The sequence below is a fragment of the Carettochelys insculpta genome, chromosome 5 (assembly GCF_033958435.1).
Source record: "Carettochelys insculpta isolate YL-2023 chromosome 5, ASM3395843v1, whole genome shotgun sequence".
NCBI classification, from domain to species: Eukaryota; Metazoa; Chordata; order Testudines; family Carettochelyidae; genus Carettochelys; species Carettochelys insculpta.
Window position 1 is genome coordinate 20,815,827 of NC_134141.1, and position 62,634 is coordinate 20,878,460.

Genomic DNA, 62,634 nt, shown 5'->3' on the forward strand with positions numbered 1-62,634 from the left:
AACACCCTACTTACCATCCTCCCTTTGAAGGAGGGAAGTAGCGTAGACACAGCCTCTGAGAACTATCTCAGTTTTATGTAAATTTAGCCTCAAAAGATAGATCTCAGCTCTGTCTCCATCTTTATTAAACATGGGATAACTTCACAACACAAAAAAAGCAGGCCTGTAGCACCTTAAAGACTAACAATATAATTTATTAGGTGATGAGCTTTTGTGGAATCAACCCACTTCTTCATATCTGGAGAACTCTAATAACTGATCCTGAGACAACGAGAATTTAAACAAAAGATAAAAATGAAATAAAAACTGATGAATCAGCTAGATAGGATACAAGGAAGGGAAGAAGTGGTGGAGGATGAAACAGTTTCTGTAAGTGTATATTAAGTTGAGTGGTCTGCCTAGGGTCACTGTGAATATCGGTGGGGAAATTGCCCTGGTAATGTGTAAGGTTATTGATATCTTTGTTGAGTCTGAGGTGGTAAGTATCAAACTTCAGAATAAATTCCAATTCAGATGTCTCTCTTTGTAATGTGGTGTTAAGGTCTCTGTTTTAGAATTGGTTATTTACTTTTTGTAAGGCAGTTTTGGCGTGGGAGGAAAATAGGACCTGCTCTCCAACTATGCTGAGTTGAGAACCCAGGTGGAGTAATCCTGGCTAATATCAGAATCAATACATCATCCAAAGACACAAGCCTCCTTTTACCCAGGTCAGAAGTGGCATTAATAACTATTAAGTTAACCACTGAGTGACCATGCTTTCATCACCATGAACTGTACTCTTCACCATCATCCTCAGATATCCCATTCATCTGGAAAAAAATTTGGTGAGCGGCCATTGACAACAATATTAAATTCAATATTCCTGCCTTGCTGCTCCTACTTAATCTAGGTCATCCCAACCTCCCCTAGCTCACTATGAAAAAGACTGAGGGGCTTTCAAACTAATCTTCTCATCAGGTTACTATATTCCGAGTCCACCGCAGCACTGCAGCAATCTCAATGATTTAGAGGAGGCATCAAAGTGCTGCAGCCAAATATGCATATGCAAGTTTCCAGTGCAAGGATAACATTCAAATCTTCATGACAACTCAGACACTGCTCCACACCACCACATTCCTAGAGCACTTCTCCACATTGTAACCTGTAGATACCACTATTATTCCTCTCATGAAACCCAGAATTTTACAGCTAAAACTCCCTCACATACCTGTCCCCATAAATATCTAATCTGGGGGGAAGTTTATTACATGGTAGCTTCAACCAGGTGCTGCTTGGATGTTACAAATTTGGTGATACCGGAGCCTGTAATGATTGTGTTGACACAGATATATTTTTACTTGTTCCTTTAGTAACCAAGCGTTCATCTTTTTTTCATATATATAGCTGGGTATCTGGAATTTTTAGGCACTTAAATTACTTTTCAATGATTTCTCTGGTACCTCTGACTGTTTGTTTCCTTAATATATGATCCCGATTCTACTGTAGAGATGTTGACTCTTGCTGACTGTCAGTTCTTATTACCTGCTTACAGGTGGAGTGCTTGCCTGGCTGCCAGTCTAGATTATGTATCTTCACTGGCATGTTCAGCTTTTTCAACACGATTTTTCAGTATCTGAATAGTTCTTCTGGCCATCCTATTAGTCTGTAGGTATTTTGGCAAGGTGCTGACATGCATTATACCCGTAGATATTTGCAAAGTTCTGCAGTTGAGTAAATTGGTGAGTAATCAGTCATCAAAAACCTCTTTTCCCATTTGGTGTCCATTGTGGTTTCCCCACAATACAATATTGTATTTCTTAGGTATTTTAGTGCAGCAATAAACAGACAACAGAAAAAATGAAATTCACGGTCATAACTGGTTCCTCACAAAAGTCATTATTATCGTGACGTTTAACCTACAGGCACAACGCAATGTTTTGAATGTATTTTATTATTATTTAACAATACTAAGCTAGAAAATATAAAATAGCAGAAACCCAGAAAATTCAGGGTTCAGATTGCTCTCAGACCAACCAGCCACAAAGACAAATTCAAGTAATCACCTCAGATTTCATTCTTTCCCAATAGATTTGCAACAATTCTGAGACTACTCTATAAAGCCCTAGCTAACGTTATTTTAACTGTCTGGCTTAAGAAAATATCCATTCAACAGGACCACTTTAAGTGAGAAAATATGGTTAAAAGAGTAATGGTGAAATTGCTGACTTTATTTATGGACTAATTGTCCAATGGTCATGAAAGCTAAGGTCTGAAAGATTATTTGAGATGGTTTTCTGTTGGTTAATACCGGAATAAAAGTCCACTGTCTACAGTTGTGAACATCTGCATTTAAGCCAAGGAAATGTACAATAACCTATTTCTATCAATGTATGATGTACTTTACCCATATTTAAGATATTTTTAAGATGGTCTTTAAAATACGTTATAGTACGTAATTTGTTAATTTGAGAGTACACTGCTTCTGAATTTGAACGCCTAAGTCTGGTTAAAGCAGTAGAGCACATGCTGTCTTTAAATTTGAAATGGGTTTTTCCTATTTGGGGGCATGTATGGAAAGGGAATCTGTGACGGAGCACTTTTGGAATTCTGTTTATGACAGTTACTCTACAGAAAACTCATTTTCTTTTATAGCATTACGGCCACATTACTTAAACTTCCTAATTACTAAGTCAATTGGAATGCTGTTCTTTGTTTGCTTTTTTCATACACAGTTTGTTGTTTGGCTCTAATGGGACAGAGTTAAGGTTGTGATGGTTCTTTGAGAGTTAGCACTGCTTTGAGTAGTTCCGACTTAATTCTGAATTTCTTGTCTTTCATTTGCCATTGACTTTCATAGAAGCAAGAGGGGCCCCATATAGTCATTTATAATAGTGTTATCTAGCTTTATCATGGTAAAGCAGCAAACATCTTCAGAAACAAACAGAAAGCTGGAATAATCTAGATATGCTTTGTAATCTCACTTATGTATGCCAGTAATAATATTCGGAGGCGACTGGTGTGGGTATTGCAGTGGATGAACCCGCCCCACCAGCTCCCTGACCCTGCTCAGCTTATGCCCTTGCCCTTTCCCAACCATGTCTTCTCTTCCAACCCCTGCCTGTGACCCACCCATTACCCCTCTGCTACACCAAGGCCCCATCCTCTCCCTACCCCTGTTTTGATATACCCCCACCCACTGCTTCTGACATGGCCTAGGATTAGTGCTTTGGGGCTGCAGTGCTACACACATACTCCCAGTGCCTTGGAAGTGGCACTCATGGTGAGTGTGGGAGGGATGACGGGGTGTGCTGGTGTGCCTATGGTAATATTATTCTCCCCTAGGGTTCTCTTCTTTCTGATTCAATCTGTTCTTCTGCTAGGGGGTACCATAATTTAGTATACCAATGTCACTTTCCATGGTCACTTTCACCAATTACCTTCTTTACTGCATGTTTTCTCAAAATATGAGAAACATCTTTGTACAGCTTATTTTCCCTTGTTTTAGGTCTTGGAAACTATACTTATCACATCAAACTCTTTTTGACAGTGTAGAATAGTTTATAAATGGCTCTGGTTCTTTGTACGATCCCATCTCTACCACCAATTACTTTTTGTTGCTGTTCCTGTGCTGTTATTGTGTTGGTGTGGTTAGAATTTGATCTTTTCTGTTGCTGGTTAGGGCCAGAAGGGATGATTTAATTCAGTGGGACGATATGTGTATGGAAGGATAATGTAGTGAATATCAATTTGTGGGATCCAACCATTTATTTGGATTTCTCATAACCTTCTGAAAGTTGATGCATGAAATTACATATTCAGGTTCTCCAGGTTTCACATTTAGCAAATATGTAATTGCAACAGTACCTGGTGGTCATTCACTTTCCACTTTCAACTGTGTGATTGATTTTTGTAAAGCTCTAGGCAATAGCAAACTGCTACTAAAAACCAAATTCAGTGACATCCTTTACTACACTCTCTTCTCAAGACCACTTACTGATTTCCCTCTTCATACTGTTTTACTTCTGCCTATGTTAAAGTTTTTTCTCTCCTCTTCTTAAGCCTACGTACTCTAATCATAGCAAGATCCCCAAGATAATTATAGATAACAGCACTTTTTTGTGCATCTGGAAGATGAACTCTCAACCTTCAGGTCTCACTGAACTCCTGAGGCATGCTGAAATTCATAATTACCCCGATTTTTGCTATATTACTAAATTAATCCTGCTGCTCCTGAGTTGCATTCCTCTTTTACTAGTTATTAAACCAACTTGTCAATCTGTAATTGTAAAGCTCCATGCTCCCTTTTTATCTAATTCAGCCAAATAATACTGAGTCTGTCTGTTCCTTGCATTCCATCTCCTTTATTTCATTAACAGCTACTGGAAATTTATTACATAAATGGATTGGACCAAAGAAGCAACCTGACTGACGAGAATTGTGAAGAACATATTTATAATTCACATAGGAGCTAAATAAGTCCATTAAAATAATTTTACATTTCAATATTACACATGTCCCACTTGTACAAGTATAATAAAAATCAAGGTGTTTATGGGGTATTTTTGGTATTCAAAACTTTTGCTGTTATGCCTTCACTAAACTCCCACTGCACTGGGCACCAGGGTGCTGGAACAATTTTTAAGGTAGAGGTGCTAATGTTAGAAACTATAGGAACCATGTATTTAGTTTTTATTACTTCTTCAAGCCAGAGGGTGAGCGGCAGCCCTCTAATTCCAGCATCACTGACTGGACACCAGACATTTCAATATACTGATTAGAAATGGGTTTACTGGATATGGTATCTCCTCAGGGCAGGTCTACACTACCCCTGAAAACTGACCCTCTCAGGGTAGATATTCCAAGGTTCCATTTCACATGTCTAATAGAGACACATGGAATCGATCTTTCATGGGTTTCAGTTGCCCCTGTACTCCTTGCAAGACATGAAGAGTAAGAGAGGTTAATGGGAGAAACTCTCCAGTTGACCTTCCCCTGTGTAGACAGCCAAGTTAGCTGCATGCAAATACATTAATTTTAGCTAAGAAATTGCCGTAGCTAGAATTGCACATCTGCGGCCAACTTTCTTAGCTTAGTGCAGACTTAGCCTCAGACACAGTAAAATCAGAGTCTATCAGGAATGCTGGATGAAATGATTCCCTTTCTTCTCTATGCATCTACAAATACTCCCCTGCCAATATCTCCAGAAATGGGTGTGCTTTCTTGAAAATCTCTTTCATGTATTTTCTTCTGAGTTTGTTTATCCGAGTGAGAGAAGACTTCCCTTTGATGCCTTACCACTCATGTAAAGGAATAATATTTTTCCCCTTCTGAAAAGGAAAGGAAAACTATGTTACTTTGAAATTCCAACCCTTCTGAAGAATTTGCTCTTTCAATAGTCATCCTTAGTACTTTGCCCATTGGTCATTTCAGCACTTAATAGCCCGAGCCTGCTCTCCAGTAATAAACTATTGTTCAGTCTTTAATGGAAGGAGGACCAGACCCCATGGACCTGATCCAAATCCCACTGAAATGAATGAGAATTTTTTCCATTGACTACAATAGGCTCTGGATCATGCCCCAAATGAGCAATCTAGCCATACTTTGCTACCAGGCTGTTTGGTCACTGACAATGATGTTTAGCTTTTTCAAGAGTTATTTTATGATTTCTTATATTCCTTTATTTTTGTTAGAAGTTTACACATTTAACATATTTACTCCTCACCAATTCTTCTGTTTGAAGTTTTTATGCCAGTAAAATTTCTTCCTACTTTTGGGGTGGGGGTCTACACAAGGAAACCACTGAATCACAGCCAACTTGTGTTGATCTGATCTTCTTTATCTCTCTGCAAATGTGCTTATATGATTTCCTCCAGTGTATTTAGTGTTGCACTCTCTGAGAAGAGTATTATATATTTTAAATAATGGGATGCCACTGACAGGGTTCGCATGATGGAATCTTTGATATTGATGCGACAGCGGTGATGTCTCTCTGCTTATTATTATGAAGTATGTCTGTGGTGATGCAGAAACTAGTACTCCTGATCCTTCCCCCTCCCACCCACTCATGTGATGTGTTGCCCTACAACAAAATCTTAATTCACTGGCCACAGTGAGAATGATCTTGATAATCATTAACACTCATGCTGGGTGTGAAATCCACCCTCTGACTCTGGCCTCTGTGAGACCAGAAGTAGGGGATTGCTGGGCCGGAAGGCACACACAACTGCTACCTGAGAATTTTCCATGTTCCCAGCCACACAATCACCCCGGACAGCACCCTCAGCAGTGTGCTTCCCAGCTGCCCTGACCAGACAAGCCTGCCTCACAGCATGACCAGAAAGACCCTTTTTTTGCTTTGGGCTTTCCCAGAAAGCCAGAGGCCTCAGCCATGCCGCAGATTCCATAGCAACAGGCTCAGACTCCATTTTGCAGTCAGGCTCAGGCCAAGAGAATACTGAGCCACAGAGCCAGTAATGCTAATGCCATCTCCCCCAAGTGATAAGGGCACCCTCATGCCCCAAACAAACATCTCCAGCTACATCTGCAGCAACATCACACCAACACTGCCTTGTACTTTACCCTCAGAAACCACCACACTCCCAGAGACTGGGTCACAATTCCTCTTCTTAGGGCACGCATGAACCAAATATGTCAGACTCCCACAGTGAAAACATGTCATGTCCTCAGTGGCAACAAATATAATCCGACTCCCCACTTTAGGGAAATTTTCACCACTTTGGCAACATTGTTTAATATATCTTTAATTGTTAAATAACATTGTTTAATAGCCAACATTGTTTAATATACAATTAATTTTTAATAAACATTGTTTAATATCCCCTTCAAAAGGGACAAAACGTGCCAAATCTCTGGGGCTTTACCAGCCAAAGGAAGCTAATGACCTTACCATAACTTGCCAGGTCTCTAGCCCACTAATGTTCCTCCTTTTTTACAAAGTGTGTAAAGATTGTGACTTCAAGAGCTGGTGTTGAGAGGGGCACAACAGAGAAAAAATCACCCTGTATAGCAAACCTCCCCTCCCCTACTCAAGAAGGCTAATGTGGTAACAAAACACAATGGCCTAGCTCATGAGGGAGGCATGCCTCACATGTTTAAACCTTTCCCACTGCTAGAACAGACACCTCCACAGAGGGAGAATCTGAAAGCAAAATCCACAATCAATGGTAAAGGGTTAACCCCTCAAAGTCCACAAAAAATTACGTCTCTGTCCCCATTGCCTGACCATGCCAGCCTAGGTGGCAGACAAAACGCTGGAAAAGTAAAAGAAATCCTAAATTTACACCTTCCAACAACTACAAAACTAAAATGTCTAAAACCAAAATCCCATTGTGCCAACAGGACAAAGGACAAAGAGAACAGCAAAGCACATTCACTTTCAGACCCATTCAAAAATATTCCCACAAGTGTGAAAGAGAAAGAGAGATTGAGATTTAGTGCTGGTAAAAAGGCATAACTCTAGGAATTAAAGAGCTATTTTTAATCAAAAGAAATTATACAGGGAGCAGGGAAATGTTCTTATTTTCTTTACCATTCCTACCAACGTGTTTTAACCATGACCAGGACAAAGAACTATTCGGTCATCATGCCCATTACATCCTTGGCCTACCACAGGAATTCCAGTTAATACCATCTGTGATTACGACTTGTGTGGTGTGGTCCATATGATCTGGGTTTTGCAGTCAACTGCCCACTCAGAAAAAGACAAAACATGGTGCTAAGGAGTTCCCTGTACAGGAGTTGAACTAATGACCTACAAGTGAAGAGTTCTGTATCCTAGTTGCACAGGGCTGGCATGCTGACAGTGGGGCCCAGCTGGTGGATAGTGGGTGCTACAGTCAATGAAGCATGGGGTCCTGAAGACATGGGACCCACCCCCACAGGCAACCACCTTGCTCTCCTTGCCCTGTAGTTCCAGTTCTGTGAATGATTCAATCCCACCCCCCACCTTCAACAGCACAAAGATTAACTCTAATACCCTCATTTCTTCATCCTCAGCTTTTGAATATTATTTATGTACTTGAGTGTGAAAACAGAATGAAACTCTTAAGAGACTTATACAATTCACATCCCCAAGACCATCTTGACAACTGCTTAAGGAATAAGTAACAGACCTTTAAGCTGTTCTTGCCTAGTCCTAAATGTTATGAACTATATGAACACACAATCCTGCACAAGTCATGAGACCTCACATTAGGAGCCTTCTATCTGAGGAAAGCTACAGCTCAACCTGAGAGTGCAAATACGTTAATTCCAATTTTTAAGCTGTGTTTCAAAAATATGATTTGTGAAATGTCTGCGACATTCCATTTTCAGACCCACCCAAGAATATATTCAACTGAATTTTACAACAGGTACACTAGATTCACATTTACAAAAGACCAGCAGCAGACAAAATTCTGCATTCCACACCTCAGAGAGATCTTGTCCCATACTGCAAATCTGTACAGCATGTGGTACATTGAGAACATAGCCTAATATCAAGGAGCCTGATTGTGTCACTCTTCTGTTCAGCTGCAATTGGCTGTCGCTCCTTGGGCAATTTTCAACTATATCACTAAAACTCTCTCTTTGCTCTTATTTCTGCATGATTAGTAGCCAGGGAATTGAAGAGCAAGGAAAGCAGGGCATGGGTGTTATAATTAGACAAGCTGTAGTACAGGTGCGACCTACAGCCACTGGCGGTGTCTACGTTAGCATTTTCTTATAGTTTCCTTCTGGTACAATGGGCAATGGCTTTGGTGCAGCTCCAGTGGTATTCATTTTGTCTAGACCTACTCAGAGTTAATACAGTGCTTAAACTGACTGCGTCCTCAATGGCCTGTTTACATTAGTGTGGCCAAAGTTGCTACCACAGACAGAGCTGCACCCATACCAGTGCCACAGTGATACGTCTTAAGAAAAAGGTTAGTCTGAACAAGCCCACAGCATCTGCCAGTTACACAAAATGGCCCAGTTCCTGCTGGGCTGAGAACCAACTTCAGAAATTGTTTAAAACTCTGCTTAAGCACCACACCAGCAAATAGGGGTTCCAACACAGTTCGGTTGGAAAGTGCAATCAGGGCTAACCCATTTTCTGTTTAAAAGTATACTTGGTTTAGAAAAAGCAGTCTATACATTTGTTGCCTCCAGAATGGACAACTGCAACATATTCGACCCCTGGTTCACTCTGACGGTCACCTGAAAGGTACCTGTGTGCAACCCAGTCCAGATAACTTACTGGACACCACCAGCCAATGGGTATTTTCACAAAACCTGCAGAAGCCCGCCCCTCATGGTGACGTACACTTTCGAAGACTTTAACATACTTTGTAACATTAACCGCTTATAGTGGTATGCAGCAACTTTGTATAAAATTTCCCCTTCTTGTAAGAGTATTTGTTGTTTTATCTGTATGTTTTGTCTATAAGTATAAACACAAAAATATTGTTCTAATGGTGCTGATAAGCTGAAATGTCACCTTTGTTTATTCCACTATTGACATCTGTCTCACTGTTTCTTTGTGCTTTCTCACTCTGTCACTGCTCATAAAAAATCTTAGATTCCAAGTTTTTGGGGCTAGGATCTTTCTCCTTGTTCTATATTTGTATGGTGCCTAGGCACAATGGTGTTTCCAGGTGTTATCACAATATTAAGCATTTTAATTAATAATTTGTAAGAGATGAAGAACTGAAAGGGCTCAAATACCTAACTACTCTCCAAGCTTGTTTACCTGAACAACATAATAAACAGGTGAACAGACAGATGGTTGCAGGGAGAACTGTCCACACACACAACAAAAGAAAGAAGCCTATGAATTATACACCAGCCATGGAAACATAAAAGCAGTCCAGTAGCACTTTAAAGACTAACAAAATAATTTATTAGGTGATGAGCTTTCGTGGACAGACCCACTTCTATGTGGAAATGTCTCATGTCAGTTCTGGCAAAGACAACCTGTGTGGTGCTAACTCACAATGGAAGGCTGCCTACTAAGAGTGCGTCTACACTTGCCCCTTATTTCAAAGTTAATTTTGAAAGGGGGCCCAATTTCGAAAGAGGCTGCGGAGCGTCTACACACCCAACAGCCTCTTTCGAAATTGTTTTTGGCAAAAAGGGGCTCAAATTTAGAAACCACTCCTTCCACCCGTGATTGCGAAGAGCACCCCCTTCGAAACCAAATTTTGAAATAGGGCATGTGTAGATGCTCCGGGCCAACAATTTTGAAGTTGAGGGTCCGCCACAGCAGTGGCTCCAGGGAATGCGGAGACACACTAGCAAGCCCCGGCAGGGCTCTTTGGTCCCCGGGCCAGCCCCTTAAAGCCGCACGGCCCCAGAAACCCCGTGCAGGAAGCTGAGAGCGTGCCCAGGGCCTGAGGTGCACAAGGTCTGCCCATCACATGCTCCAGCAGCCAGACAGACGTGCCACACAGCCGATAAGCTGGATGGCGAGCCCCACCCCTCCTCCCTGCCTGAGGAGTCTCCTGAGAAGAGCCTGGACCAGAAAAGGAGGGGCCCCTCCTGGGCAGAGGCCAAGGTGAAAGACCTCCTCGGCCTCTGGGCGGAGGAGAAGGTGCTGCTCCACAGCACCAGGTGGCCCCGCAATGCAGCTGCCTTCGAGCGGCTGTCCCTGGGGCTGTGGAGGTGTGCACGGCCCCTCAGGTCCACTCAAGATGAAGGAGCTGAGGCAGGCCTATAGCTGGGCCAGGGATGCCCACAGGTGATTGGGGGCCGGGGCTGGGGCTGGGGCTGGCCCAAGGTGCCTGCATTACCGGGCATTGGAACAGCTCCGCAGCCCAAAGGACATCCCCGAGCCGTCGGTGGTGGGTCAACACATGGTTCCAACACCGACCGGGAGACGGATCCACAGGAACAGCTGAGACCCTCCTGCCAGACCACCCCATGGAGCCAGGGAGCAACTCAGAGGACGGGGGGCCCGCTCGTGATTGTGGTCAGCTCTGGTACCTCCAGCCAGGCCCCCTCAAGGCAACAGATGGATTGGGCAGCCTGGGGGAGGGGCCTATCCCATGGTCCCCTGCCCCTTCCCAGACCCAGGCACGGTGCCATCCAGCACCCGCGGACAGCACCCCAGCCCTCCCGACCAGGAAAGGATGCGGAGGCCAGGCCACAGCCAGTAATCACCCCACAGATGAGGTCCCATCGGGCACATGGGGGGGGGGGTCAGCAGGGGAGGCACCACCTTGGGGGATGGTCCGGGGATGGTGGGGGAGGTGCAGGTCGAGCTCGCAGGCCTGGGCGACAACACTGATGGGTGGCACCTCTCCCCCTTGTGCCTCCACAGCATCGTCCTCTGAGGGCCAGACCACACCCACACCACCGTCTGAGGGAGCCAGAGAGCCATCCTCCCCTCCACCCAAGCTGCCGCCTGCCCAGCCCTGGAGGGCCCGACAGCGACACCGCTATGACGCACAGGAGGCGGCAGAGGCCCACGCTGCAGCCCTCCGGGAGCAGACCACCGTGCTCCGGGAGTGGCTGCAGATGGAGCAGGAGGACAGTGCCTGGAGGAGGGAAGTCTGGGCTGAGGCGGCCGCAGCCCTCCGACGGCTGGACCCTCTGCCATCCCCAAACCCACTCCCGCCTCCCCCAAACTCAACACCCTCATCCCACCCACCCTCACCCTGTCCGCCCAGCTCACCCAGGGCTGCTGGCTGATTGCCAGTGCGAACCAGGAGGAGGATCTCTCCTCCATCCCCCCCACCTCACCCAGCCCACCCCGTCCCTTAGCCCCTGGCCGATCTTACCCTCCCCACCCTGCCAGCCCCCTCCCAGCCCCAACAGGGGCCCCTGTACCCACCAGGGGTCTCACCCCCACCACTCCTGTGGGGGACTAGGCCTGCCCATGCCTGTGGCCCTAGCCACGGGGGCGTGCCCCTGCTCATTGCGTATGGTTCTCCCCTGTTCTCCCCCATTTTAGCTCCCATAGGAAGACCCCGCACAATTCTTCAGAGGTGTTTATTACATGTATATAGTTGGCCCCCAGTTAATAAACCCTTTTTATGCACCCCAGTGACCCCTGTGAGGAGGGCATGCTGTAGGGTGGGTGTGAGCCATGTGCCAGGTGGAGGTCAGCGTGGCTCCTGCTCGAAGGCCTCCCGGAGGGCTTCCCGGACCCTAACCCCATCTCACTGTGCCTCACGGCACAGGGCCATGGGCAGCTGCTCATAGCTGGGGCTGCAGTCCGAAGCCCACCCTGGCACATAGCGCTTGTGCTTACCCTCCACTATATTGTGCAGAGCACAATAGGCCACGACCACCCCAGGGACAATGGGCAGGCTGACGTCCAGCTGTGTGGTCAGGCATCAGAAATGCCCTTTCAGGCATCCGAAGGCCCACTCAACAGTGTTGCGGACATGGTTCAGGCAGTTGTTAAAAATGTCCTGGCTGGCAGTGGTGTGCCCACGGCTACAGAGGGTATGCCCCATCGGCCACTATACATGGTGGCACTGTGGTGTCCCCCATGGGGAGCTCCCAGGCAGGGATGTAGGTGCCCTCCTCCATGGGCCGCCCCAGCCAGGAGTTGTGTAGTACCCAGGCGTCGTGGGCTCGCACAGACCAGCCCATGCAAATGTCACAGAACCGGCTCCGGGCATCAATGAGCGCTTGGAGCACCACCGAGTGGTACCCCTTGCAGTTTATGTAGGGTCCCGCTGTGGTCTGGGGCACAGATAGCTATGGGGGTGCCATCGAGTGTGCCAAAGCAGTTTGGGAAATCAAGGGCTGCGAATCCTGCCATGGTGTCATCCAAGTCACCAAGGCAGATGGCCTAGCGCAGGATGAGGCGATTGATGGCCTAGACCACCTGTAGAAGGGGGGCACCAACATGTGGGGCCTGTACATTGGGGACCCCCCTGCCCCCTCGCCCTGCAGGCCTCCCTCCCAGGGGTCCCCCTGGCCCTTCCTCCTTCCCAGGATGGGTGTGGGGCCCTTGTCTGACTTACCTCCAGGACAACGGCTCTGACAGTGGCCTTGTCCAAAATTGGTGCCCCACTGAACGATGGCTGTCTAGGGTGGCGAGTTTCCCAGAGGACGATCCCCACACGCTTCTCGACTGGGAACATGGGCCGCATGCAGGTATCCATGTGCTGCAGGACAGGTGAGAGCCATTGACACAGCTCCAGGAATGTCTGCTTTGTCATCCTAAAGTTCTGGAGCCACCTCTCATCATCTCACTGGCCCAGTACCAGCCTCTCCCACCAGTCCCCACTGCTGGGGTGGCTCCAGAGACACTGTGAGGAAGAGGATGGGGAGCAGCAGTTGCTCCAATACCAGGGCCTGCAGGACCCCTGTGGGTGGAGGGGAAATGGGCCCCAAGGCATCCACCATGCCCCAGATGGCAATCACCACCTGGGTCCCGGTGTGGGTGGGGGCATTGGCCTCGGGCGGCTGCTGTTGATCCATTCTCCTCCATTCTTGGAGCACAGTGCAGTCAGTGCTGTGTGCTGCTCTGTGGTGCTCTGTGTGTGCAGGGTAGGTGTGTTTGGGAGGGGCCCTTTAAGGTGGCTGCTGGCTGTAGGACCTGGAAGGGCTTGTCGGCCATGTGACCCCATGAGTGGTGTTTCCTGGCTGCTTATGTCAAAAGAGCCCACATTCCTGTGTGGACGCTCCCTTTCGAAGAATGGGGGGAGTTCTTTCAAAATAGTGGATCGGTGTAGCGATCCATTTTGTGCATGTAGCCGCACTATTTCGAAATCCTTTATTTCGATTTTGTTTTTCAATGTGCCCCATTTCGAAATTTCTTTGTAGTGTAGACACACCCTAAGAGATAAGGTGACCAAAAAGCATATGATGGCATCCCTGCTTGTGGATGATGAAAATGCTAAAAATGCACAGGTTTGCTCCAGAGATCATTTCCTTTCTGCAGCCATTTATGGTTGATTGGAACATTTGACCGTGTCTAGAAGGGATTCTCAGCGAGGTCCAAATTAAATGAAGACCTCACAAACCACATAGTTCAATGGAATTCCTCATCATCAGTTCTCTGTGAGTTAAGCTGTTGTTATATCAGCAAAGAGCAACAGTAAGTTACCCCTTTTGTTATACATAGATTATTTGAAATTATGTGCGTGGCCACAAAATTAGTTACAGAAATTGATGATGTGTAGAAAAGTTTGATAAAGATATAAATATATGGGTTGGCTTGGCTAAATGTGAATTCACATCTGTAAAGAGGGGCAAAGTAGTACATTAGGTTGCATACTAGTTCACAACCGTACGATCAAGATTTACTGGTGACTCAAAGAGGCAGCCATGTTAGTCTGTATCTTCTTGTTTTGTTTGGTGACTCAAGATAGATTTTAGCCAGTAGTTTCCCCTTTTCATATTTAAAAATCTGGTATGTTGTGAAGGCTATTTGTTGTTTGTTTGTTTTTTTTACCTCCTCCTGATGTAATACCGAAAGAGAATACTAACAACAAAACAATAGCAACAATCCGTTAGTAGTAGCTGTTTGATGGCCAGTATAGAGTGAATTGATTGGCTTCAGTAAAGTTCCTAGCAAATGTGTTCACATCACAAACAACTGATGGCTGACCAGTAACTAGCGCCCTTGTTTACCTCAGAAGAGAGGCAAACAAAGGAAAACAGCACAGAGGGTAAAGTTCCCTATGGAATGTTCACAGGGTGAGTGCTGACTCACTTCGGCAGAGTCATCTAGGGACAGTTCCCATGCTTCTGGACCTGCTCCATGGAGCAATGGGGCAACAGTATCCAGAATGGTTAACTGTCACATTTCCTGGGCACTTCCTTGCTTCAACCAAAACCAGAAATGCTTAAACGGCAACAAAGAGAGAGAAGGATAACTTTTTTAAGAGTTGCATACCAGGAAAGAATAGGGCAGGCTTTAAAAAGTAAATCTCTGCAGAACCTGTTTGTTGAGATACATATATACGATACACCAGAAAACACGGTACGTACATCTGCACAAAAGAGTTGAATTTAAAACAAAAGAATGACGTCATCTCTGCAGTAAGAGATTAAATAATGCTGGTATGACGCAATGAGATTCTCATCTTCTAGCAAAAATTGCTATAGTACCAATGTGCTGCCCACTGCCAGTGTGTGGAAGGGACACTTATTACTGACTCTAGTTTAAGAAACAGGCACTTACTGCATTAGGGCTAATGGTCCAAAAGTAGTGTTGAGTCATCAATGCTGCTTGGTGCTTTAGAGTATTTTTGACTGATTAAAAAACAATAAATTGAATGATAAAGAGCAGAGCTATGTTATTTGTAAATGGTATTTCTTTTGCATTAGCCATATCATTTTAATCCTATGTTAGCTATTCTTTGATGTCTGGTATTTGAACAGTAATTGGAAAACCTGTCTCACAGCCCTGCTGAGTTATCTCTCATTTTAACCTAGTCTTTGTCTCCCTCTTGTGTCCACAAGTTATAATTAACTCCAAAGTCTTTAGGCAGCAGAGAGAGCGGAGTAAGTTTTACAATTTGATGTTAATGGAAAGAGCTCCACATTGTTTATAAAAACCATACACAAAACATTAATCAAACTCAAATGACTACTTCCCAGAGAATGTATAGTAAATTTTGATAAGATCAGGTCAGAATAAATTGCAAACCAGACGGAATAGAATCAAGGCAGTAGCTTTGTGATTGCCAGACTAAAGATTCAAGATTGATTTTCTCCTTACACTAATAATATTGCATATAACATTTCTTGGTGGCCTCAAATGTTATATTTTGTAAGAACTTCTGAAGCCAAGACCTGAAAACCTCTCATAACAGCGTCACAGATAGCTGAATGTGCATGATCTCATCAAGCAATGACTTTTAAAAGCATTAACCTCAAAAAAGAGGAAATGATTAATGCAAAGTATCAACGTAACTAGTAGTAGCATGAAATAAACCCAGTCAAATCTTAAGCAATCAATTCTGAAACATTTGCAGTAAAGTTAGTTGACTTTTATTTCCAAAGAGAATGTATGGCTTAAGGGTGGGGTGCACGGGGGTTGTGCATGGCATCTATCCCTCAATCATTCAGTAATACGAATGAGGGGCCTCCAAATGCATTGTACTCAAAATTTAAATTCATTTTTATTTTTAATTTGTTTTTATATTTTAAATACCTGCTAACAGCACATGGAAAGCAAGCTGATTTTTAATTCTGTGGGGTTTAATTTGCTCCAGTATGAAGGAAATTTCAAAATCAGGAATCTCATTCTCACGCTCTTCAAAAGAGAAAAATCCCTTGTTCGTGTACATTTATAGAAACCCTACAGTATACTGAATCTTTCTGCAGTCTCTATCTCTGAAATACACCACCTTAGAATGCACAGCTTCTGATTGACAAGTTTTCAAATGATCTGGGCTTTCGAAAAATCATATTAAACAGAAATGTTGTAACCATGTTCTATCTCAATATAACTACATTTTTCAGGTGAGTTTTGAAACTCTCTCCAAGTTAGAGCTTCCCTATAGTGTAGTGCAGAAGAATGCACACCATACAGACCAGGAGTATGAAGCCAATCTGGAAATAATGAAGGATGGCTCCTGCTGAACCACCATATGTTTCAAATTACAAGAGACTTGGAACAAAAGCCCAGAACCTTACAAAACACCAGCAGGCCCTGCCCCTTTGTGGCAGCTACACCCATTAACATGGCACGGTACTTCTTTGCACAGGTAGAATTGGTTGTTTCTAATATGTAAGCCAACATATATCCTGTTGGCTTTTCAATAAGGCCAGGCTGAGCAAACTTTTTATGTTGGGCTGCACTTTCCATCCCTGCAATTATCAGGGCTCCCCAACCTGAGGGAGGGCTACAGGAGGAGATGCAGGGAAATCTAAGGGGTGCCCCAAAGAGGGAGAGTCACAACTTGGAGTGGGGAGGGACACTCAAGGGACGAGCAGGGGGACTCCAGGGACTTACCTGCATTATCCCCTCCACCTTGTAGGTTTTGCCCTTTCTGCTGTACTGGCCAAAGAACTTGGTGCTGCTGTAGAGCAGGGAGGTGGTGACCCTTGGCTGTGCCAAGTTAATGGGGGGCGGTGGCACCATCCTGCACTGCCCCCTGCATCTCCCAGGCTGCAACATTTGCTCCCTTCTGGCATCTCAGGAGGCAAGGGGAGTCCCATATGCCAGCACTCTGTGGGGACTGGACTGGCCATCTTTCCAAGCCGTGAGCTCGCTGGCTGCTCCAGCCCTGAGGATCCAGCCAGGGCTGGGGGTAGCCTGGCAGCCCCCTGGGAGCTGGCTGGGGCACAGAGCTCCGCCAGCAGCTCCAGCCCTGTAGATCTGGCCAGGGCCAGGGGAACCCTGGCAAGCCTGGGGTCAGGAGCAGCTGGGGCCAGGGGAACCCTGGCAGCCCTGGGGCTGGGAGCTTGCAGGGGCATGGAGCTTCACCCCAGCTCCAGGGAAGAGGATCTGCATTTGGGGGGCAATGGAGGGGCTGGGAATGGGAGGAGGGAGCACAAAAATGTAGTGGGAAGAGGGGAAGGGGGAGGGAGCACAGAAGTGTAGTGGGAAGAGGAGAAGGGAGAGGGACTATGGGGGCTGAAGTTGGGGGGTGAGCACGGACATGTAGCAGGAAGAGGGGAAGGGGAGAAGGGCAGCGGGGGCTGCTGTCAGGAGTGGGATCCCCAGAGAATGCTCTTGACTACAGTGTAACAGACGGATAGATAGCACTCCTTTTACGGTAGTATATCGATAACAAGGAGTACGGTCTGTTCTTTCAAAGAGCTAACTTTTGATCTCTGTCTCCCTTGCTTGCTATAATCGCGCCTCTTCTACAGCATCTAATCCAGTCTTCCAGGTCTCTTTGTCATTAACTAGATGGGCCTTTCCTGTCCAAAATGAAGGCCTGCGGCCAAAGTCTCCTCTGAGTCATACGGTGCCAATGAGGTTACAAAAATATAATTGAGGGCAGAATATGCCCCAATTATTATAATAAACTGTCATTATCTTAATATGGGAAAGTCCCCTCACCAATTATATTTCTGAAGTATGAAACTCTCCTAACCACAGCTTCCCTATCTGGCACCCTGGGAAGAGCTTGGATATCTTTGTTGCCATTTCTCTCCTATTCCCTGACTACCAGAGCAGGTCCGGGTGAAACTGCCAACTAACTACAGCTTTTGTAATTGTCTGACTTAGCACACCAAGCTGGAAACTGACCCACAAGTGTGTGAAACAATCTAATCTCAAAGGCAACTGGCAAATAGACTTATTCAACACATGCACACTCCTCCTGCACATGACAGACATTATGCTTCGTGGTCATGAGTGACCTAAGAGACATCAGCCTGTTATAGGACACGTAGGGGTATCTCCCAAAACTACTGTGTGTTGCTTTTAGTTGTATGATTTTCCTTATAGTCAATGGGCCACTTTCTGATCTCCCTTAAAACCAAGAACTCCCATTAACTTGGATGGGGTTTCACACAGCTCATTGAAAATGTACTCCTCCATCCTTACTACATTCCTACTTTTTCACATAATACATATGACCCATTTTGTGGATTCCCAGGTTTGCAAACCAGGGTTGCCAGACCTCACACAGTAAATAAGTAACCCCAGCTTTCAAAATGTGCTAAAATGCAAGTTAATCCAGTTCAATTCAAAACAAGGCTGAAAACAAGCAAATCCCTTTAAAAGGCTGTGTGTGACTGGATCCCCTGGGGTGCATTCTGTGGGCCCACTGCACCTCCAGAAATCTACCCTGCCCTCTTTTGCCTCACCTTGTACTACTCTTTGTGCTTCCTCCTCTTTGGGCCTCCACTTTTCCCACCCCCACCCTGCCTCCTGGCCATTGGTAGCTCCCCTCACCCTCCACCCCGCTTAACCTCTTGCACAACTGTCCCACAGGGTGCCCTGGAACTGCTCTGCTGCAGCGCCCAAAGAGGCAGCTCAGGCAGTCAGGAACTAGAAGGAACTAGTCAAATTGGAACTTTAAAAGTTAAAATATCCACACACACAGTTGCCCACACCGCTGTCACTGAGGATGTGCATGTGGAGCTTCCACCACACACACAGGTCACATCTACACTAGCAAGTCCTTTCGGAAAATCAGGCCCTCTTCTGAAAGGGCAAGCAGAGCATCCACACACTCTTTTGAATTCCTTTCGAAAGAATGCAGCACTTCTTCCAGAGGCCCTCTTCCTCGCCCAGATGAGGAAGAGCACCTTTTTCTGAAAGATTCTTTTGGTCAAAAGCACGTTTAGGTGCTCCAGGGGCCCTTTGTTCAATAGAGCAGTGCTCATGCTGCCGGATTTTTCAATCCCTGGCTCATTCTTTTGAAAGAGTGGGAGCTGTGTGGACGCTCTCTTTCAAAAAAAAAAAAAAAAAAAAACGTCCACTCCTTTGATCTGCTTTTTTGTGTGTAGACGCACTCTTTCAAAAGAAGAACTTTCGAAAAAAACATGCAGCGTCCACAGCCCTTGGGATGGCTTTTCTTCTTCCCTCCCCGACTCAGCAACCTGGCTCGAAGTTTTTCCTCACACCCTAAAGAATCATAATTGTTTCTTTAAACAAAGACAGGACCCCTCCCCCAACCTCTACTCTCATCTCCTGGGGCAGTGATGTTCAGTGAGGGTCTTTGCGCACGAAAGCTTATGCTCCAAAGTATCTGTTAGTCTATAAGGTGCCACAGGACTCCTTGTTGTTCTTGAAAATACAGACTAACATGGCGACCTCTCTGATACCATTCAGTGAGAGCTGACCAAGTCCCAGATTCAGGAGCTGAACAAAGGTACTGGACCTCTTAAGTCCCTTAACAGTCACATGCTTGCTGTTACTATGCCCAGAGAGGCTGTGACTGGAACCACAGGTGGGCAAACTCCAGGAACCAATCAAAAAACAAGCAGCTACAAGTCACTGTGAAAGTCCTGAATGTCAAAAACAAACAAACAAACAAAAAAACCCACAACCTGGCCAATATGCAAACAGGAGCCAATTCAGCCTGAAACAAGCTGAACTTCTGCCTATTTTTGGCTCAACTGGCACCACTGTAACTCATTTACTCTGTTGCGGGGAAGGTGCAGATTTCCCAAATTAACAAACCATTACTTTCTAGTCAAAGGGGAAGGGAGTAGGTCATGTCTTAGGGATAGAATTATGCCTATTCACCAGACATGCTGAAGCAGGTGCCCTCTATGACGTATCTGTATTAAAATTGTCCTCTTTCACCCTTTTCCTTCCTTGTTTCTGTCAGTCTCTTCCAGACAGAATAAAAACCCAATAACATTCAGTTCAAATTACAACATTTCACTAGTCCCCAGTTTACATACTGAAAACAACAGAATATTTTGTGGGAAAAGACACATGCCTTTTGGAGCTCTCTGTCTCTGGCACACTGTTTTTCACTCCCAGAGTTTTTTCATTTTGCTCATCTAATAAAATGTGAGACAGGGCCCACACTGAATGTCTAGGGCTAAAATCTACAGGTCAGGCCTACACTGCAGATTTTCCCTGGCTAACCACTGAATTATTTGGCCTATAATAAAAAATAGAGTCTAGTCTGCATATTACTGAACAAAAGGTTAGAAAATAGAAAAACATTTGGAAGCTCTGTCTGCCATTAGATGTTGTATTAATTCACATAAAGGTACGGAAGCCAAACTTTCAACTCTTTGCAGACAACACACTGAAAGAGGACCAATAATTTGGTTTTGATAATCCTGTTTCCTTTCATACTCAGCAGATTGAACACATTGGAATAAACCATTCTTGGTTTTCTGGACTTGTGCTTTGGGCAGCTATCCAGATGTCAACTAAATACTATACAATATCACTTTTTACCCCACACAAACTAATTATTATAATACATAAATATATAGGCTGATACTGGAAAATTGGAGAAATGATTGGTCATTTCCTTTCAAGGAACAGGGTAATAATCTACTGCCAATCTGGTTAACACAACCTTAAATTACATTAATGTTGCCAAGGCTGTCCAGTCTTCTAAATGATACCCATTCCTGTTCTTTTCTGCTTCTTTGCCTGTAGTTAGTTTGTGAGCTCCTCAAAACAGGGCCATCCTTTTTTCTTACTTGGAAAGCTTGAAGCATGTAATGGCCATATCAGAAGCAAATTATAAATAAGTGCAGATTCTTTAAAAATTACTTACTATTCTTATAATCCAGGCAAAGATTTCAATATTTCCAGATTTTGACAGCAATAATATTACTTTAACAGGTTTTGTAGTAAAAGAATAAGAGAAAACCTGAAGAAAGTAAAGGGAAGCATATCTGAAAATGATAAAAATGTCATTCATTTTATAATATTTACCAAACCTGTGGAACTCACTGACACAGGGTAAGAATGAGATCAAAGTCTTACTGAAATACTGTGGGGAAAAAAACAGACATATCTAATCCTGTGGCATCCAACTGGCTAGCCACTAGCCACGTATGGCTACTTGACCAGTTAAGCGTGGCTAGTGGGCTTCTACAATAAATATATTTTCAGAATAATCCTGCCAGTTCACAACAGCAGTAGCCAGTATAGTGGCTACTGCTTTAGAACTGGTTGGACACCACAGATCTAAACTGTTAGAATGTCATCCTACTAGCCCAGACAAGTATTTATAAGGAAAATCAACCCACATGTTTCAAGACATGTCAGTCACAGCCATCTGAGTTTAAAAGGAAACTTCTTGTACAGGAATGATAATATTGTCCTCTATAGGCCTGACAGAGCAAATCCCTAAATCACACTCTTACATTCAATCACATGCTTAAGTTCTATGGAAGAATGTGATTGGGTGCTTTGATTAATGGGTTCTAAGGGCAGGTTACACGTTCCCCAGAAACATTTGATCCTGGCCACAACCAGATACAAAGTTCTAGACTGGATGGGTCACTAGTCTCATCCAATATGAGAAAGTTTGTGTTCTAGTGAGAAGATCACTCAGCACCCGACAGAATTATTAACCACGGCCAAATCAGGCAAGTTTGCTGAATCTGTAGTTTAAGAAATTTAAAAGGCAAATAGTAAGTAATGACCTTTAAAAACCACTAAGAAAGGTTTTGATGGTCACACATCCATTTACATTGGCATTAGCTACTAAGCCTTCCTTTTTATGAGAAAAATGTGATTGATCTTTATTGAGCAGAGCCTTTCTTTTTGCTTGGCAATGAAATTATCGTTTTCCCCTTCTGGTTCAGTCTGAGGGAGTTAACAGTGCAGTTCTCTTTCGCAACATGGACACTTAATGACAGCAGACTATTATAAAGAGGATTTACTGTCCAAATTACAATCCAGTTTCTAATCAGCCTTTTCCATTCAGAAAGTTCTATTTGAATCTGTTAATTTTTTTGGACTCCACAACTGACAAGGATATTTTGTTGTCTTTTTTTTCCGTCATTCAAATAACACGTATGCTTTCACCACAGTGGTCTATAATCTAATGCTGTAAATTCCTAAGCAAACTGTAATATACATTGATTTGATAAACTCATCCTTAGTGACTGGCCAAAGGGTTTCTCGGCAATAACGGTAGATAGGAAGGCAGTAAAAGCTGTATTCTACAGGAGAGCCTCAAAAGTTACGAATACCAGAGTTATGAACTGGCCGATCAACTACCCCATTCATTTGGAACTTGAAGTACACAACTGGGCATCAGCAAAGACAAATGAAAAAAAGCAAATACAGTACAGTAATGTGGTAAATGTAAATTACTTTAAAAAAAAAAAGGAAAGCAGCATTTTTGTTCTGCATAATGACATTTCAAAGCTGTATTAAATCAATGTTCAGTTGTCAATTTTGGATGTACAACTGTAACACTTTGATCAGAATTATGAATAAGCTAGGTTCAGAGGCGATTGGAACTCTGAGGTTCTATTCTATCATACGAAATAAATGCATATGTGTATTTATATTGCCCTCATCGACGTAGTATCTGAGTGTCTCCCTTTAGGCAGCACATACACGTTTTGCAAACACTATATGGTTGAAAATATTGAAGATAGATTTAAGGTTCTGACAATCTAATAAAATGAATAGGTTTAACATAATGAACAAACAGAGCTGGCATTATGATTGGAATGCTTCACAGAACAGATGGAGTTGAAAGGGCTTTACGGTGGAATAAAAGTAATTATGCTGGAGTCTGAGTACCTAGCAGTTTAACGTAACAGACGATGGTTCACAGAAAAGAAACAGAGGCTGTGTCTACTCTACCTCCATACTTCGAAGGGAGGATGGTAGATAGGGTGTTGGGAGTTTACTAAGGAAGTGCTGCGCTGCATATGCAGCACTTTATTAAGCAAATTCCCCACCCCCAGCTGAATCTTTGAAGTTTTAAACTTCGTAGTGCTGGCTTGCGTCTAGCTGTGGCTCACCTGCTGGTACTTCGAAGTCCCTTTACTACTCAAAATGGACTGTGAAAGCCATGTGCATGCTCTCCATCCAATCAAAGCGCTGGTACAGTTCAATCAGCACACCCTGTAAATTCCAGTATGCAAGCAGTTAGCAAAAACTATAATATCCTAGGAGACTGCCTTGGTTACAACGATCTTGCACCCTTCTGAGATGAATGAGGGCCATTCATGTGACCCACTCACTAGCCTGGGTTGCCTATAGCTGCTTCAAATGCTACCACAACACAAATAAAAATAAGCCATGCATAGCAATTTGTAAGAAAAAATAAATACTCGTGACTAGCCTACAGTGAGAAACTTACAGGGAAGCTTTCACTTGATGATAGCTACTCCGCATGAAAGTATTTATGGCTCTGTCTTTAGCTACCAAGTGTCATCACTCCCTGATGATAATGCACAGAAGTGATTAGCAGCCTCCTTAAAGAAGAGCAAACTGACATCTCCCAAATTGGAAAATGAAGGCAAAATTCAGGCCTGCTTTGTCTTTTGTAAAGTAAAATGATGGGCATTCAATGCATCCAATGCAATCAAAGCTGACTTCCAATCCAAAGTGTGCTAAGTACTTCTAAGACAGATAAAACACATCCTCTGTGTGTTGCAGATCTTATAATCTAACAAGATATGGCAAATGAGGAGTGAAATTGAGGGATCAGGTCAAGCAGTGGAGGATAGGGGTTACAATTACAAGGTCATATGCTTGCTGTGGTGGTTCTGCACACAACTTGACTGAGTTTATGGCTTTTGATTAAATGTTTGCAGCTGGTTAGAGACTCGCACACAAGTCCTCTACCAGCCAGAGTGCCATCTCTATTCTTCCTCTGCAGTTCAACATGGCACAAGTGTATTGCACCACATCAAATAATACAGCTCTTCACTTCCTATTCTGAGTTAGAAAACTGCTTTAATGCCTTCTCCAGACTTCATGGAATATGTGAGGAGCAGGGAGTCCAGTAGAGGGGTTGTGTTTAGATCACATTAAGACAAGGGAACACTAATGGGTACTTTGAGATGGGAAACACAATAGTAAGTGAGGCAGAATGTAGCTCTACAAGTGCCCCATAGGTATGACTTTACAGAGAGCACCACAGAAATCAGGGCAATCCATAAAGCAAAATATGGGTCCCTAAGCCACTGACTCTACTCACTGCAACACCAGCATTGCAGAATTGCTCCTTACTTACTAATTATCACCAACTCTTTATAATGAAATGACATCAAAGCAGATGATTTTAATTCCTCTGTTTTATAGATAATGTGTCATCAATAGGAGATAACCTTTCAAAAATTCAGATGGCTGAATAGATAAATCTAATTTATACCCTCATTTCCCTAGACCTAAAGTAGACAATACAAATTAAGAAATACAAACATTACAAAGTGTACTTTAATGGACTATTAATGCATGGTTGTTGTAACCATATGGTACAGAGTTGAAGGCCAAGCAGCTTCTGCCACCCAAAGACTACATTAACGAGCAATTAAAAAATTTCTGGAGTAGGCTCATTGCTGGCAGAGTTATTTTTTAAAACAATACTTTTCACAGGAAACCTAAAATTGTTTAGTATGGCCAGCAGCATATTGCAGAAAAAATATGGTACAGTGGCAAGATTTCTGGCAATAGTAAAACTAGCAGTGATTTTCCTTGACTACACTTTGTACTATTCTCAGCAATACCCATAGAAAACTATTTCTGGAGAATTAAACACCTTCATTAAAGCAAGCTATAAAGGTAATGCCACTGTGAATACAGCTATCTTAAAAGCCATTTATTTTGCAAGAAAAAGCATCTGTAATCACAGATACCAAAATAACTATGAGTTGACTTTCATACACTAGCACCTTTGGTCTCATTTTCCAGAGGCTTGGTCACTCTAATAGATATAGTGGCAGTTGTTATGCCATTGTGAAGGGGTAGGGAAACCAGTTTCTGAATTTAACTATCTCTGCAGTTCCCCAAAGCAATGGTTCCAGAGCAAGCCTCTGGTGATAAAAAGTGTTTCTTTAACGCAGAGTTAAATACCCCTTTCACCTCTGTCATTCAGTCTAATCCCTATTTCCAAGTAGTAGAGACTAGACAAAACAAGGTTAAAATAAATAGTTAATCCCTTTTAAAAGCCAGAAAAGAACAATCATCTCAGATCCCTTTCACTACTTACTAGAGTCTCTCTCTCCCCCTACTTGAGGATACAGCACTCTAGTTTAAATTTCTCTACTACACCCAGAGAAATCCTAGCCTGGTCTCTACCCCCTGCTCAAAGGATTAGAAGAGCCCAGCTTCTGCTCACCTAACTTCTTATATTCTCCTGATGAGGTACCATGAGCAGCTGGGCTCTGCTTCATTCTCTGCTGCAGTTAAGTGACAGGAGACACCTAGGAGCCTTTGACTACTCTAGCAGAGCATTTCCCAGAGCATTTTTTTTTTGTTTTCCTCTACAGCTTCCCATCCTCCCCAGCTACTAACCTTAATTCCATTTGTGATTGTGTATTGCCCCAGTGTCATTAACAGCAATTGATGACCTACACAAGTGAAGTCAGGAAAGACTTGCTCTATTTTAAATGCGTGTTTAATGTCCCTAGACAAGCACCAGAATCTTGTAGTAAAGGTACATGACTGTCAACCAGACCACCTGGGCTTTGTAGTGTTGGAAAGTAAGTGTGCCTTTAAGGGATGAGCTTAGGGCACCTGTCAAATCCAACCTGTCAAAAGGGCTCAAAACCCAAATAAATTCATCTCTCTCAAAAAAAAGTTTTGCACAGAGAAGGCTCATCAGGTAAGCCCCCTTTGTCAAAAAAGGGTGAGATGCACAGTGGTGCCCCCGCCCCCAGGTAACAATTATTTATACTGGGCTTGATTAAAAACAGTTTTTATGAAGCATAAACAGTAGGACTTAAGTGGTTGTAAGTGAAAACAGACAGATCAAATTAAGGTAGTAAATTGAAATCAAAAGAAAAAGCATAGCTTGTTCTAGCTTCACTGAGAACTTATCAGGTGTAGATTCTTACCCTAAATAGGTATTCTCATCTCAAGGAAAATCTTCAGACTAGAGCTGCTCTCCTGGGCTACGTCTACACGAGCCCCAAACTTCGAAATGGCCACGCAAATAGCCATTTCGAAGTTTACTAATGAAGCGCTGAAATGCATATTCAGCGCTTCATTAGCATGTGGGCGGCCGCGGCACTTCGAAATTGATGCGGCTTGCCGCCGCGCGTCTCGTCCTGACAGGGCTCCTTTTCGAAAGGACCCCGCCTACTTCGAAGTCCCCTTATTCCCAGCTCATGGGAATAAGGGGACTTCGAAGTAGGCGGGGTCCTTTCGAAAAGGAGCCCCTTCTGGACGAGACGCGCGGCGGCAAGCCGCATCAATTTCGAAGTGCCGTGGCCGCCCGCATGCTAATGAAGCGCTGAATATGCATTTCAGCGCTTCATTAGTAAACTTCGAAATGGCCATTTGCATGGCCATTTCGAAGTTTGGGCTTGTGTAGACACAGCCCTACTCTGATTTGAGTCAATGGCCTTTAATAGTTCTTTGTCTCCTCTTAAGGCATGTTAAGCAGCTTTCCAAGGTAGGCCAAAGAGAAAAAGTCTCTTTCCAAGGGTGGGAAACCTTTGTTTTATACCCACTCCCTTATCATGGAAAAAAACACTGGCTCAAAATGGCTTTCAGTACCAGGTGGTATTGTCACATGTCTTCCTGGTAACAACCCCTTTCTAGACTTACAGGACAAACATGGATGTTTACAAATTGTTAAGTTGCTCTCTCAGTCACTAAGATTCCATAGCAAGAGCAATGGCCCTCATCAGCACATTGAAAACTATAAACAGATTTACATTTCATATTTCTAACTTCATGCAGGAGAATTATACATGCATCAAAATAGAATACACAGATCCAACAGAATGTAACATTAAATTGATAGGTTACATGAGGTATTTTGCCCAAAGCATCTCCAAGTTATGCATATTTAAATTCATAAGTCAATTTTCATAAAAGGTAGTGGAGAACCATTACAGTTTCTGGTGTGAGAAGAGCTGAAAGATGAGGGGAAGGGTTGTGATACTTGGTGCACAAATTTAGCCAAATTCTGAACTCTACTGTGAAAAAGTGAGTGGAAGTTCTTAAAATGCCTTAATCACCTATAATAATAAGTGTTGATAGGAAAAGATGTAAAAAGAAGACAAAAGGATTGAATTAGTACGAAAGGCTTTCTGATATAAGGGTTGTGATATAGAAGGCCTTCTGATATGACACCAGGATGCTTGGTATGGGAGACGTGGGTTGAGGAATCAATGGAACAAAATTGGTTTATCAGACATTACACAATTACTGAACAAAATAATGAGGGTGGGCTATTCCAGCCATCATTCTTTATAAAATATATATAAAAAAAACATTTGAGAGAAAATTACAAGTAGCAGCAGCTGTCTTACAACCACCTCTGCTGCAGGCTTTACCACCTTGGCTGCCTTTCCTGGGATCTACCACAGCAGTTCTCAAACTGTGAGTCAGGACCCCAAAGTGCATCACAAGTCAATTTTAACGGCGTGTGAGGCCAAAACGAAAGCCTGAGCCCCACCACCCATGACTGAACCTAAAGCCTGAGAGCTTCAGGCCTGGGCATCTGACTTCAGGTTACAGACCCCCTGCCTGGGACTGTAGCTCATATGCTTCAACTTTGGTCCTTCCCACTACTAACATCACAAGGTTCCCTGTAAGCTGGGTGTCTTCCCAGCTACTTACTTATGACTGCCCTGCAGAGAGCTGCCTCACTGGGGAGGGGCACTTCTCACTTAGCTGCAGCAGCTCTCTGCTCAGGACTATGGATCATGTTGCCCCCTGGCAGGGAGGGTACATAAGGAGGGGGAAAGGAGTAAGTGATGTGTGGGAGGGGTATCTTTCCTCTCAGTTAGGATATGGCAGCTAGCCAAGTAAAGAGGAAAGCAATTACTCTTTCTAGCAACTAGCTGCTCGTATTCCCTCTTCCTTCCCTGTATTCTTTCCCAGTCTCCAGCTGGGTTAGGGAAAGGGGAGAGATGGGAGCAGACTGCATGGGGTAGGTCGGTTTGGTGGGCTGGGAGAGGGGAACGGGGAGTGAGTTTGTGGCAGTTGGTGCCACGAAGACAGGACTCTCTCACAGGCTCTGGCGGGGCTGGGGCACAGGTGGGAACCAATTGTATCAGGTTGGGGGAAATGTGGATGGATGGGTGGGTGGTGGTATTGGTGTGGTGTGGTGAGGAATTGTTTGGGGTCTCCTGACTTATTCCCATCTGGGCTGCAGCAGGAGTCGGGGCCACTCATGGCCTCAGCATAATTCAGGCTTTAGTGAATGAATCCTAGAGGAAAGGTGAGGCTCGTGACATTTGCATGATTACATTTCAAAGAAAGTTTGCATTGGTTTTAATGGCTTAAGGTAACAGAGAAAAGGATCGGTTAATGGAATTTTTAGGAGTGTTGTAGATATCTAAAAATTCTGATCTTGATTTTTTTTTTTTTTAAAAAAAATCCTGTCTTACTAATGTATATGTGATACTGTTAAAACTGGAAAAACTTTACTGTAAATATTGTTTCTTTGGCCAAGTGATTTTTATAATGTTTTAGAACTTATTTGGGCAGGAGTATTAGAATTAAGGCCAGATCTTTGCTACCTGGTAGAGTTTTGGCTTGTAAATATTGTTTTAATATTTATATGAATAGCAGGACTATATTTCTAATTAACTCATAATTTGTTTAGCATCTTAAAACTGAGCTATGTGTGGATAATATACATGCATCTGATGAAGTGGGTCTTTGCCCACAAAAGCTTATGCTCCAAAATATCTGTTAGGTTATAAGGTGCCACAGGACTTCTTGTCATTTTTGGAGCTACAGACTAACTCGGCCACTTCTCTGATACAAGAGAGAGTTTTTTGAATTGCAAAAGTCCATAGCATGCAAGTGTTCTAGCAGATGCTTCATTTTCTGAGAGCAGCTTTAGTAGTCGAGATGCTGAAGGTTTAGTGACCTGTAGGAGTAGGTTGTTAGATTGGGGTTATGGTGCATATTTTTATGCTTTTACTAAATGGCCAGGTCTTTGATTTTATTTATGTAGCTGTTCTCCGTGGATCCCATTTTGGTGTGTTTACTAGCTTGAATTATTAGAAAGGATGATAATAAATATACTCCAAGGGTAGTGTTAATTTTTGTTTTATTTGGTTTCCTATTAAATAAATATCTTAAGTATTGTTCCTTGTTAACTAACACTTGTTTTTGTTACAGATACTTCGGAGCATAAGCTTTTGTGTACAAAGGGCCGCGTCGTCTGATGCTACGTAGTCGTATCTGACTAAGCGGATTTTTGCCCACAAAAGCTTATGCTTCAAAATCTGTTAGTCTATAAAGTGCCACAGGACTTCTTGTTGTTTTTGTGGACACAGACTAACATGGCTACCCCTCTGATACTTTTATTTTTTTTCTTTTCATACCTATGAATTGTTTAAAATATACACTTCCGGCTAGATTTTATTGTACAGGTGGTGCACATCCACACACAATTTCAATATTGGGGTTACACATAAGAAACTTCAACCTGTCCAATGATGGACGATGTCAGAGGGAACTCTGTCCCCTCCTCCCAGGGTGGTGGGACTGGGGCTTTTGTCAGCACTAGAGACAGAAGTTGCATTTTCTACCTTGTGTATGTAAGTGGGGGATGTGTCTTTTTGAGAATGGACTGGAGTTTTACAACTTCTCTTTTCCCCAAAAGAATGGGTTTTACATCTGTAATACCAGCTATGGGACGGCCAAACAAGCAGTGGGCCTCTTCTAAAAGGTTTCTTTCCCTAAAGGAAAAAGGGTTCATGGTTACGGCTGAAATGAAATCCTCCTTTAATCCTTCCCATTTTGAAATGTTGTAATTGTTTTGCTATATCATTAATAAATTATTTTAAAGGTTTAAGGGATGTTTGTCATGCTACTAAGCAGGCTGAGATCTCTGTCTAACAAACCTCTTTATAATAGAGGGCAGCTACAGGGTCCAGTTAATACCTGAATCCAAGAGTCAGAAGTTATTCCATTGGAATTAATACAACACTAGGGCTGTGTTACAGAAACAATTATATTTTCTCTTAATAAGGAGGTAAATACTTGTTTATAAAAGTGGTAAAACAAGCTCATTTCCTGAACAGTTTCTTAGAAAAGAGCTTGCTTTCTAAGTATACTTATAGAAACACCCAGCCATTATGGAATGAACGGTTTGTCTGTTCTTTTCATAACAACATGAGTCTTTCTTAAAACAACATTATAAATGAGATACAGAATCTGTTAAATGTGATGTGAGACATTCTGTCCCCTCAGACACAAATGCTACACTTCGCAGCATTCCCAGCTGCTGACATACACGAGCCCTTGAGGCTGGGAATCATACAGCCGATCACTTTATTTTTTTGTGCCACTTATCTCTGGTAGTAATCCCAGGTCTGTCCCTGCCTCCCCAAACATCTCTGGACCAGTAACAGAGAAGTAGCCGTGTTAGTCTGTATTCTAACAAAAGAAATCCACAGTCATGTAGCACTTTAAAGACTAACAAAATAGTCTCATTTAGAGAAAGTCTGGAATTCACTCATTCAGGTCTGTTATAGCCCTTTGGGTACCAACTGTGACTAATTCAACAGGCCCAGCTGGAGTTCATCTCTGCAACAGTTTCTCCAGGGGAGCCCATGACAGCGTACATTTGGCTGCTATATAAAGATAGCAGCTTCAAAACAGTTGGATTTATTTTGCCCCAAAGGTATACAGCAATCAAAGACATACAAGTAAAGAATCACTGCAGACCCAGGCTAACCAGCTCCAAGCTAGCACACTGAATAGCTGAGGGGGTGTTACAAAACTCAGGACTTCAAGTCTATCCACCCCACCTCCAGGTCCGAGACAACCTGAACTCTATCCCCATACCAAATGTCCAAATTATTGTTTTTAGTGCAGTGGTGCTCACTCCCAGCTGCAGAGTAAAGGTATGCATTTCCCTAGCAAAACTTAGACTATCTCAAAGGTCCAGCTTATTTCCACTCTCTGAGTTGGGAGGAACTTTCTACACTGATTGCAGTTGGGTCCCTCTATCTTTGAGGGTATGTCGATCCTGAAGCTGTGAACATACTTTGCAACTACCTCTGCTCAAGCTAACATGCTAAAAGTAGCAGGGCAGCCAGATCTAGCTCCCTGAGCACACCAGCCTGGCTCCCTTAAGAGAGCCACTGAAGTAGGAACCTGAGCTTCTGCTTATGCCACCCTCCACTACACTGCTACTTGTACATGCTGGCATGTGTCTACTTGAGCTGGAAAGCACACTCCTAGCCTTGGCACTCTCTCTCTCAGCTCTCCAAAACCAAAAAACCCACCATCCCTTTTCTAGGATCTTCCCCAGGTTTAGCCTGGATGTAACAAAGTAGGAAGTCTGCCAACAATTGATGACTCAACCATTGTTATTTTAATGCTTATGAAGCTACATGAGGCTGACTTACCTCTGTCATCATTTTACCTCTCAAGCTAGGTTCTGGAACCAGAGATTTTGCTGGATTGGAATGGTCCCCAGCTCCTGCCCCCTCTCTACTTCCAGCCCCGGCTGGCCACCCTGCTGCTGGCCCCAGCCAGGGTGTCCCAGTCTCGACTCCCAGCTCTGATGCCGCTAACATAATGGGCCCCAGCTCCTGCAACCCTCGGAGCCAGGGCTGCTAGCCCTTCTGCTCACTGAATCCTGGCCCCCAGCTCTCTGGCCTGGGAACATCAGTGGTTCTGCCAGATAAGAGCATCCCAATTAGGGAGGTGCAACCTGTAATATGAAATGTAAAATAGAGATGGCCCCAAAATGCAAAGTTTGAGGGTAGACCTGAATTTTCAAAAAGTTCAGGATTGTTCTGAACTTGAATTTTTCATTTGTCCAAGTATAGAAAGAACACCTGGCTTTATAATTCACCATCTTCAAATGTTTTGTTTCCAATACAAACACTTCTCACACATACAAAGAACATTTTAAATACTGATCTAAGTACATCAGTATATCCCTCTGATTTTAGTTATCTACTAGTGACTTTCACGTTAATCAAAGGAAAAAGAATCACATACAAAAGTATGTGATCAGATTTCTTAATTATATTGATAATTATTTCTAATTATTCTACTAGTAATTTATCCTACAATTTCAATCCATCTCTCGTCATTCTCTACTCTATTTTTGCAGACCAATTCATTTATCAAAATACCCCATTTTCTCTTTCCATGCACTGTGAACTCCTATAAGATCCATCTTATTTGGCAGGATTTCAAATACTTATACAGCTTTTGTTTGTCACATCAAATGCACTTTTAGCTTAGCTGCTTAAAAAATAAATGTTTAAATGCTACTAGCTTTTCTATATATTTCTCTCTCTTTGATCAACCCCTTCCAAATGTTCAGGAGTAATCCATGAGTAATTATAACTTCTTAGCTTCCTTTGTCTAAAAGAAGCCTATTTATCACAAACTGTCATGAATTCTGATTTAAAATTATCAAGAGCCCAATTACCAACAGGAATAAGATACCTCTTTCCAATTAAAGTGATTTCATATAAAACCCAGCAACATTTCACTTTATAATTATGCACATTCTTATCAAATGTGAAGGTTCACCCTGCTTGTTTTACAGTTTCTCAAAGGAAAATAAAAACATTAATTATATGATGCTCCAATGCCAGATCTAATGATCCTGTCACCATAATTTGAGAGCCTCTAATCTCTCAAAGTACCCTGTCCATTTTTTAAAGGTTATTACTGCTTTCCCCTACTAACCATCACCCTAGGATGGGGCAGAAGGTATAAAATGGATTATCTGTTATATGCAGTTGAAAAAGTGATCCCCATTACTTTTAGTAAAACTGTAAAAAACTACCTTGTGAAGAGAAGAAACTAGGAGCTACTCTATCTTTAAGCCACAAAAACAAGAAATTCAGTTTCAGTTGAAACACTAAACATGATCCTGCAAATTATTTGCTATGTGAATTGCCTCCAATAGGACTACTTGTGCAAGTATGAGAGTGCTCATACCTGTTTCATCTTTTTGTGCCTAATTGCAGAAAGACCACCACAACAGCCCTCAAACTTCAGACTGGCCCCTCAGATTTGTTCAGTATGAGACATACTGTGTAAGTAGAGAAGTATTTTTATCAGTTGTTTTTTTAAAAACTGTGGCTTTAACAATCTTCTTGGCAGTCACCCGATAACAAGTAGGAAGTCAGGTCACCTTCCTATTTGTGAGTTGTTGATGGCTGATCAGCCCAGTTCTGGAGCTGCAGATCTTATCACAGAAGGGGCAGATGTTGGTAGCTGTTGGAGGGGCGCAGAACAGTTTTTTGTTGCTCTTTTCTTCTCATCTGCATTGAGGCAGGACCTCTCAAATTGTGCAACCCCCTCATGGATTACTGCTCTCCACTGGGGACAGTCCTGGGCAAGGTTCTCCCAAGTTTCCATAACAATGCTGCACTTTTTCCACATGTGCTTTCAGCATGTCCCTAAATTGCTTCCTCTGGCCCGCAACACTCCTGCGTCCTTACTTCAACTTGGAAAACAGAACCTGTTTTGGAAGGCACTGATCAGACATTCGAACCGCGTGACCAGTTCAGCCAAGTTTAGTGAATGATAATGGCTTCAATGCTGGTCATGTTTGACTCTTCCAGGCCACTAATGTTTGTGCACCTATCCTTCTAAGAGCTATTTGGGCTTCTCCAGAGGTAGCGTTCATTATATTGTTCAAGTGTCTTCAAATGCTGTTTGTATGTTGTTTAGATTTCATGTGTGTACAGTAGCATTGGGATAACCTCTGTGCAGTATACAAGGAGCTTTGTCTGAGCATAGGTGTCCTGGCTTTCAAAGACCTTTTGTCTCAGGAAGGCAAAAGTGGAACTTGCACAGCTCCGATGATGCTGGATTTCTGCGACAATATCAACTTAAGCAGAAAAATGACTTCCAAGGTATGGGAAATGCTCCACATTTTCCAACACTTCTCTGACTTCAATAGATGGTACATGACATTGAACCAATCAGCAATTTATACACCCAATTTGTAACACACATGGGAGATGGCATAAAACCTCCACCACACAGGGTGTTTTTTTAAGACTGACCAATGTGTTCTCCACAGATAAGCATCTAGTGTATGAACTCCTTCATGACCGGTGACTTGTCATATTGAGAAAAAAAAAAAGTCTTTTTTTTTTAAATCATAGCCTTTACAACTTCCTGTGCAGAATATAAATAGCCAAAAGGTCACCAAAAAATAATCACACAGGGGAAGGAGAACTTCTCAGACATAAGGGGGACCCTCATGGGTCCTTCACAAAGAGTTCAGTAGATATCTTAGACCTCCCTGGCCATACATTGCAGCCTAGGATCCCACAAAGGCCTTGCTTCCTTTCCCAACAGCTGAGAATGCTCCAGGTCAGTCTCTCTCACACACCACCTCAGAGAGCTGCAACTTACTGGAATTACATTTCAGTGGTAAAAAGGCTGGTTTGTGGTAAGTGGTAGGAAGAATGGGGATTGGCAGGGCTTTCAGACACCTTCTTAAAATACTCCCCGGCCCCCAACTGAAAGCAGAATTGAGTCAATTTCCCTGCCTCTGACCATCAGTACTTTCTACCTACTGCTAAATTATCCCTGCCCTTGATGATACAGAACAGTGTAATTTAAAAAACCCAAACCCCACCTTTCATGTTCTAGGCTGCAGCAAATGACATCTAATAGTCTCTAATTCATCTATGCCTTCACAGCTGTTCTATCCCTTCTGTCTCTTGGTAAGTGGTCTTCTCCCATTGTCCTCCAACTTGGCTGCATTTTCAACTAACATCCCCAACCACCATGACTGCCTCTGACTTGCTTTGTGGCTTTTGAGTCCCCTTTTGCAAGTTAGCAGTACGTACTTAAGAATCTGGACTGAGAACCATTAATAACTAATCTCTGCGTACAGTTAAACAGTCAGTTTTGCACCCACCTCATAGTAGCCCCATCTAAGTTGTATTTGCCTAGTTTATTGATAAAAATATCATGTGAGACCGTATCAAATGCCCTACTAAAGTCTAGGTATACTACATCCACTGCTTCTCCCTTATCAACAAGGCTTGTTATCCTCTCAAACAAAGCTATCAGAATGGTTTGTCATGATTTGTTCTTTACAACTCTATGCTGGCTGTTTCCTATCACCTTACCACCATCCAAGTGTTTGCAGATGATTTCCTCAATTACTTGTTCCATTATCTTTCCTGGCACAGAAGTTAAACTGACTGGTCTGTAGTTTCCTGCATTGTTCTTATTCCCCTTTGCATAGATGGGCACTATATTGGTCTTTTTCCAGTCTTCTGGAATCTCTCCTGTCTCCCATTATTTTCCAAAAATGATAGCTAAAGGCTCAGATATCTCCTCTGTCAGCTCCTTGAGTATTTTAGGATGCATTTCTTCAGGCCCTGGTGACTTGCAGACATCTAACTTTTCTAAGTGATTTTTAGCTTGTTCTTTTTTTTATTTTATCTTCTAAACATACCCCTTTCCCAGTAGAATTCACTATGTTAGCCATTCCTTCTTCATACTTCTCAGTGAAGAAACAAACAAAGAAGTCATTGAGCATCTCTGCCATTTCCAAGTTTCCTGTTACTGTTTCTCCTTCCTCACTGAGCAATGGGTCTACCCTATCCTTGGTCTCCCTCTTTATAAATACATTAGAAGCAAAAAAGTCTTCTTGTTTCTCTTTATGCCTGTAGCTAGTATGAGCTCATTTTGTGCCTTTGCCTTTCTAATCTTCCCCTGCATTCCTGCGTTGTTTGCGTTGTAACTTGTCCTAGTTTCCATTTTTTATGATTCTTTTTTTATTTTGAGATCATCCAAGATCTCCTGGTTAAGCTAAAGCGGTCTTTTGCCATATTTTCTATCTTTCCTACGCAGTGGAATAGCTTGCTTTCGGGCCCTTAATAACGTCCCTTTGGAAAAACTGCCAATTCTTCTCAGTTGTTTTTCCCATCAGTCTTGCTTCCCATGGGACCTTACCTACCAGTTCTCTGAGTTCACGAAAATCCACCTTCCTGAAATCCATTGTCTCCCATAAACAGGACGGGGACAAATACTACAAGTTGAAACTCTCTGGCCTGGCAACATCCCTGGTCTGCCAGGACCCTGGATGTTGCTGGACCAGAGAGCCCCAGCTGTCCAGAGCTGATGGGCCAAGATAGGTCCAGCAGTCGGGAGCCTGGGAGGTATTGGGGAGCTGGTGGCTGGGAGTCCTGCCCGCTGCCCTACAGTGGTGGGGAACAAGGCTGGGGCACTCAAGGGACAGCTGGGCCAGGAAACCTCACCAGCAGCCCTGTGGCTGTGAGTCAGGGCAGAGAGCCTCACAGGCAGCCTGGGAGCATGTGGTGTCCAGGTGGGTAGCCCAGTCAGCAGGCTGACAGCCCCCAGGGAAGCCTAGAGACCTGACCTCCCCTGGTCCAGCAAATTTCCTCGCTGATGACCACTCAGGTCCCCAGGGTGCCAGACTAGAGAGGTACAATCTGTACAAAGTACTTACTACTCATTCATTCAGAAGGAAAAATAGCCTGGAAGCCCTCAAAAGAAGAGAGATGCATTGTTTGCTCAGTGTTGTAAGATTTTATTTTCTCCATGAATTGAACAAATAAGTTGGCAGTGGTTTCTTAAAACAGCAGTCACAGAACCTGCTGATTAGATTCTAATTCACAAGTGATGGAACTTCACTGAATTCAGTGAAATTACACAGGGGTGAAGTGGTCCTTAATAAAGATTATTAAGACTTCAGCACTCTTGTTGGCACTATATAAAAAGCAAAGGACATTCCTGTCCCATAGAGCTCACAGCCTAAATAAAACACAAAAATCAGACACAATTCTGTTAGGAGTTCCGGATGACCCTGTGAACAGACTCTTTTGTTCCTTGGTTTAAGAAAGGCAGCTGGCAGCATTTTTACTGGCATTGGTTAGTGACTGTGGGCTACACAGAAGACAAAGGTTGCTAGGAAAGTTACATGTAGAACGAAGGTCCTTGAAACAAGGGCGAGAGAGGGAGTTTTAGGAGTCAGGAAAGCCTGAAATTAGGACAAGTGAGGGAACAGTATGCAGAGTGTGTGCAGGAGAGGGGAGGGTGTTCTCTCTGGCAGAGTGACGGAGACAAGAGGCCAACCAAGGTGTACACCAGCTGAATTGTTCAGAGCCCCAGGCAGAAGATGAGAAAGCCGAAATGATGCAGAAGAGGAAGAAAGCTAATGAAGCAACTAAGGAAGGGAGGAGATACGGTCCTATCAGCCAGCAAAAGAAACTATTTTGGCTGCTGTGATCTGGACTGCCAAGGAACAAGATGGGATTGTGGGCAGTTAGCCAGGAGGAGGAGGGTATAATCAGGTGACCTGTCAGGGACCCAGTTTAACAGGCGGTTGAATTAAAATGAGTAGCTTTTGCGGAGAGGGGAAAAGAGACACAATTAAATACCCTACACTGGTTTCAAATACAAAATGCACGCAGAAACAAACATCTTACACATGTATATGTCTTATTGTCCTCGAAAGATGTAACAAATAAAAATCCCAGCCAAATACATGTTACAGTGATGTTTATTACTATACTGGGACTCCTCGGGGTAGTGAGCCTCATGCCAGTGAATTACTGTCTAAAAGTTAGGTGTGAAGTCTGGAAATGCTGACATCCATATCCCTGGAGGCTATGGAGCTGCATTCTTGGAATGTATTTGACATACTAACCAAGTTCTCTTGTTTAACATCACTTCTAGCCTTATGTACACGTCCATGGTATTTATGAAGTTCTTATAGAAATAAGCAGATGGTACCAGGCACTGCTGAAACTGAGTGAGAACAAGGCATTAATTTAAAAAAAAAAAAAACTGTAGAAGCCAGGGTAACAAAACATGACAAGATTTTTCTCCCACAACTGGGATAGCTTATAATCACAATTACATATGTAACAAATAGTCATGTGGCACCTTTAGAGATTAACAAATGTATTAGATCATGAGCTTTCATGGGCAAGACCCACTTCATCAGATAGATTGGGAATGGAAATACAGAATCCAGGGTAAATGCATAGTAACACATTGACTTCCATGTATGTGCAGCAGCACGACTTACATCAGAATCTGAGTGACAGTATATTACAATATTAACAATGGTTAGATTCCAAATAAAGTTAGCTGCTTTGCAAATTTAAGAGCCAATCATGTCAGGTACTGAGTGTCCACAATTTAAACAAACTGAGAATGCCCAAGCTATTATAGGATTGGACCCTTCATCCTCCTTTAATTACCTGCAAAAGGTGCATAAACGAAACCAAAATTCTTGTTTGCTGAAGTTGTGCATTTTTGTAGCCTCACAAAAACCAACAAATCCTTTGTTTTTATTCAGAGATGTGCAGCATTGCACTAATTCATGCACATTCATGACTGATGCAGCTTCATGAAGCTTCTCATGAATGTTGCAAGCTTCTTACTATCTTCTATTGTCACAGCATTATATAGAGAAGCACGGATTCCTCCCACAGATCTGAATTGAGAGCAGAAAAATTGTTAGTTTCGTACCTATCAGCAAAGGTATGCTTGCATACAGTTATCTTCCCCTCTCTATACGGGAATAATTCACATTCACGATAATGAAAGGGAACATTCTCTCTGATATGGCCACACGGCTTCCCTTGATGTCCATGGGAGCTGAGTATCTATTTTAGTTACTTATATGACCTCCTTTATCCTAGTGGTTAACGGATTGGAATCTCACATAACTCCTATGATATACAAAAGTGCTATTAAACCCATTTTACAGACAAGGAACTGAGTCATAATGAAATCAAATGAATTGCTCAAAGTTTCCCCGGAAAGTCTGTGTAAGTGCTGGAAACTGATCCCAGACCACTCAAGTCCCAAATTAACACTTTACTCCTCTGCTCCTGAAGTTGTACATCCAATATAGTAGTAGCATCTGTCTTCAAGAGCCAACTCCTGACTAACGAGACTCAGAAGAGCAGCCATTAGACTTGAATGGCAATAACAGGAAGTGAGTTTTTTCCTACCTTCCAAGACCAAAAGAAGCAGGAGCTTCTGTTACAATCTCAGGATTGCCCAACCCAGTGCTCTCAACTCAGATGATAGTGCTGGTACAGTGCAGAGGGAGAATGGCAACCATTTCATCCCATTTTGAACCACAACCCTGAACAGGTTAAAACAAAATGAATCCATTGAAGGCTTGTACTTACCGATGTCCTTTCAGAGAGATCATATTCAATTCCATAGCTTTATCAAGGAATTTCTTTTCCAGCACTTCATCCCCCTGAATATTGCCAATGCGGAATGGAATGTTCATCCTGCTTCGGCTCTTTTTCTCCACAGGGCATCTGGAAAATTTGCAAAAAATATAATTACAATATTTTATTTCTTCATCTAGGTTCCTTTTTAATCCACCTATGGAAGTCACAATGCCTGTATTAGTCTCAGTAATCGCATATTTGTTTAGCCGCACAAGTCAGTCTCGCCTGTCCTTTCAGCCATGGGAATTTGAACTCTCTCATCTGAGAAACTTGTTGCACTGGAACTTTTGCAAGATTGCAACTTAGTCAAATGATGCAGGTATAATTTAAAGCAAGCTAACAGCTAAATCAAATGACGTATTTTATGTGATCTCATGTATGGAAAAGTACAAGTGCACCAAGTAGATTGTGGTATTGTATAAAATACAGTAGGTGTGTCAAAGGCTTGTCACAGAAGCATTCCCCTGCCTACATGGCACATCACAGCTGGGGAGACAGCTTCTGTTAAGCCTGTACTTTTAATCAGAGACACAGTATAAACTGTTGCTGTCTTAGCAGCTGCCGATGGTGCAATACATAATGGTAAGCAGCATACACCTCGGAATGAGTGTAATTTGCCACTTAAGCTTTCAGACACAGTCTATTTACCCACCATTTCAGTGGTTTATGTCCTGCTCACAACTACAGGTATGTCTGTGCTTCAAGCTGGGAGAGAAACTTCCAGCTGAAGGAGACATACCTGTATCAGTTCTGATCAGGCTAATGTGCTAAAAATAGAAGTGTAACTTCAGCAACACACCAGTGGGTAATGCCAGCTGTTTTGCATATGAAATTAGCTAAAACCCTTACTAGCCAAACTAATCAGCCTCTTCCATGCCATGACAATATTATCAAGCACGCTAGCTTGATCAGAACTAGCACAGGCATGTCTGCCTGAGCTGGAAATTACCTAGCTCTCTATGCAGACATGCCTGTTGTATGGCTGTGACAAGCTGGCAACATTTTATATTTGTCAGTGTTTTTGTCAGGAGCTGATCCTCTTCGCACTGAAATCAATGGGGTAAAACCTCCCTTTAACTTCAGTAGAGTAATTTCAAACCTCAATCACCATACTGCCAAAGGCTATGTCCACAAATAGAATGAATAGGCTGAAAGTATCAGGTATTACGAAGAGGCCATATGAAGGCTGAAACCAACTTTCATTGAAAATCCCACTCTATCTTGGAAAACTGGTTAAATCTAAGAATCTCTTGTCTTATCCCAAAGGCAAAATAGCTCTACAAAGTTTGAATATTCACTAGTTTGTTACTTATTTTAACTCAGGGTAACTGTTTAATTTCGCTTTGGCTATGTTTACACGACAGAGATCTTTCGAAAGAAGTCCTTCCAGAAAATCTCTTCTGAAAGAACTTATTTTGAAAGAAGGCATCCACACACAAAAAAGCAGATCAAAGAGTGATCTGCTCTTTCGGAAAAGAGTGTCCACCCAGCCGACACTCTTTCGAAAGAATGGGCCAGGGATTGAAAGATCAGGTCCCATGAGGGCTACTCTTTCAGTTAAAAAAAAACAAAACAAAACAAACAGAGCCTGTGGAGCATCTACACACATTTTCTTTGAAAGAAGCTTTCGAAAGGGGGTACTCTTCCTGAAATGGGAAAGGAAGAGTGATTTCAAAAGGAGTGCCATGTTCTTTCGATTGACTTTCGAAAGAACAATTTTTGTGTGTAGATGCTCCGGGGGATCTTTCAGAAGAACCCCCTTTCGAAAAATCTTTTGAAATAACTTGCTAGTGTAGACACAACCTTATGTCTAACGTTGCTTTTGGTCCCTTCAGCTCATAAATAACTAATAACCCTTCAAATCTGCCACATGGTTAGATATCCTTGAAAATAACTGCAGATATATTTGACTAAAATAAGCATGTTATTTTTACACTGTTTACTTTTAGACTTGATCCTCCTCCTGTTAATTTTAATCAGAATTTCTAGACATCAATTTCAGGAAAAAGTAGAATTATCTACACCAAACATAGGTTATAGTATAACACCTTCTGACCATGAATCCCTTAAGGTGAATGAAGATAGACTCCTTTTTCCTAAATAACAATAGCACCTAAAAGACTAACACATGTATTTATTAGGGCATGAGCTTTCATAGGTAAGACTCACATCCTAGGAACTGAAATTCATAATTTTTAGAAGAGAGATCTTAATATACTTCCACAATTGAACTGTATAGGCTAAGATTTAAGTAACTCCCCAGTGCAACAGATTGAGTTATCCTTGGACAGTGACCAGAGACAAGGAGTTTAAGGTAAAATCCTGGGCAGTGAGAGGGGAGTTATCATTTGGCGATATTCTAGTTTCACTGTTTTTGAAATACAGAAATGTGAACATATTAAAAGCCAAGGCAACAAGTCATTGTAACTTACACATAGAATCCATTTGAACTGTCAATAACATCATAAATCATTTGTGATTTGACTGAACTAAGTTTATCCATAGCTGCAGCTCCACCACAGTTCTTTATCCATTCCAGAACCAAGCTCATGATATAGATACTGAACAAACAAAAGAAAAAACCATTAGGAAGTCATATTACTACTCTTTCCCATTTTTTTAATAATCAGGTTTCATTCTCAAAATTTCAACAATTATTGTTCTTTAACAGCATACATATTTAACATCTGAACATTTCCAATAATGACAACTTTCTGGGCCTAAGTGGAATAACTGTTAACTTCATAAGGGGCAAAAATTTGCTGGATGTAACCTAGTCCCTAGTAGAATTTTCTCCATAAAACACAGGTTGAACTTCTCTAACCCAGCACCCTCAGGACCTGACCAGTGCCAAATGACAGAATTTGACAAACCACAGGAGGTCAATATTGTCTAGCACACTATCAACTCTTCCACAGCTTGCTGGGCTTTTAGAAGACACTTTGGGTAAATTACAGCTGAATAACAGCACTGAACATTGAGAGACAGGACTGGTGGCTATAAACAAACTTTATGGGACCATAAAGCCATAATAACTGGATATCCAGCTAACTAAAACCATGCTGGACCATGGATGTTGCCAGATGAGAGCATGCTGGACTAGAGAGGTTCAACCTGTAATTGCACAACCAAAGGACACCTGTCAGAGTCTTTATCAGGGCTACAGACTTCATGTGAGCATTTTGCCTCTAAGGACTGCAAAACTGAAACTAACAAGCAATTTTACTGGCAAAGTCTCAGGGAGACCCAGAGCTGAACAACAGATGTGTTCTAGACTCTGTGTCACTACACTGAGAAAAGCTCTGTGGATGATCTTGTATTGCACCTGCTTGCTTTATGCCAGAAATTCTTATTTTCATGACCATTAAATATACGTCCATGACCCCACTGTCATATAAAAAGTTATTTTTCACATTAAACAATTATCTTTGTGGTAACAATAATTATTAAATCCAATTCAAGCACAGAGCTGGCAGTCTGTTGATTTCACATGGCTACAGATCAGCTATTTCACAGCCAGTTACCCAGTATTATGTAAGAACCTCCAAAGCCTTTTTGCCTTTGTGTTCTGTCTACAAAACACTGCTTGTTCGAGTTCAGGCATTTCCCATGACTACACCACTTTACATAACAAAATGTTCACAAGTTTGTATGGTCTATTTCCAACATGTTTGCTTTTATTAATTCTTCCATTAGGTTCCAAGGAAGTGCTTAGTGAACACTACCCTACAAATCTCTCTCATAGGCATCTAACAGGAAGTTGTTTTAACATCCCTACCTTTAATTTCTCCCTTTAAATGCTTCCAAAACACATCATGGAAAGAGCGAGGTGATGGACTCCCTGTGATAAATTAACACAGCAGCTTATGGCTTTAGGGGCCCGTGCCTGCAATCTTCAAGACTACAGAGTGTCATTTATCCCTGTGCAGAGGTCTACGCAGCGAAAACTCAATTTTGAAGATTTAAGTAGTATATCACCTTTGCACTGGCTGACTGCATAAGACACATTTTACTAACTGCCCATACTTAGCGAAGTCTGTGGAAATACTTAGGCAAGTCAGGTTTGGAGGACTGGGCCCTAAACGATGCTCTTAAACCTGTCAGCCAGAGAAAATTCCCGAACCCTTTCTGCCATGCCAATCAAAAGTATGGGTTTGGAGAAGCTTTAAATGTAAAATAAATCCTCAGGCCTGAAAAATAAGATTTCTCTAGCAAAGCTGATATTAATTTTTGCAGAGGAGCTTAGTGTCAGAAAGTCAGGACTCTGACCGCCAAGAGGTTAAGATTACAAACATCACATTAATTTAATTCAATGTTCTGCAAAATGGCTCATGCAAATTCAGTTAGTATTTCCTGCCTGCTTGCCAGCTAAGGCTGGAACAGAGCAGGGGGAGGCAGAAGGAAAAGAAAGCCGCTTTGCTGTTTCCTTACTGATCTGTATCCTGCCAAAATTTAGGTCAGTATTAAAGCCTGGATTCTGAATCATCCTCCAGTATAGATCACTGTTGCAAAGTAAAAATTGGCCAAGTACTGGATGGAAAGCAGGGCTATCCCTAGTGGGGTCTGGGCCCAGGGCAAGTTACACGGCCTCCCATTAACACTCTTTATACAGGTGACATCTGGTTATAGTTAACTTTCAAGGGCCACTGCTGGCTGCAGGTTAAATATTGATAACACACAGCTGTATAATTATCTTATAGCTCTTTTTTGTAATTATGTTCATATAATTTTAAAAACCACTGATTATGATCAGTTACACTGCTTATATCCTGAAATCCATCTCTCTAGACTTTCTTGCAGCAAACACTGCTCTTAGATTAGGGCAAGTAAGGTTTGGAGGACTGGGCCCTAAATGATGTTTTTAAACCTGTCAGCCGCAGCAAATTCCCTACCCTTCTGCCATGCCAATCAGAAGTATGGATTTGAAAGTTTGATTCTAGTTCCTTCTGAATGGACCGAATGGCAAGTTCACCCAGTCTTTCAAGATATAGGCCATGTCTACGCTTATGAGAAACTTCGAAATGGCCATGCTAATGGCCAAATCAAAGAATACTAATGAGGCACTGATATGAATACCCAGTGCCTCATTAGCATGCCACCAGCTACAGCACTTCGGAAGTGCAATGGTTCACTTGCCTGCAGCTCATCTACATGTGGGTCCTTTTTGAAAGGACCCTGCCAACATCAAATATAGAAATAAGGGGATTTTGATGTTGGCAGGGTCCTTTCGAAAAGGACCCCCATGTAGATGAGCTGCAGGTGAGCAAACTGCAGCAGTGCTGGCAGCATGCTAATGCGGGCGCTGAATATTCCTTTCACTGCCTCATTAGTATTCTTCAATTTGGCCATTAGCATGTAAGTGTAAACGTAGCCCTAGCGGGCTATAAGATGTTCTTAATCATTTTTAATTTGGAAAAACTGCGCTCCCCTGAAGCAACTGTGATTGGAATTCTCAGCAAAATTCTGTATACTATTGCAATTTGGGGAGGCACCATCAAGTAATTTAAGGAACTGAAGGGCTTGAAGGACATGACTTATTCCCTTGAGGATGAATTCTCATAACACCTGAAGCTGCGTTTTCTCCATTTGTCTCTGTGGCTGGTAGTGCTAGTCACTGTATGCTCACTGAGCATGTAGGTGTGCTGGAGTGCAGAACTGGGGGGCACTGGAGCCTGGAGGAGCAGTGCAGTGTAGGCAGGCAGGAGTGCAAGGGGTTGCGGGTTCATGGGAAGACGTGGGTGGTGCTATGTCTCTCTCATCTGAACCCCCAGCTTATCTTCCCCCCGCACTCCCCTCCAAATCCCCTCTCTCTTTGCCTCCTAGTTTCTCCTCTATGACTTCCCTACTCAGGAAGCATTCACGTGCCTAATCTCTGCCTCCTGCCCCCAAGACAGATTACGTTCTCATCAAAATCAAATTGCCCTACCCATCAGTCACACAAGGTAACGCTCTACAGGCAGCTACAGCACAACTCCCAGTGCAGAAGGAGGTTGTGATGGACTTAGCGTTAGCTATATTAACTGATAGTGGGGAGAGTTCACAACCAACTATCTCAATGAAGTCTGCCTGTGATGCATCCAGATATACTTAGCACCTCAGTCTTTAACAGAACAGAAGGAAACAGGTGTGGGGAGCAGTCTGTAACTTGGGATCCCTTGGACAAGTGACTCCAAATTTGGGTCACTAGTGCTCCTCTGCATGCCCAGGAGGCAGATTTCCAAGCAATCAGAGTAACCACTCAGATTCTAGTATTGGAGGGGTAGCCACGTTAGTCTGGATCTGTAACAGCAACGAAGGGTCCTGTGGCACCTTATAGAGTAACAGAAAAGTTTTGAGCATGAGCATCTGATGAAGTGAGTGTGTGCTCACAAAAGCTCATGCTCAAAACTTTTCTGTTAGTCTATAAGGTGCCACAGGACCTCACTCAGATTCTAGAGCACTTTAAAAGGTTGAGTTTTAAAGCTTCTAAAATAGTGGGAGTTGGTGGGAACCCTCTGCTGTTTTTCTGTAATTTGACAGGCTTAGTGGGTGGTGACAGAGTTGCAGGTCCCAGTACTGTGGGTGGGTGGGGGATGAAGGCGGCAAAGAGGACCCTCAGGTAGAGGGGTTATAATGATGCCCCCCCCCCAATAGCCTGAAGCCTGGTGGCAAGCACCACACACACCACCTAGTGCTGGGAGAGGGAGGAAGGGCAGTGGAAGGACATGGTAGCCGTGTCTACACGTGCACGCTACTTCGAAGTAGCAGCACTAACTTCGAAATAGCGCCCGTCACGGCTACACATGTTGGGCGCTATTTCGATGTTAACATCGACGTTAGGCGGTGAGATGTCGAAGCCGCTAACGCCATGAGGGGATGGGAATAGCGCCCTACTTCGAAGTTGAACGTCGAAGTAGGGCACGTGTAGACGATCCACGTCCCGCAACATCGAAATAGCGGGGTCCGCCACGGTGGCCATCAGCTGAGGGGTTGAGAGACGCTCTCTCCAGCCCCTGCGGGGCTCTATGGTCACCGTGTGCAGCAGCCCTTAGCCCAGGGCTTCTGGCTGCTGCTGCTGCTGCAGCTGGGGATCCATGCTGCATGCACAGGGTCTGCAACCAGTTGTCGGCTCTGTGGATCTTGTGTTGTTTAGTGCAACTGTGTCTGGGAGGGGCCCTTTAAGGGAGCGGCTTGCTGTTGAGTCCGCCCTGTGACCCTGTCTGCAGCTGTGCCTGGCACCCTTATTTCGATGTGTGCTACTTTGGCGTATAGATGTTCCCTCGCAGCGCCTATTTCGATGTGGTGCTGCGCAACGTCGATGTTGAACGTCGACGCTGAACGTCGACGTTGCCAGCCCTGGAGGACGTGTAGACGTTATTCATCGAAATAGCCTATTTCAATGTCGCTACATCGAAATAAGCTACTTCGATGTAGGCTTCACGTGTAGACGTAGCTGGTGTGTGAGGAGCAGAAGACACCAGGTTTAGTCTGTGTGTGAGTGGCCTGGATGGAGACTGGATGCTGGCACTCACCTGTGCTGGGAGTGGGGCTCCCTGTACTGTTGGAAGGCCCCACTGCCAGAAGATGGAAAAGTCTGTCCCTGTAAGACAGAAGCACAGAAGGGCAGGGGCAGGCCAAGTCAGGATGCTCTGTGTAGGCTGCTGGAGCAGCACAAGTAAGGTAGAGAACTAGGACACTGTGGCAGTCATCAGGCAATGCCAGCAGCCAGGACAGTAAAGAATTTCTGAGCAGCTCTAGTCCCCTGGAGTGCCACGGGGGAAAAAAAAAAAAAGAAAGAAATGTGTGGGGGGAGACCAACCCTGCTGCCACCATCAGCCCCTCCCTGCCCCCACATGCTCTGAACCATGAGGCTCCCCAAAGTGTAGGGCCCAGGTGGTTGTCCCACTCTTCCTATAGATGGTGTGGCTCTGGTGGAAAGAAGAGAGGAAAAAAAAAAAAAAAGCTATGATCTAATGACTGTTTCCCCTATTAATAAATCTGTAGGCAGTGTCTCTTCAGCTAACATTGTACACTGTTATCACCAGCCACTGAAATTTCTCAGTGTCCATTCCAGCCCAGAAATTAATTTTGTTTGTACCTCAAATGTGGAATCAAAACTAAGTTCCAAATGGGGGTGGGTTTTTTTTTTTTTAAGTTTTTAAAATGGAAATGCTTTTGCACATGAAACCCCATGAATGGTCTGAACTTAAAACTCATCATTTGCACATACATATTATCCTAAGCAGAATGTGTAATTTGTCAAGCCAGAAAATAAGCAATTACAAAATAAAGGCTTTATCAACTAGTAAAAACAGCCTATTGAGCATGCACAGCACTTTGTTACACAGTTGAGTAAACAGGGAGAGCAAATATGTAACTACATGTACAAAGCCCATTTATATTTGACAAGGTCAACCCCCCTGAGCCCCGCAATGAGCAATCTATCTGACTTGTAACATGACTTCACGAGGGCCCCAGCAGGAGGGTTTTTGGGCCATGACACCAGATTCAAATCTGCATGCTCTATAAGGGTGCAGTGCACTTTGGAGTATGCAGCTCCAGCCCCACAAAGTCTAAAATGAGAGTACTCTCTCTAGAGATTTAGTAGTCCAAGAATAAATATAAATACATGTATATAAAAACTTCTCTTTCAGGTCAGTACCGTGATTCACACTTAACATTTGCAAAATTCAGGAAATTCAAAGTCACAGTTCCCACATCACTGATAACTTGACTCACTGCACTTATATACCAAGTTAAGGCATTAAGATAGACCCCAAATACCAGGATTATCACATCTAGGAGATATACTAAATGTTTGGTATGGTACAATCACAGCTTTGCTAAAAACATAAGGCTTAAAAATTCCTGACTCATATGGAAAATACCAGCTGTAACATTACATTCACATCAGTGTGGCACTGATGGATTTTGACCTTTAAAAGCACCATGTACTCTTCCAAAGTTTGCTATAAAACAGAAATCTGGGGTAAAAGACATATACTTTAACAAGTGAGTTTTGGATAAGATCACTGGGTGGTTGGTTTGGTTGTCTTTTTTTCAAAGCACCTTTTTACTTCATAAATTGTACAGGAAGTGCTTCCAATCCCTCTGAAGTCAATATAAAAGTTTTACTATACATCAGGCAGGATTGGGCCTACTCGTCTTTGGAATCTTCCATTAGCAAAACCTGTTTGCTCTACTGGTAGCTGCAGAGTGTCACTGTGCAGTAGCTGTGGAACTGCAAGCTGTATTTTGTTGTGCCTCATCTATATATACACAACTGGCAGATACAATAAACTCTTTCATATCCAGCAGCCCCGGGACCGGGCAGTTGCCAGATATTCAAATATTCTGGATAACAGAGAGGTATACCTAGGCAAGGCATAACACGCAGAGTATTTTATTTACCAACAACGGCAGTATTGTACACTGTAAACTTATGCTGTATTTATTTGTATTTACTTTCACTATACTGTACTTATGGAAAACGTAACTAAAATTTACTTATGGTTGACATACAGGTTATCTGAGAGTTCCAGGTGACAGAATGCTGGACATTAGTTTAGTGTTTATTCTGATTCTCTGATCCTGATTGCTGGTGGTGATTATGAAGCAGGAAAAACAGTTTTATGTTTGGATACCAGGTTGATCTTGAAGTGGTAATCTGTGCAATTTTAATATGAAACAGTCTGACACTGGATAAATACAAAAGTCACCAAAAGGCCAGTTTTCACACTCTGGGCTCCAGTCTCACTTTAAAAGTTATCGCAGCTAATGATCTCACAACAACATCAAAAGAATAAGCGGCTGCCATCAACATTTTCCAGCATTGATGCTAGAGGGAATCGGTTGTGCACGACGCACTTTGAAAGGAAGTTTCTGACTTGGATATTTAGGCCCAAAGTTGTGTTTTGCTGAAACTACCCTTCTTCCTCCACCCATCATTCAGATAAGCAATCAGCCCCCTCCATAGCTTTAGTCCCCACTCCCAGGTACTACACAGGAAGGAGTCAGTTTACAGAGGGAAGGAAATGCAATGTGCTCTCCCCCCATAAGGGGTTCACTGCCTCAGGTATTCCAGGGGCAGTGACAGGGAAAGGGGACCCTTGATCTGTTCTGGAGACACAAATTCTGTGTGCAGATGGCTCTGGCCTTGCTGGGAAGCTTCACACTCTAGGGTCTGAAATGCTGGGTTCTTTGGCAGGTGGAAAAAAAAGTGGAGTAGGCCCTCACCTTTGAGGGAAGGTTCTGTGGGAAACTTGACACAAGGAACTTTCAAACTCCCTATGGAGGTTTCCTTTCTGTGTAGCTGATCCAGGGCTTTGGTTTGTTTGCCGAAGGTGGGAGCTACATTAACCTGGACAGAGTGATAGAGGATAAAGACTAATGACCAAATTTTCTCCCTGAATCATCTGAGGCATAAGTCAAGGGACCTACCTCAGCTCATGGTCAGCATAGAATTTGGCCCAAAAACTACTATTATCATCTAAAAAGTACATACTACACTCTTTCAACTCCCAGCTTCAGCCCTGATTTAAGTCACAGATTTGGGGCTTACAAAAACAGTTCCTTCACTCAAGGTCAAAATTGTTTGATTTACTGTACTTTATCCTCCAGCCCCTTTGTAACTTGGTAGCAAATGAACATTCCACTTCTGAACCTCTTCCAACAGCAGGAGCAGCAGATGCCAGCCTAGGAGTTTGCTGGAGAAACAAGTTACCTGTAGCATGGAGGAGTGTTATATAATGAGCCATTTCCTGCTTGTACTTTGTAGTCCAATACTATAGGGCATTCTTTGAGCGCGAATCCCAGCAAATCCTCACGCACTATTACCACAGTTACTCCAGCACAGCCAACGTTCTTCTGGGCCCCAGCAAAAATGACCCCAAACTTTAACAAAAAGAAAAGGATTTTCTTAAAAGCAATGACTTACTCAGGATTATTATACAGTTATAAGTTCTCTCTCTTTATAAATATCAAGACATACACAGTGTTATCTGACTGGCTAAAAAAAATCCCAGGTTTGGAAGTTTAAGAGTGGGGGGGATCAATTATGATTTCAGGGGTCACTTCCAAATTACAGATAAATCAATATTTACCCCAGTTATCTGTACTGTCAAAATTAAGTAACTTCTTTCATCTGAGGCAGTTCACCTCAAGAATTTCACTTTATTTACCAGGGTCCATCCAGTGGACAAAAAACTATTCATACAGATGACTGTCTTAGTTTGTACCTCCAAAACCATTTACTTGAAAACAAAAAGCAGCATTTTCAAACAAACTCATGGTCCAGAACTGATACCCTATAATCACAGAACTGAAAGGAACCTCGAGGCCATCAAGGCCAATCCCCCGCACTCATGGCAAGACCAAGAACTTCTAGTTATCAGAAAGGAAACAAAGGAAAGGCGACTCGATGAAATACAAATAGAAAATAAACTATGTGATTCTCCATTCCCTGGCATAAGTTGCTATGGAAAGTCAGATGCCTACGTTTCATTAAAAGTGAAGACATACACAAATCAACACCACTTCATGCTTCTATAGTGCCTTTCATGCAAGAATATCAAAACACTTTCCAAATATGGGTGTAATAGCCCTGTTTCACACAGACAAACTGAAACAAAGATTAAAACTACTTGACTATGGTCAGAAAGCTTGTCTGTGGCAGTGTAAACAGTGGAATCCAGAAGTCCCGATAGCTTGCCTCTGCTGTAACCTCCTGAAGAAAAAACTAATACTCAGGAGCCAGTTCAACATCACTTAAGACACTGGAAAAACTCTGGGTGCATCTACACTAGCCGGCTACTTCGAAGTAGCTGGCACAAAGTCGAAATAGCACCTGCCGCATCTACACACGCCGTGCACTATTTCAACGCTGAAATCAATGTTAGGTGGCGAGACATCGAAATTGTTATACCTATCCGAAGATGGGAATAGTGCCCTACTTTGACATTCAACGTCAAAGTAGGGCGCGTGTAGATGATCCGAATCCCGCTACATCGAAATAGCGGGGTCCTCCATGGCAGCCATCAGCTTAGGGGTTGAGAGATGCTCTGTGCAGCCCCTGTGGGGCTCTATGGTTGCCGCATGCAGCAGCCCTCAGCCCAGGGCTTCTGGCTGCTGCTGCTGCTGGCGGTCCATGCTGTGTGCACATGGTCTGCAACCGGTTGTCGGCTCTGTGGACCTCGTGCTGTGCAGATGGAGTGTGTCTGGGAGGGGCCCTTTAAGGGAGCAGCTTGCTCTTGCCCCAGAAGGGCTAGTCCAGCCTGTGACCCTGTCTGCAAACTTTGCTGGCCCCTTGTTTTGACAGGTAGCGCTTGTATGTGTGGACGCTCCGCATTTCCTTCTGGGGCAGCTCCTTTCGACGTTCCCCATCGCTACTTCAAAATTGAACTTCGACAGCACCAGCCCTGGAGGACATGTAGATGATACGCGTCAAAGTAGCCTATTTCGATGTTCTTACTTTGAAATAGGCTACTTCGACGTAGTGTGCTAGTGTAGACGTAGCCCCTTAGATGCTTGTCAGCATAAGCTATCTGAGGCTACCGTAGTGCACAGTGCGGAGCACTCACTCAGCACTAATTAGTAATCTGACATGCCCAATTCTCAGGGAACAAGACAGCTTATTAGAGGCACAATTTTCAGATACACGTGCTTAATTCCTTAAAGGAATCTGAGAAGAGACCTGTACTCCAATGGCTTCAGAGGGAATAACACAGTCCAGCCACTTATACATCCAAGTCTGAAGATGTTAGCCTACACTTTGTAGAATGAGCATGTTTGATACTGTACCTTGGAAACATCTACTGGCCTGGACAAGAAATTTGATGACATATCACAAACCAAGACTGCTCCTCCAACATCAGGTACAAAGTCAAACTCCACACCATGAACAGTCTCATTAGCACAGTAATAGACATAAGAGGCATCTAGGTTAAGATTCCAGCTGCTTGGGTCAGGAATTTCTGAGACAGATAAGAAGAGGAGAAACAAAGGTTACTGAAGACAGCTAGAATCAGCACTCTCATTTTGCTGGTGGGAAGCTATAGTTTGACACTGAACTTTACATTGCTACTGAGAGTGGTTTTCTTACGCTCGGTAACCATGTTTTTTAACAGCAACAAATCAAACTCACCTATAAACTAGGTACAAAAGAAAGCCTATTGCTCTAAGAAGCGTGTACCCATCTGTAAAGACTTTAGTCTGCACCCACTTAAGTAAATGGCAAAACTCTATTTAACACAGAGCTCATGACACTAGAGGTAAAAATTAAGAACTAACAGGATGTTAATACTACTAAAGATAAACCTTTTGCAGTGTAAGAGGCTGAACACCACCTAGAGCCAGCCAAATGATATGTGCAGAGCTGCTCAGGCAAAGGGAAGGAGGAGTTTAGGGCACGTAAGTCACTTCATCATTTTTGTCCAAGAAGTCTTTTTGGACAGTCACTATGCAGTTCCCTTTCCCAATCAACCCACCACCACCACAGTGGCCAGTTTCTTTCCCAACATTGCAGGCTGGCCCTCAGGGGAAACCAGCCAACTTTCCCAATGGTTTCAGAACCCAGGGAAGTGCTAGGGAAGGCCAGAATCCCAGAAGGTTAGGCGTTCAGCAGCTTTCACAACTGGAATCCCCAGCACCTGCAGTGAACAGCACTCTTGTGAAAGAATTATGCTTTTTACATGCTTTAGATCAGCGCTTCTCAGACGTTAGCAACCCAAAGACCTACATTTTAATTTCAGCTTTTTCTAAGGACCCCCAAGGCCCAATCCTTGCTCAGTTCTTGCCCTGCCCCCTTCCCAGAATCCTCAGCCCTGATCCATGCCTCCTCCAAGGCCCTGCTCACTCCACACACACAACTTCTGTGCTTGGAATCCCTCACCCTCACTTACTCTCTCAGCAGGCTGAGAGCAGAAGGTTGGAGTGCAGGAGAGGGTATGGCGTGCAGGCTCTGGGAAGGATTTTGGATGCAGGGTGCTGGCTCTAGGCTGGGTCAGAAGATGAGGGCTCCAGCCATGCAGCCCTTACCTTGGGAGGCCCCAAAAGCAACTGGCACATTCTTTTGGCATCAGCTCCCAGGCAGGAAAATTAGAGGGCTGCCCTGACTGTGAGCACCTTTCCTGCAACTTCCATTGTCCTCAGTTTCCAACCAATGGGAGCTGCAGAGTCGGTGCTCGTCGCAGAAGCAGCGTGCAGAGAAACGCTGTGCCTGGGGTCACAAAGATATGCTGGCCACTTTAGGGATAAATGTGGAGTCAGGGAACCTGCCTTGGCCCCAGTGTGCTACTGGACTTTTATTGCGCAGGAGGCACTGGCAAGAGAGAGACAGCAGAGCCACCGGACCCCTGGGAGCTGCAGACCCCAGTCTGAGAAATGCTAATTTAGATTAGTCATCAAACAGCACAACTCATTGCAGAAGACCTGTCTGATCATCCAGACCATCCCCTGTCAAGACAGGATTGTTGCCCACCCTACAACTTCTAGGGTCAGCTCAGTTTTAAAAGTCCTGCAGTGATGGAGCTTCTATGGCTTCCTCAAAGGAGTACGCTGAGCCATCTAATTGCTCTGGCTGCCTGAAAGAATACATCAGCATTGCTGGCAATTCAAAAAGGCTGGACACTCCACTGTTTAACTGGTCCTAGTCAGTAACCTGACAATCATTTCAGATGTGAGAGAAATGTTCTTCTAGAGCAAGGATTCGCAACCTCTGGGTCGGGACCCAAACATGGGTTGCCATTAGATTTGCTAAGGGTTGCCAGCTGGGCTCTTAAGGAACGATTTGCAGCCACTTGATTCTTCCTCAGCTCACAGTCCCTGCCCTGCCATGTTGAAATGGAACTCAATTTAATTTGGGAGTGGGGGAGAGTAGCTCATTGGATTGAGCATTGGCCTGATTACCCCAGGGCAGTGAGTTTAATCACTGAGGGGGACAGCTAGGGGCAAACACATTTTAAAAAAAAAAAAGGGTGCTTGGTCTTGCCAAGAGAGCAGGGGACTTGACTTGATGACCTCCCAAGGTCCCTTCCAGCTCCATGAGATGTGTGTGTAATTGGTTTAACAGCTGGCAGAAGGGATCCCTCCCTGTAACCAATTAAACTGAGTCCCATTTAAGCCTGCAGGGCAGGCAACTGTCCCACTGCAGGTGGGGGAAGGGAGTAGGAAGGGTGGAGGAGGGGAGCTGGGCAGAGGAGATGGCTCAATGAAGGAGCAGTAGGGGTCAGCAGCAGGTTGAAACTCTCCTCTGAGGTAGGTGAGGGGCTTGGGTGGCTGAGAAGTTTAAGCCTGTGGACAGAGGGGGCTGAAAGCCATTCAGGTCTCCACACCCCAGCCAGGGATCCCATGGCTGGCATTTCCAGTCAGGGCTCAGCACTCCAGCTGCAGGGCTGCCAGGGTCCCTGCCCCAGTTTTTGGGAAATCTTATGAAGGACAGGAAGCCTTGGCGTGGGTTCCCACAGATGGGTCTCTCTGTCCCACATAAATTTTCCAAAAATCTGGCAACCCGTACTGAGAGGGGCTTAAGCTGGGGGGCAGGGAGCATTCTGGGGTGGAGGGGTGCATTTTTCCCAGAGAACCTCTTCTGCCCCTTCTGGTTTTGAATTGCGTTGGGTCACAAGGTCTTCTTGAATTGTCAAAATAGGTCCCCATCTCGAAAAGGTTGGGAACCGCTGTTCTAGAGCATCTTGAAAATCTTGTTAGATGTGAGAAAATGAAAGATTTGGATATACAGCAAGTTAAACATCAACTTACTTGTGTAACTTCCAAGTTTGGGATGAACAATGTTCACTTTGGCATACTTCTCTGCCTCCTTAGCTGCTTTTGCTGACCAAGCTCCAGTGACCACATAATCAGCACATCTTCCTTCTTTTAATCCAATGAGGTTAAGTGGGATAGCACTGAACTGACCAGACCCACCCCCTTGCAGGAAAATAACTTTGTAGTTTTCTGGTATATTTCTGTGTAAAAGAAGGAAAGTTTTCTATTTCAATCAAAACCATGCACAGGATTTAGTACACTCTTACTGCAAGTTTTGAGAAAGATGTATCACTTTTAGACAGGGTCATTTTAAAGATTTTAATGCAGAAATTTCACTTAGTTTGTATTGGTCTGATCTAGTCATTAGGAGCCATTTCAATGGCTAATACAAACATTTTAAGGCCGTTTCTACACAGGCCTTGCAAATACAGGGAGCACAAGATGCTCATGAGGTGTGGATGCAAATTCCCTGTGCTTCATTAGCATAACGTCATGTGATTTGGAGTCCGGAAGACCGTTCTTCTGGACTCAAAAACGCCGTGTAGAAGTGCGGCCGTTGGGCGGGGGTCGGGGGGGTGCGCTTCCGGAAGGAAGTCCTCCTTATGGAGGCCCCTTCTTCCCAAAAATTTTCTTCCGGACTCCAAATCGTGTGATATTACGCTAATGAGGTGCAGGGAATTTGCATATGCGCCTCATTAGCATCTTTCGCTCCCTGTATTAGCATGCCACTTCCAAAGGAAGTGGCCTGTGTAGAAACGGCCTAAGACTGTCAGAAACAAGCCAGATTTCTTAAGAGACTAGAAATGAACAAAGGCATTCACTAATACTAATTCTATTGTAACATGTCTAAACAATAAATAAGATGGGTATGCATACTACAACAGAATCAGTGTTCATGGATGGTTTTGTTTATTGTTAGTTTCAGAGGAAATCACAGATTTTCATTTATTTTAAGATTGTTTCTGACATTGAAATTCTAACTTTGGAAAAAAGAATGGACTCATGAAGGAAAAGATTTACAGACTACTATCAAGGTAGACATATGCTAAAAGTATGCAATTAGTGAGCATATTAGTGAGCTTAACCTATAAAAAACATTTTAGCATACTCACATAAAACAAAAACTAGCAAGATCAATTTCAGTCCCAAATATTATATATTTTGTTATTGCTATAGTATCTGACAAACAAGTCCTTTGATGTGAAGGGATTTCACATTGATCAATGAGTTAGTTTACAAAAACTTACAGCAATTCACGCAAGAGATTTTCAGCTGTGTTTATAATTTTTAAGAAATCAGATGTCCTATGGCTCATTTCTGCATGGTGGTAGAAAAAACAGAGATAACGTGAAAGAAAACCATAACACAAACTTGAGCTTCAAAAACATCTGTAAGCCAACAGTTCCCAATGTAAACCACCATATTTTAATAATACTTTGCTCACATATAGTTCCCAATTCAGCAAAGTACTTATCATATTCTGAAGTCCATCCCTATTCAACATGCAGAACCTCCAAAACCTACTGAATTCAATGAGAGCCTTTCCATTGAACGCAATAAGCATTGGATCAGGCCCCAAGGCACTTATGCATGTGTTTCACCAAATCGGGGTAGGCCGCCTTTCCACTGAAACATTAACCACACTAGAAAAGCTAATATGTATTATCCCCATGTTACAAAAATGAAATGAGACAGATATGCTGAGACCAATTTTTTTCAAACATGGAAATGTAACTGAGTAAGGGACCTGACTTTAAAATGTAACAAGCATCTGAAGCTCCAATTAATTTCCATTCCACTTGTAGATGTTTTACACTTCTGAAATTCAGGGCAATTTTTAAGATACCAAAATACAGAGCTAATCATCTGAGTTTGAAATCTGACCCCAGCGATCTGGCTAATACACCAAAGCAGCCAGAGGCAGAATTTGGATTAAAACCCAGGTCTCCAGATTCCCACACCCTTTCTCTGGCACCACCCTTTTAATTCTGTTTCTGGAAACAATCCAAGTATATTTTCTTTTTTTATCATTTTAACATCCTCACTGTAGAGCTGCTCTGTAACTGAAGCATAATTTTAAGAGGCTTCTTTGTTCCATAATCAGGTTGAAGAGCAAAGAATTGTTCATATTAATTTTCTTGATCAGACCTGCATTATTTGTAGAGGTTTATGACTTAAAACAAAAGAAGGCTCTAACCTGGTAGAGCAGGACTACTAAGGCTCTTAAAATAACGTGCATTGCATAAACTGTTTACATTTTGTTTTGCAAGCTTGGGTTCTAAAAAGTGAAAGTGACATGCATATGGCACAATGACACAGACAGACATTTCCTTCTTAATTGTAAAATCAGCTTCATATAAATTCATATACATTTAGAAGGATTCTGCAATATAAATAAATAAGGGCATTATAAAGCATTTTTTCTCCACCGTCAAAATTAATGAACAAACATGTCTCATAATGATCCAGTAGCCCTAGTTGTGATTTATTGAGTGCCTTGCCTCTAGGCCTCAGTGTTTTACCAATAAAATAAATTAAACATATAAAACATCTGACAACGTCACTCCATAGCCTCCGGTGGACAATTAGCATAGAGGGAAAAAAAAACTTGTAAGCAGATCCTCAGGACTCTGAGACCCTCTTCCAGAGATTTCAGAGGATAAGAAATAGGATAGTGATTGAAATGTATAGCTCAAAATTTCTTACTTATTTCATAAACTATCTACACTTCTAAGATCTATAAAACACACAGAACTTTTAAAAACCACCTTACCAAGAACACTAATACCAAGTCCTTTATAGTCCACCAATTCGTTCTGTGCTTGTAACAAAACCTACCAAAAAAAGAAAAACAAATCAATGTGCATATGAGCATCACTGTATGTGCCAGTGCTGAAGCATAAACTTCCCAACTACTGCATGTTGGGCAATGTGCCATTTCTCAGTTCATTATAAAATTACTGAAAGTTCAGATACTACCACAACTTCACAATAGTTACAGGCTTGATTTGATTAGCCTGTCATATGACATACGCCCACTGTGGGTATTCTTCATCTGAAGTCATAGTTCTATGCCCAGACTATTATGGTACATGCATAGATTTGCTGGACTCTTCTGCCTCCTGATTTAGCACCTCAACACTTGGAACATTTATCAGAGCCTATCTGTGGACCTCCCAGTGCTTTATAAGAGCAAAATGGTATTGCCATCCAGATTATACAGATGGGAAAACTGGGGTTCTGACAGCTATGGCCACAAACAATGTTCTCTCTAATCTTTTCCACCAATGTGTGAATTTTTTCCATCCATGTGCATAATAATTTTTTACATGCACCAAGGCATGTGCAAACTTGCCCCACCCGCGGAAACAAAAAGCTAGCTGTGGACTCTCTGCTAATCAGCTGGGCTGAGGCAACATATAAAGGGGTGGGAGGTCACGTGCCCCCCAACCCTGCTGTGGGCAGGAGAGGAAGCCAGCAGCTGGTGGAGGGACCAGCAGGGTGGGTGCTGGCAACAGGAGTCCATACCCCAACTTTCCACACTCTCAGGCAGTGGTGGGAAAACACAGCGAGGCTTTACAACAGCTAAAACAAGTTTATTAGCAATACAGCCTACTAAACATTTCCAGAAGTTCTATTAGATGCTGATCCATAGACAACTGACTTTGGGAAAGAGGAGCAACTACATAACAAGAATAGAATTGAGCAAACCCAGACAAGTCCTAAAAACAAAAACAAAAAGCTGACATTACATAACTTGACTGGAAAATTGGAAGCTTTAAATTCAGGATGAGCCACTCCTCCATTCAGCAGTAACTGGATAACTGATAGCTGCTGATGCAACTTTCCAAAGGGTTGTGTCTATGCTTTAGACATCATCATTTCCCCCTCATATAAAATTGGTTGAAGAGTGTTCATTTAGCTTGAGCTTTAATTCCTGCAGTTATAGGAAACCATCTGCAAACACTCACACACAGTATCACTTAAGAAGCGGGTACCTCCCAGGAGAGCTCATCACCAAATAAATCATTTGGTTTGCTAGAACACAGCCTAAACAGGGCTGTGGCTCTGGTTACACTATCAGATGCTGCAGTTACACGGAAACACATATCTCATAGAGCTGGAAGGGACCTTGGGAGGTCATTGAGTCCAGTCCCCTGCCCTCTTGTTTTGGCAGGACCAAGCACCATCTTCCTCTGAGGAAAAAAAAAAAAGAAAGAAAGAAAGAAAAAAACCATTTGCCCCACATCCCTAAATGGCCCGCTCAAGGATCGAGCCCCCAACGCTGGATTTAGCAGACCAATACTCAAACCACTGAGCTGCTCCTCGAACTAGCGTACTCTGACCTTTTCCTTTGCACAGTCGGGATGAGCGAGAGTCCTTTCTAGAAAGCGAATTCCCTCTCTTCCTGACTGACGCCCCAAGAGCGGACTTTATTTTGCAGCGTAGTGTTCACAGCCTGCACCTTTGCAGCGACCGGAGCCAACGGGAGCCGGCCCCTTCCCGGGCGCTGCAAGAGGCCACAACAGCCGACAGGGAGCGTGACCTGCCGGGCCAGAGAGCTGCGCACGGAAGCTCCCGCCGTGGAGGCGAAGGTGTCCCAGGTGAGGCGCCCGCGGCAGGCAGGGCAATCACGGGAAGAGGACCAGCACCGGGACAAGTCACTAGGCCTGCAGGGTACGCTGGACCGCCTCCCTCCCGCTGCTTGCCCCCTGCCCAGCCCCGCCCCCGCGGCCCGGGCTCCCGGTACTCACAGAGCGCGGTAGCTTGGCGGGTCCGGCGCCGAAGTTAACCACTGACCTCGCAGCGTCCATGGCCGAGCGATACCTCGCACTAGCGGGATAGAACCCCGGGCAATGCTCGCTCCCAGCGGCCTGGCTTCCTATTGGTCCCTGTCCCATGGCCGGGGGGAGGGTCTGTTCATACCCACGCTCTGATTGGCCGCTGGGCTGCGAGTCGAGCTCTCATTAGCCGAGCGGCCACGAGCTCGCAGCGTGATCGTTCCACCCGCCCCCTCCCCAGATGCAAGGTAGAGCAGAGATTGCGACATTCTTCAGGCGGCTGCCAACAGGAGCGGGCCGGGAGGTTGCCTGGGATGAGGCTGTGCGAGTCAGTGCTCGGCCTAACCACCCTCCTCTCCCCGGCAAGACGGAGGGAGTGCATCCAAATGTTGAGCTATCGCAGACTCCTCAATCTGCCATGCGATGTCACAGTTCTCCTGTGTCCCCAATGTGTGGTGCATCTCGGGGAGCAAGCAGGGAGAGTTCCAGCTGTGAGTCTTATGGGTCACTACTCTGCCTCACTACAGTAGGAAGAGACACTTTAAATCTCCGGGGGGAGGGGGGGTGATGGCAACATTTGACCCCACATCCTGCTAGCAGGCAGGATGGGAACTCCAAGATAAATTCCATATTGCAGGTACAGGTGTTTGACATGGATCATTCTGAGCAAGCAGCTCTTAAAAGCAAAGCGAAAGAATGGCAGAAGTTCCTTTTTCCATAGTCAGACGCAAGAAAGGAGAACGCAGGGCCCACTAGGGCTGTTAACTCAGGACAGAAGATCTTATCCTACCTAATGGGGTCAAAAATGGCAGCTGGTGTGAAAGCAGAGGTGGATTTTCCTGTAGCTCCAACATCCAATACCTTTGATTTTGCAGTTTGGCAGAGAATAGATCAGCTCCATAAAGAGGGTTAACTATAATAAAGTCACCCAAGAAAAACTAATGGTCCATTTTGTGTTGTGAAGGGATATTTTGTGTGTGTTACGCCGATACAAATCAAGCCTTGGCAGGGTGGAGTCACCCGTCTCAGAAAGACATTTTCTTTATTTCAGCAGCCACAAAACACGATTTTTCTACTTGAGTTGTATGCAAAAATCTCTAACGAACCTTCACCAGGTTCAGTATTGTCACGTGATCCTGGAATAGAAGACTTAGATTGCTGGAAAAGAATCAACTCACCCCAGGAAACAGTGTGTACAGAGTATTTGGCAGGTCATGATAATGAGCAGACTAATGGAATTAGTGTATTAAAGGGCAAATGCAGTTGACCATGTAGCAACCTGGCAATTATTTGATGAGACTGTCAGGAAAGACCTGGAATTAGAACAAAGAAATCACTGGAAAATTCTGATGAGATATGAAATAGGACTTGGAGACTACATTTACACAAGAGGGTTCTTCTGGCAAAACAGCCTCTGTCGGCAAAGTCTGCGGAGCCTCTATATGCAACTGCCCGCAGGTAGTCTTGAATCTGGGGCTTTTGAAGCTTAGTGCAGGCACCTCAGTGCAGGCACAGCTTGAGCTAAAGAGCAGTTGGCTTTCAGCTTAGGCTGTAGAGGACACTTACTCTTTCTCTGTGAAGTGGTCTAGGAACCACTACATGGGACAGTTAATCACACACAGTTGTTACATATGCGCAAAATGTGTTTTGTCGGCATTTTGTCAACAAAACTGGACACATCCACCGGCACTGTTAGACCTCTCCCCGTTCAGGTATAATGCCTCTCTCAACAGTGTTCTATCAAGAAAACAGCCATTTAGATGCACTGGGGCCCTTTTGTTGACAGACTGGGCTTCCAGTTCACTGGACAGCCCAGTTTGCAAAGCTTCTGATGAGCGGCTCTGTTGAGAGAGGGCTGGACAGTCTGGCTGCTCTCCATTGACAGAGTGGATTGCTCTTTCAATTTGCTTTTATGTGTCAATGCAATCTGTTGATAGAGGTTTTGCTGGGAAATCCCTTCTGACAGCCACTTCTGTCAACAGATGCTTCTCTTGTAGACATATCCAGAGAATTCACCTAAAGAACTTCCATGATAAAATAACCTGTTGTTGGTTCCAGTGTTACGTACTACATTTGTGAAATGCGTAAAATGGCTTTAGAGTGAAGAAGACAATAAGGCTTAAGAGACCAACATGCATAGGCAGCGGGTGAACCCCTGGCTTGGGGAGACACCCCATGACCCCAGTTCCCACCCCTAGGTTGCCAGGCAGCATGCCCCTAGCTCCCCTGGCTGCAGAGCATATGGAGCCTAAGCAGCATGGTCCCAGACCTCCTGACTCCGGAGCACCAGTGTAGCCACAGCCACCTCCAAAGCTCAAGAGAGCCACGTGTGCAGAGTGGCCCCAGCCTCCCTGGGCTGCCTTCCTGCCAATTTACCTACTCCTGCCCCCTGCAACCCAAGCCACCAGTGTCAAGGGCCACCCAGAGGTGCATCATGGTCCCCAGCTTGCCTGCCTCAGCCTTTAGGATCAGGCAT

At 43.6% G+C, this 62,634-nt stretch overlaps 1 protein-coding gene across 4 annotated transcripts; it reads right to left on the reverse strand.

Annotated features, from left to right (window-relative positions):
- Positions 1 to 36,957: 36,957 nt before the first annotated feature.
- On the reverse strand, positions 36,958 to 60,240 carry PSAT1 (phosphoserine aminotransferase 1). Of its 4 annotated transcripts, XR_012645630.1 has the most exons (11): positions 60,132 to 60,240; positions 59,376 to 59,573; positions 58,151 to 58,211; positions 56,625 to 56,694; positions 55,372 to 55,577; positions 52,417 to 52,589; positions 50,342 to 50,511; positions 42,072 to 42,200; positions 39,589 to 39,726; positions 38,647 to 38,882; positions 36,958 to 38,188 (listed from the first exon to the last, which is right to left on the reverse strand). XR_012645630.1 is itself a non-coding variant. In XM_074994726.1 (10 exons), exons 2-10 carry the CDS (start codon positions 59,484 to 59,486, stop codon positions 38,777 to 38,779), a joined length of 1,164 nt encoding a protein of 387 aa, XP_074850827.1. In that variant the 5' UTR covers positions 59,487 to 59,573; positions 60,132 to 60,240; the 3' UTR covers positions 36,958 to 38,776. The 4 variants fall into 4 exon arrangements, 3 of the variants coding, with proteins under 3 accessions (XP_074850827.1, XP_074850828.1, XP_074850829.1); XM_074994726.1 differs by having other exon boundaries at positions 36,958 to 38,882; XM_074994727.1 differs by lacking the exon at positions 59,376 to 59,573 and having other exon boundaries at positions 36,958 to 38,882; positions 60,132 to 60,226.
- Between the last annotated feature and the right edge of the window lie 2,394 nt (positions 60,241 to 62,634).

Bases quoted from the DNA above. Each gene is read 5' to 3' on its own strand.
- PSAT1 (XM_074994726.1), bottom strand. From the start codon at position 59,486: ATGTGTTTCCGTGTAACTGCAGCATCTGATAGTGTAACCAGAGCCACA. The intron at 42,201-50,341 runs GTAACTTGTTTC...TTGTTTGTTCAG, and splicing joins AACACTCCTCCATGCTACAG to TATCTATATCATGAGCTTGG. The intron at 39,727-42,071 runs GTAAGTTACAAT...CAAATTTTCCAG, and splicing joins AGTTCAAATGGATTCTATGT to ATGCCCTGTGGAGAAAAAGA.